This window comes from Macrotis lagotis, chromosome X (genome assembly GCF_037893015.1).
Source record: "Macrotis lagotis isolate mMagLag1 chromosome X, bilby.v1.9.chrom.fasta, whole genome shotgun sequence".
NCBI classification, from domain to species: Eukaryota; Metazoa; Chordata; class Mammalia; order Peramelemorphia; family Peramelidae; genus Macrotis; species Macrotis lagotis.
Window position 1 is genome coordinate 332737196 of NC_133666.1, and position 72089 is coordinate 332809284.

The 72089-nt window shown below is 37.5% G+C and overlaps 1 protein-coding gene across 3 annotated transcripts; it reads right to left on the minus strand.

Moving 5' to 3' along the window:
- Nucleotides 1–13097: 13097 nt before the first annotated feature.
- IRX4 (iroquois homeobox 4) lies at nt 13098–26043 on the minus strand. 3 transcript variants are annotated; one of them, XM_074201857.1, is made up of 6 exons: nt 25730–26043; nt 19500–19659; nt 18340–18591; nt 16747–16856; nt 15037–15356; nt 13098–14611 (listed from the first exon to the last, which is right to left on the minus strand). In XM_074201857.1, exons 2-6 carry the CDS (start codon nt 19542–19544, stop codon nt 13803–13805), a joined length of 1536 nt encoding a protein of 511 aa, XP_074057958.1. In that variant the 5' UTR covers nt 19545–19659; nt 25730–26043; the 3' UTR covers nt 13098–13802. The 3 variants fall into 3 exon arrangements, with proteins under 3 accessions (XP_074057958.1, XP_074057960.1, XP_074057959.1); XM_074201859.1 differs by lacking the exon at nt 25730–26043 and adding an exon at nt 25353–25708; XM_074201858.1 differs by lacking the exon at nt 25730–26043 and adding an exon at nt 21275–22915.
- Nucleotides 26044–72089: the final 46046 nt, after the last annotated feature.

The window sequence follows — 72089 nt, forward strand, 5'->3', positions numbered from 1 at the left end:
GGAGAGGATGGAGAACTATCAGTCTTCTATTGTAATCCACAGATATTTTCTTGTAAGGCCTGTCTCACATTTGCTATCTTATTAGGTGTAACAGTTGAATAATATATTTTCAATTTTATATAAATATACATATATATATATATATATAAGAACTTTCTAATTGTTCTTGTTCATATCCTATATATGAAACTAATCAAATGTACCATTTATTTGATAGCTCTTTGTCCATCTCAATATAGTAAAAATTAATTAAGCTTCTATTATGTGTTAGACACCATGCCATATAGAGAATCTTTTCCTCATTCTCTTAGGAAAAATTACATTTACAAAATAATAAGAACAAAGTTCCAAAGAGATAAATGGTGAAGCCAGCAAAATCTCAAAAATGATTAAAGTTAAAGAAAATATTATAATGTTTAAACAGAGAGCTACTGTTTAAGAGAATAAATCATTTCAGTAACTAAAGACAGAATTTGAATCATTTAGGTACTAAAACTATCACACTTTGTCTATTATTAGTAGATATTAGGATTACTTTTTGCTAGAATCACTCATAAAAAAGTAGCATGTAATTTTCTCTCTCTTGTGAGTGAGAAGTGGAAGCCTCACCTCTCAAGGAACCAAACAGTCCTTTGGATTTATTTGGGGAAAGATTTTAGGATTGCTTAGAGAAGTAACTTCCTTCCCCTTATCCTACATAGTCCATTGAACTTACAGCATCAATGAAGGTCAATATTTGAGTTTACTTCTTAACTTTGTATCTCTGTTCATTGATATCCCTTATCTCTGAATTCTTTTCCTTTCAGGAACTCCTCTGCTCAGTTTTATTCAATAGTTCTGAAGAGTGTGAGGAGAGAGAATATGAGCTTGGATATTTAACCAGTTTCACTCTGTCCTACCTCTCAGCTTTTATTTTTCTCAACTTCTTTTAGGTTCTGGCCCTTATTCAAAAGTAAAACTCCAAGGATGTGTCTTAAACATAATGAACTTTCTGTGGATCAACTATTTCAGTAGAATGGTAGGACAAAAAATTCACACTTTATCAAGGAATTAACCATCCCCAGGAGATATTATCAATACCAGAACAAAATTCCAATTCATTGATCAACAAATTAAGGACAATGTTTATATATATTCATAAGGAACCATTACATATACACACAGATACACAGATATACTAATACACATACACATACATCACTAGCAAACAAATCAAAAAAAAATTAGTACTATAAAACAAATTATCTTATTAAAGGGAAGTAGTTAGTTTGAAAATGGAAGGCATGGTTTGGAGGTAATATGATGTCTTGGAAACAGTATTTAACCTAGATTTTTTAACTTAGAAGCACATGACTTGAGTTTGGGTCCCAACTCTTCTACTTACCTCCCATGTGTCTTCAGTTCTTGGGATCACTGGGGCTTACATGATCTCTAGAGTCCATTTCAGATTTAGAGCTATGATTCTATCATCCTGTGAGAGAAGGGAGCACTGTTCTGGGCACTAAGGTTGAACCTCCAAAGAACTAGGAGATGTCTGGCTTGTCTGATTCATTTTGGTCATACTTTCCTCTTCCTGTGGAGCTTTTGAACTTGATATCTCTGTAAAGTTATATTAAATCAGATACACTTGAAAGTCTCTCTAACTGAAAAAATTTCATGAATGCAATCGAAAGTTTCTTTTTCTTGAGTTGTTTTTCAGTAATATATGACTCTTTGTGATCCCATTTGGGGCTTTCATGGCAAGGATACTACAGTGCTTTGCCATTTCCTTCTCCACTTCATTTTACAGATGAAGAAACTGAGGCAAATAGGGTTAAGTGATGACCAGTGTCACACAGCTAATAAGTACTTGAGGCTAGATTTGAACTCTTGAAGAAGAGAAGTCTTCTTCACTCTAGATTCAATATTCTATTCACTGCTTCCCTTGGACAGTAATTCATCACTATTCAAATTCTTTCCAGAGAGATTTACTTTTTCTTGTCAGAGTCCTCTTTCCTCTACTTCCTTCCATTGATCTTAGGCTGATACCTAATTTAAACCTAATGCCTAAGAGCTGACAGGAAAATAATGCTACTGATAAAATAAGAATAGTAACATTGGCATTTATGCTTTTTTTGTTTTCATTTTATTTTATGATTTTTATTCTCAATTTGTACAAATGTTTTTTATACATTAATAAAATATTCTTGTTCAAGAGTAAACAAAATACCCCCTCCCCCTCATGAATATAGACTTGCTTGAGCAATAAAGTAAAGGGGAGCGAAAAAAAAATAAAATAAAAAAATAGTAATAATTGTAGGTATGGCCAGGTGGCGCAATGGATGAAGCACCAGCCCTGGAGCCACGAGCACCTGAGCCCACATCCAGCCCCGTAGACCCAACAATCACCCAGCCGTGTGACATGCAAGCCACCCGATCCCCACTGCTGCCCTGCAAAAACCAAAAAGAAGGAAAAAAAGACCCCAAATAAAATAAAATAACAATAATAGTAGGGGTGGCTGGGTAGCAGACAGAGCATTGGCCCTTGAGCCAGGTTATGTGGTCCCATGCAGGCCACCCAATCCCATTTGCCCTGCACCCTCTCCCAAGTAATAATAACAAAAAATGTGCTTCAGTCTTTGTTCCAACACCAACAACTCTGTCATGGGTGGATCGCATTCTTTATGTTAAGTCCATCACAAAAGTTACTTCCATATTTTTCCAACTTTGCCATTGCTGATCACAACTCCCTCCTTTCTTATTTTTCCACTATTATGTACTATATTCTCTCTCTCCTTTCACTCTGACTCTGCTGTAGGGTCACTGAGTGGTGCAGCAGACAGATCCCTGGTCCTGGGGCCAAGAAACCCTGGGCCCCCACACTACCCCTTAGGCCCAGAATCCACCTGGCCCCATGGTCCTGGACAGGCCTTCCAATCCCAGCTCCTTGCAAGAAGTAAAAAAGAAAATGTGTTATATCTCACCACTCTCCCCCCATGGTCCATCCTCTCCTCCTTTATTCACAACCCCACCCCTTCCCCCTGCTCCCCCCTCCTTCTTACTCCAGTTGTCTATACCCCATTGAGTATATATGCTGTTTTCTCTCCTAGCCACCTCTGATGAGAGCAAAGGTTCCCTCATTCCCCCTTGCCTCCCCCTTCCATATTATTACAATAGCTTATTGTAATAAAAAAATCTTATTATATGAAATATCTTGGCCTATTCCCCCTCTCCTTTTTCTTTCTCTCATTAAATTTCCCTTTTTTCTATTGACTCCATTTTTACACCATAATTTATCTTTGAATTCAGCTTTCTCCTGTGCTTCAACTATAAAAGCTCCCTCTCCCTGCTCTGTTAACTGAGAAGGTTCATATGAGTATTATCAGTGTCATTTTTCTATGCAGGAATACATGCAGTTCATCATCATTAAGTCCCTCATATTTTCCCCTTCTGCAATCTCCATGCTTCACCTGAGAGTCCTATATCTGAAGATCAAACCTTCTATTCAGCTCTGGCCATTCCAAAAGGAACATTTGAAATTCCCCTGGTTCATTGAAAGTCCATCTTTTTCCCTGGAAGAGGACATTCAGCCTTGCTGGGTAGTTCATTCTTGGCTACATTCTAAGCTCTTTTGCTTTCCGGTATATTATATTCCAAGCCCTACGAGCTTCCAGTGTAGTTGCTGCTAAGTCCTGTGTGATCCTGACTGCAGCTCCATGATATTTGAACTGTGTCCTTCTGGCTGCTTGTAATATTTTCTCTTTGACTTGGGAGTTCTGGAACTTGGCTATAATATTCCTAGGGGTTGGTTTTTTGGGATCTCTTTCTTGGGGGGATCGGCAGATTCTCTCCATTTCTATTTTGCCCTCTGCTTCTAGAATATCAGGGCAATTTTCCTGTAGTAATTCTTTGAAAATGATGTCAAGGCTCTTTTCCTGATCATGACTTTCAGGTATTCCAATAATTTTTAAATTATCTTTTCTAAGTCTGTTTTCCATATCAGTTGTTTTTTTCAATGAGATATTTCACATTTTCTTATAATTTTTCATTTTTTTTGGTTTTGAAGTATTGATTCCTGATTTCTGGCAAATTCATCAATCTCCATGAATTCTGTTCTTTGTCTGAAGGATTTGTTCTCCTCAGAGAGTTTTCTTATCTCTTTTTCCATCTGGCCAATTTGCTTTTTAAAGCATTCTTCTCCTCAATAACTTTGTGAACTGTTTTATCCATTTGACCTAAGCTGGTTTTTAGCATGCTATTTTCTTCAGCATTTTTTTTTGGATTTCCTTGACTAAGCTGCTGACTTCATTTTCATGTTTTTCCTGCATCTCTCTCCTTTCTTTCCCCAGTTTTTCTTCCAATTCCCTCATTTGATTTTCAAAGTCTTTTTTGAGCTCTATCATAGTCTGAGTTCAATTTCTGTTTTTCTTGGAGTCTTTAGATGCAGGAGCTTGTGCTTCCTCATCTTCAGACTGAGTATTTTGATCCTTCTTAGGCTCATAAGCAAAATATTTCTCAATAGTCTTCCTCTTGTTTCTCGGCTTGCTCATTTTCCCAGCCTGGGCCTGGTTTTGAGGTGCTTCCTGAGCTTTTGGGACACTCCCACAAGGGTCTCAGTGTGTGAGGCTCTGTCCTCCCTCCTGGTCTGTGAATGACCATAAGCTCCCTTCTCTGCCATGAGGCTGAGGTGGGGGGGCCCTGCTGTACTATGGGGGGGCCTAGACTATGATCAGGATCTGAATGTGTTCAGCCCCAGAGTCCTGTTCCAGAGGCAGAGGACAGAGCTCTCAGCATTTATGCTTTTAAAAGCATTTACATGATCTCATTTCATCCTTATAACAAATTCCTGGTGGCTACTGGCCAATGCTAAAGAATCTATCAAGTCAATAGTTTCCTAAGGAACATTAATTAATCAAGCCAGACCAGAATAGGCTTTTAATGTGATGAAATGCAACAATTTCCACAATAGGGCTAGAAAAATATATTTAATTTGAACCAGTGATTAGATATTATTCAATAATTATATCATTTAGAAAGTTGTCACCCATGACCTTGTCTATTCTTTTGTATTCCTTGTAGACAGAGAAGTAGCTAACAAGCTAAATTTTGTCTTAGACGACTCTTTTATTCTGAAACTTCCCTCCTATATGCTAGCCCATTTTTATCATTGGTGGTTTCTTTCCAGGAGTATCTTTTTTGGACCATGTTTCACCCCCATCCTAGCTATACTTCTGACTCTCCACACTTTGTCCCCATACACCTGAGTAAGAGCTCTCTCCCTTTTCCCCATTTTTGTCCATGTCTTTGTCTTTCCCCATTAAAATATTATCTCTTGAAGGCAGGGACAAGCTGTCTTTCCTTTTTGCTTGTTGTTTTGTAGAACCAGTGCTTAGCACTGTGCTCAGTACGTAGTTGTTTGTCCTTTGAACATAAGGAGGCCCATTACATCACAATGTTGCAATCAAGTATCTTGTGTTGGACTGTAGTAGATCAGTCCAATATGAACTTGAAAGGCTCTTCTTTATGTCATTGTCCATATACTTTAGGTTGAAGTCAATCCCTCTTTAGCTGAATTTTCTTCTGAAGAAGAGGTTTTAAATGCCATTAGACTCCTCTAGGATAGCAAAGATCTGGCACTGATTCCATCCCAACAGAGGTTCCCAAGGCAGGGGGTCCACTGTTGATACTGAAGGTGACAGAAATCTTCCATTTTATATGGCAAAAGGAGTTTAATACTAGGAGTTTAAGGACATCACTGCATGTCTCTAAAAATGAAAAGAAAAGAGATTGTCTTAGGACAATTACAAGGGTGTCTCTAAGTACATGGTAAGTACTTTTAAAAAAATCCATTTCATTGCCTGTTGCCTGCTGTCTGATATTTACTGGCTGTGTCACCATGGCAAGATAGTTAAGCTCTCAGTGCAAGCATGCCTGAGACTCCTAAATTTTGGTTAGTTCCCTAACCTGAATTGGTGAAATCTTGCTATCAAGTTCTGGGTGCTACATTTTAGGAAGAACATTGATAGGCTAGAGAATTTTCAGAAAAGAATAACTAGTGAAACCCTTTCATATGAGTGTAAGTTGAAGGATTTGGAGAACATCTAAGTTGAATAATAAAAGGCTTTTTGAGGATGGTAAATAATTTCTGTCTTCAAGCATTTAAAGGATTGTTATATAGAAAAAGAATTGTTGAATTTGCCCCTGGAGAATAATACTAGAGGCAAGGTGTGAAAAATGCAGAGGTACATTAAAGTTTGACATAAAGAAAAGTTCTTAACAATTTTAGCTATTTGGTCTCTGATTTCCTTCTAACTCTGAAATTCCATGAATGAAAAGGATTCAGTTGTTGAATAATTTAAATCACTTAATTTTGGAATCTCTCTCTGTCTCTCGCTCTGTCTCTCTGTCTCTCTCTCTGTCTCTGTCTTTGTCTCTCTCTCTCTCTCTGTCTCTGTCTTTGTCTCTCTCTCTCTCTCTCTCTCTCTCTCTCTCTCTCTCTCTCTCTCTCATATCATAACCTAAAAAACAAGACAAACCACTCATTCCTCAAGGTTCAGTCTAATGTCACTTAATTCATTCACTTGATTATTCCTCCTTTCTCTGAGCTCCTCTTTCTTTTTACATCTTTCACTGCAGTAATATCACCACTATCTTGTATTGTGCTTGTTTTGCATGTTTCAAATTTCCCTTACTCAATTCTAAACTCATTAAGGAAAGTAGTTTAAAGTCATATTATCTTATTTCTAACCCCTACCCCCTACCCCCTACACACACACACACACACACACACACACACACACACACACAGAGCATGCAGCTCAGTGTCTTGATTATAGCAAATATCCATAAGCCTTTGTAAAATAAACAAGTGAATGATAAGATCTTAAGGAGAATGTTGCAGTTCTCACAAAAGATATGTTTAAGGGCATGATTCTAAGACTGTAGAAATTTTAGAGGAGATATTAGAGAATACCTAGGCTAAGCCAATCAGTTTATATATGTGAAAACACTGGGTATTTTGAATGTTGCCTCGCCCCTTAAAATATCAGGTCTTTGAGGAGTAGTTATATTTTTGCCTTTCTTTGTGTGCTTGGTGCTTATTTAAGTGCCAACTACAGAGTAGAGACTTAAAGGCTCTTGACTTGGATCTTATTTTAAAAGTAAAATTCAAGTATTAATTTTTGAAGAGTAAGTTTTTTGTTCCCTTAATTAGATGAATAAATACAATGTTCTTTATCTAGATTTGATAAATGTTTACTTTTAAAATAAAATTTTTGAAATGCACGCATGCTAATAAAATAAACTATGCACATCCATGTCTAAGACTAGATGGCCTCCAAGGTCCTTTTAAACATTGCCATTCTATGTATCTGCTCTGAGATGACTCATTAATGAATCCAAGAAAGTTTGGTACCTTCTTTATGATTTATAAGAGCATTTTCCTTTATAAACCCATCCGCTATAAAATTTAAGAAATCTTCACTATATCTGAAAATACAACATCCCTTATTTTAGAGATTCTCTTTTTCCTCCAGTGAAATAAAGAATATAAAATATTGGGATTCTTAACTTGGAGTTTGTTTTGTTAGATGTTTTTAATGAATATATTTTAATATAATTGATTTTCTTTATAATCTTATGCATTTTAGGCACTTAAATAATTATTTTGAGAAGGGCTTCATAGGCTTTATTATACTACTAAAATGGTCCATGATGCAGAAATGTTAAAGAAACCCTCCTGCAAAACTTTGTCTCTTGGAGCATGACATTATCTGGAAAACACCTGATCCTTCATATAACCTATAGTTTTGCCATATTCCTGCAAAGTCTTGGCCATGTATCAGAATCATTCCACCAGCAAGGCCAATAAAAAGTTAAAAATCATTAAAGTGAAGATAAATGAAAAGTGGGAAACAAGATACCACCATATCTCTCATCAATTAAAAAGGGAAAAAATTCCAAATTAGGGATAAAAAGTGTATACAGAAGTAATTATTTAAAAAAAAAAGCAGAGATAGAATCATCAAATTGTGCTGTCTCTATCCATGAATGCTTTATGCTTTGTGTTGGAATGTGACTCTACAGGCTTGGTAAATTTGTCCCCTCAGGAACCCAAGCAAGCATGAACCAGGGATCAAAGACAGTCAAATCTCAGCCTTGTTAGCTGTGGAATGCATATCTTTTAAACCAGGCATTATTTCAGGTATGAAAGTGGAACTAAGGATATGTAAGTAAGCACTGTATTATTTCTAGGCCAAGGGGAACACAGATTTTTAGTTCTAAAGCAGCTCTCTAGGTCCAAAAGAACACATCATCCCTACAACCTTGGCAGCAACTGATATGGTAGCTCCTTATTATTCAAGATTCAGATGTGAGTCCATGAGAATAGTGAAGTAATTATTTGGGACTATGAAAATATTTAAATTCCTGAAATATTTAGATAATTGAAGTAAAAATGCTGATTTAATTTCCATAGTCTTGATAATTGACTCATCCTTCCTCTTATAGGCACAGCTTTGGAAATCTTTTTTAAAAAAATAGTATTATTCTTCAGTATCCTGTTTCTGAGGGTGGTTCAGGTTATTTGGGAACATTTATATATCCCTACTTGGTGCAGTGGCACTCTTTGCTTTGCTATATGTTATTTGGAAAGAAAATGGGAATTCAGAATGAATTCAGAACTGTGAATCATACTAGTCATTGACCTCAGGTCAATAAAATTTGCTTCCTGCTTTTTTTAGAATGCAAAAATTACTGTGAAAACTCTGAAAGAGATGCCCTCCCCAAACATAGAACTGACTAAAACTGTCCAGCAAAGGTTTCAGCTTAACCAGAAGAAGGTTCAATAGAAATTGTACCTTTACACTCACCATTTCTTCAGATTCTGAGTTTCTGATTTACATACAAAGCTAGTTTCACATACTATGCATACTAGGTTAACCCAGATCAGAGTGAATATTTTTTCCACATACAAATGATTCACCATGGCCCTACCCTTAAATGCTGTTTAGAAACAATTTCATGTGGTAGAACATGAAAAAGAGATTGAATTATTGAACTTAATACCAGAATAGAGTGCATTCAACGTGGAATTACATTATATTTAAATGAGATAAGGATCAATAGCTATGTCTCTCTTTGTTCTACCAGACTTTAGAACATTTTGGATCCAGCATTTCTCTCTATCATACTTCTCTGATATTAGTGAGATGTTCCTTTAAACTCTTATCATGTTGCCAGACTCTCTGTTGTAAGAATCATCCGAAAAAATCAAATTCTACTCTGCCAATAATCCACTGATAAAAGGTTTTCATCATTTGATATTGAGATTTTTCCAAATTTATGCAAGAAAGCAGTATGACAAGAAATATTCATTAGAAAGATGTGCTTTGTTTCTATGTTAATTATCTAATTGTCTGCACTAATATTTTAGAATTCATTCTCCCTAAGTCAAGACCTTTATTATCCTTCAATTTATTACCCTTTGAGATACTGAGATATTTAATTGATGACTTTTATTTTGAATTTTTCAATCCATTTAAAAAAATGAGAATAGACCATATACCCAGTTGCAATCTTGCATACATCCCTAGAAAAAGTAGGTGACATAAATTGCATGCATAATCTCAGGAGACAATCATTTTAAATCTTAATTGGCTGCCTTTTAAATATCATTTAAGGTCTGGTTTTCTCTGCCTCTCTCTCTAGTTAAGAAGGTGTTGTGTCAAAGTCTATTACCTTGCTGGACGTCTCTCCCCAAGTTAAAAAAAATAGAACCATCAGCAGAGGTTTGAGAGGTCGATAAAGCTTTTAGATTTGGAGATGTTTTCAGGGAGCCCATTTCCTGCGGCTAAGAGTTGTTAATGGAGCTTAAGGAATTATCTTATGACTCGGGCTGGGAGAGCAGTATATTTCTTCGCTTCTGTTCCCTAGTCGAGGCTGAATATGCTGCTGTCAAACTCGCTTAATGAAAAGTAACGCGTCGCTGATTACAGTTTTATTTGGGCCCTATGTAAAAAGCGCCGTTAATTTAGCATCCCCTCCTTTGTGTGTTTGAATTTGCCATGGCTGAATGATTTAGAGTCTCTCAGTTTCCAGCCTTTTTCGTTCTCTTTTCTCTTTTACAATCTTCTCCTTTGTATCTCTGTCTTGCACTTCTCTCCCTCCTCCTCCCTCCCCGCCCTGGACCCATTGACAATGATCTTCTCCTTGCCACGTAGAATCAAACACTTAGAATTCATTTCTCTCCTTTCCTAAACCCCTTTGCTGATGTTTCTCAAGAAAGTTGGGAAATTCACTGAAATCATTAAAGAAATAGGAAGGGGAGAGGATCAAGAGGTATGTAGTCTACTTCCTGAAAGCATGCAGAAAGCTTCTGGGGTGTTTGGTTCCTGGAGAGAAAATAAAGGAAATTCTCTTGACTTCTTTGGGCTGAAATGACATCCAAGTTCCTCATCTACTTTAGCTTCTCCCCCGTCCCCTTAATGTCTCTCTAATCCGCACAATCTTTGAATTGCTTTTAAAGGGGTCGTAAGTCCTTTGGGTCAACCCTCTCTTTTCTCCTTCCCCTCTCCGGATACATACAGAGGCTTTCAACTTCGAGCTGTACTGTTTGGTTTTCATGCAATGTCCTGGTTCCAAAGGGGAAGAACGTGGCAGGAGTCAGACTGTGTATGAATGAATGAATGATTTAGAGCCACAGGTAGGTCAGGAGCCCCTGAGGCCCAGTGAACTTGGAGGGAGGGAGGACGTCCCCATGGGCAGCTTGTGCTAGTTCCTACCCCATCTTACTCTGTGTCTCTCTCACCAAGTAGCTAGAAGGCGCCTTCCGAAAAACAACAGCTTTCACGAGGTAGAGAATCTTTCCTCCTGGGAATCCAGATCAGACTCTCTCCTTATCCTCCTTGGCTAGTCTGCCCTCACCCCCAGATATGTGGAATCAACCCTGGGCCCCTTGGTCATGCCTCCTATCCCAGACGTAGTCCCCCCTGTGGCTCTGCTTCCGGCCTAAGTCCTCGCTCCTCTTTCTGTCCCCTCTCCTCCCTCCTCCTCTCCCGCTTCATCTTTTATCCTCGTCATCCCTGTCCTCCATGCCTTATTTTGGCTGAAAATGATTTGCTTTGTCTAAAGGGCTGCAAGTGGAAGGCTCGGAGCAGCCGCCCTAGCTGCATTAAAATTCCTGCTGGCCCAGCTTGGAGCTGAAAACGCTTCTCCCCCGAGACTCCACTTTCGCTATTACTGTCAAGTACCCTTGACTCTTTATTTTTGCCCTTTTATCTATTACAACTAATTCGAGTTCTTTTGCCCTTTTCAGTCTAAGACGTGGGCTTTCTGTAAAGCCTCCCCCTGCCACTGAGCTCTCCGTGTGCGGAGCCTTTAGAAATTGAGGGGTTTACTGTCAAAATGAAAATTTCACTTCAAATTATCTTGGCTGATGCACGTTTTCCAGGCCGGGGGCTCCTGTCTCAGCCTTTTGACAGCCAGATCAGCAGAGAGGTTCAGTGATCTCGATAATATCATCCAAGAGAGCGAAAGTCAATACAATGACAGGGAATATGACTGGATACAATCCAATTACAGCTGCTTGCAGTAAGGGGAAGGGTTTGATCTACTCTTCGCCCCCAGATTCCTTTATTCAGTGCTTTCTCCGAGATGATCTGTCTCCAAAGTTCGGGGACCCTTGTGTTTTCATTTAGGCACACGTGTGTATGAGTGCCAGTAAAATAGCCTAGGAAAGAATAGTGTTGAAGCTTTTTTTTTTTTTTTTTGGCAAAGTTCCTCCCCGAAACCTAAAGAGTTCACTAGGTTTAGGAATTTGACTTTTTTCCTTTGCCACGAAACCAATGTCTTCGATCCTTCAGGTTTCCCCTCCTTCCTACCCCCGCCCCACTATCATACCCCGGTCAGGAAAGAGAACTTTGTCAGTCATAGCCGGTCATCATTCAGGCTGTCTTGTCTGTTACTATATTTCTTTCCTGTTTATTTGCCGATCTATCTCTTTATCTAGCATTCAGAATTCCAGCTCTCTTTTCTCTGAAATATCTCTTTATCATCCCTTTTCCATGACTTCTTGAATGGTACTCAGCTTTTCCCTTCTCCTAGGGTCCCGAGAACTTTTTTAAATTTTCATTCGGGATCGTTAGGAAAGTATTTAAAAAGCTTATTGGAACTAAATGACTAGTGGACTGAGAGATTTCTAAGACACGTAGAAAACCCTCTTCTCTATTTAATGTCAAAACCCGCAAAGCATCTGTCCTGAAGTGCTGAAATATTCATGGGGAGTTAGCGGTTCTCTACATTGCTAGAGAATCTCGAAGCTCAAACGGTCGGTTGAGAAGCGGAGGAAAAAAAATCACAAATTAATTTTCTAAGTGAAACAATCCTTTACACTAGTCAGGAGATTCTGCTGATATTAAGATTCAGAGAAATCCCCCTATATTTTCTTCAGCCCAATCAGTTTCTTTGGTAGAAGATTCTCCTGTCCCCTAACTACCCCAAAGGACCTGCAAGGTCTCTGGGGCCAGGTTCTCCTGCCGCCTTTTTAAAGTCTTCAATTGCAATCACCTTTTCCTCTACTCCTTTAATATTTCAACAAATTAAGTGCACAGATAGTTTGGATTGATTTTTTTAGGGATGGACATATAACTCTAACTGCTCAGACTGTTTTCCCTTTGGAGGTGGAGGTTGGGGGCGAGAAGCTGTCAGAAGCATCAAAACATTGGTGATGGATGGAACTGAGTTCTTTCCAGCTGGGAAGAGCTACTAAGAGGGGCGTGTTCCTTTCTTAGCTAACACACACAACCAAGGGGGGGACTTCAGGGGTTAAGCTGTGGGCATGCTAACGGGTAAAGAAATCCAGTTTCTCTCATATTCCAAAGTGCCCTGTTTGAAAATATTTTTAAGAAGTCTAAAGGTTCTGGGTATCCCCTCCCCCAATGTGGTCGTTATTTAGTGTTTGTTTTAAAAGCAAAACTTAATTTATGCAGGCTACTGTACTGATGCGGAGAATCAGTAAATATATTTGCCTCACTGCTCTTCCCCACTTCTCTTCCATTTTTTTGGGATAAACATCTCAGAAGATATCATTGGGGCATTTACCAGCATAAATCCTAAATCTGGAATTTAGTCATAGGGCAATGCAAAACACCATTACTCCATTTTATTAGTATTATTATGTTAAACCTCTGAAACAGACAATTCATTGATGTGAACATACCTCTTTAAAACATCTTATTTGTAAAGTTAAGTTTGTGCAATTGTGTAAACCTGGGAGAAGTGCTGTTTGTGAGAATTATATACTAACAATGAAATAAGAAGGGAAAAGTCTGAAAAGTCTTTCGAACTAATATTGGCATGCCTGAAATGGAAAACTCACTATTGAAATGCTATTGAAACATTGCCTCAATGTAAACCTTTGGATGTAAACTTTCTGTTAAGTATTTCTAAAATATAGTACGTGCTTTCCCCTTTCTTTTTTCTTTAGACATGAAGTTAAATAAGAATCCCAGTATTGATTCTTTTCAAAGTTGTAAGCAAGGGAAACTCTTCTCAGGACGGAATGAAAATAGTCTCTCCGGTAAACCTAAGCAAAACAGACTTAAATCCTCTATTTTGGATTACTTGGTTTGACATGGTTGGTTTGCTTGAATCTTGATTTGTTTTAGGTTTATTTTTATTTATTTATTTATTTGTAGAAAAAAGTTTATTCTGCAAACTTAAGCTCGTCCCCTTCCTATTGCTCCCTCCCCCACTCTCTCCTTTCAGTTTGTGTCCACTTCTGCCAAGAATAAGAACATTACGGGCCCCAGTGGGGGGCGGGGCTGTTAAGAACAGAACATTTTGCTGCCAGATTTGGGAAAGGAGAGGAGCTCCTTATTGGAGTCGTGGTGATGGTGGTGTGCGGGGAAGTTTGCCAGATGCCCCTTCAGCATGTCCGTGCTGTTCCCCAGAGAACGTCCCAGGGCTCCTGTTTCTAGTATTGCGCCTTTGGTGGTAGCCCAGGACACTGTAGTGTTACTCAAGGCCTGGTTCAAAGTACTGTGCCTGAATATGGGGTCGTGAAAGACCCCATCCACCCAGTTTCTGAGACTGGTAACAGGGGAATCTTGATGCCTATCGAGGCCACTGGGAGCCGATACTGCAGTCGAGGATGAAGAAGAGGAGGCTGATGAGGAAGAAGAGGAGAGTCCTTGGCGCTTCAGCATGCAGGATGGGTACTCAGTCTGGTTCAAAGAAGTGGCTGTGTGAGCTAGGGACCAGATCCGGGGCTTGGCTTCCAGGATCTGGGACTCCCCGGGCTGCTGGAAGCACATTTTAGAATCGCAGCCCCTCTGTCGCCCTCCCACTACTAGGTCTTGCTCACATTCATCTACCACGCTCTTGAGACAGTTTTTGGCTCGCTCCACATCTTCTTCCAGCTGGACGCCTCCAGGGAGCGACATTTTGAGAGAAGTGGCAGACTCCTTGCAAGGGTCTCCTGGGCAGTCTGCGCCTCCAGAAGCAGCCCGCATGTGGCCGCTGTCCAGGTGCTGGAAGGCCGGCTTCAGTTCGCATTCTGAGCTCTCCGACTCAATGGGATCGAAATCATCTAAGTCACTTAGCTCAAGTTCCTTCTCTTCCTTGCGGACACGTTCTATTTAGAGTGGGAGTAGAGGAGGCAAAAACAGGAAGTTAAATAAAGGGACACACTTAAAAGCTCTCTCTTTCATCTCCACTAAACCCTAACGCAGACCCCTAAAGATACTCAATAAGGAGTTAAAGAAAGCCAAGGGAACCTTTCCTTGCCACGAACATTCTCCCAACTCTTTCCTCTCTCCACTAACTTGTTCTAAAAAAACAATTTGGGAAGGAGCAGTGACTCCCCACAGTGGATCAAAAGATGACCAAGGGCCTTGAATAAAGACAAATTGTTTGCCCTCTTCCATCCTTTAGGGACATTACAACATACAAACTTCTCATTTTACACTGCTACAATCACCAGCAAACAAAATTGGATTGAAGATCCATCTTTTCCCACCCTCTTTCTACTAGAGTCAAATATTATCACTTCAAACCAACCATCATTCTTCTCATTTTTGAGATGGTCTTCCTGAGACTCTTCTTCTCCCTCCTCTTCCTCTTCATAGGGCCTCTTCTCATCTGAGCATTTGTTTCGAGGTGGCCAAGTCATCTTGTTCTCCTTCTTGAGCCTCCGGCGAGCATTAGCGAACCAGGTGGAGACCTGGGTAAGGGTCATCTTAGTGATAATAGCCAGCATGATCTTCTCCCCCTTTGTCGGGTAGGGGTTCTTTCGGTGCTCTTGCAGCCAGGCTTTCAAGGTGCTGGTGGTTTCCCTGGTAGCATTTTTCCTTCTTGTTCCCCCATCCATTGTGCCATACCTGGGAAAATAGAAGAGAGAAGTGTTGGCAAAGTAACCTGAGTCAGACTGACTACCACGTGCCGACTGCGTCAGAAAATTAACCCTTGTGATCAATGTGGGAGAAATCCCATGTTCAGTTCTGTTTACTTAGTGTAGTAAGTAACCTTGGTAGCACCAGGTGGATAAACAGCATTTGTTTTTAATTTAAACACACGGGGTGTGTGTGTGTGTAAAAATCTGCTTTCAAAACCTTGGACATAAAAAAAAGCAGTGTCAAAGCAAAGTTGAGTCTGTTGGACAGTTTGATAAGCCTCTCTCCAATAGAAGTTATTTAAATGACCTCAGGGCGCAAATGTTAATAGATGTAATAGATGTATATTTAATAGGATTCCTTTATTAGTCCTCCTATCCCTTTGTTCAAGAAAATGTAAAAACGAAATGCAGAAGATGTTGAATTGTACCTGAATATTTAATGTACCCAACCAAGAAAGGTCACTAGGGCCCAGTGGGCGTAAAAGGTTGAAATGGCTTAAGTGGGCTTTCGAGGTTTTAAAATTAACAGACTTTGTAAGGTAATGAGTAGACTTGTCTATGAAGGCGTGAAGGGTCTGGGACCTGCTTCAGGGTCCAATTGTGTGGTAAGGAACTCAAAACAAGATTTCAGTAGAGTATAAAACACACCCAGCACATTGGGAAAAGGGGAATTTGGGGGATGGTGTGCACTCATCCAGGTTAGAGTCCCAGGTGGAAGTTTGATTGATCACCTTATCTCCTTGGGAAAAAAGTGTGATTTCACCACACTTGCTGTAGAAGTGACTCCTTCTACTTCCCCAGAACCACAAAAAGATCCAGGTGAGAATCCAGCTGAATATACTTGTGTGTATGTATATGTTTAGTCAGCACATTTTCAGCTACGAAAGAGGGATTTAGGCTACCTCTGGGGCCTGTATTTTCCATCCCAAGTCTTTTCTCCCCACCATTTCCGGCGTACTTTAGGCTATCAGATCTTTCAGCCTGCAAGCCCATGGCCTCTTGTACTATTTTACCAAGATGTTTTATTCAAACAGCCAAATAGGAAAGTTCACAAGAAAGGCTATACTGATTGATACTTATTACACACTACCTGGGCAGTTCAAGTCACCGGAATCTGCTGAACCACTTTTCATTCCCTCGATAGACCCAGGAGAGGAGATTCGGGAAAAAATCTGTGTCTCCCTTCTGCATAGACACTTTTCAAAAATGAATAGTCATGTGAAGAAAGTCACCAATGTATGGCAGTCCACCAGTATTTACTGCCTACAAAATACATACGGAAAATATTTCTTTGGGACTCAGGGTGGGGTGGGGCTCCAGAGCAAAAGCACATTCTCCTTTCTCCTCCATGGAGCTCTTTAATTGTAGATTCTTACCTGTCATATTGATACTGGCTGAGCGTGTGGTCATAAGGATAGTAAGCGGCAGCTGCCTGCGTGATGCCCGCATGCGCAGATCCCGTCCCATCTTTCGAGTCGAAACTATTCTGTAACATTAAATCAAGCTTGTCGGTTTATTAATCTTTTTATTCCTCTAGGGGAATTAAACGACACTAATATGGTTACATTTCTGATGGAATACAGAATATGTCCCTAGCAATATCTCTACTGAAAATAAAGTTCCTTGTGAAGCCTTTACTTATGAACTACAGAGTGCATATCAAGTCTAGTTGCTACAGATTTGGAAGTAGCTAATGTAAATAAAACTATTTTGTATTCCTCTCCCTTCCCTCTTCCCCCCCCCCCCCACCTCCTTCAGTGAGGAGGGACACGAAATCGACTTGTTTAACTCATAAGCATTATAATTTCCTCTACGTGAAACTCAGTGCTAAGGAAGGGCCCGAACACAAACCTCAAACTTTGCTTGAGACCGACCCATTCAATTGCTCAGGAGAAAAAAAAAGGTTCTGTCATCCCTGATCTAGAAATATGTTTATTAATTTTGGGTTAAGAAAGAAAATCGAGAGAGGAGGAAAAAGGGAAAGGAGGAGCAGGAGGAAAGTGAATAGAAGGCGCAAAAAAAAGGAAGGAAGGAGGAGGGGAATAAAGTTCTACTCGCGGAGGATTTAGAGTTGAGTTGGGAGCCTGGGTGAGGGGGTGGTGTTGGTGAGAGTGGGGGGAGGGCAACTGATTCCCAAGACTTCAATCCCAAGTGCTATGGAATTTCAGCGGGTGGGAGATCAATAGATGCATTAACCCTCACTATAATGATGCCAAAGGAAAAGCTCATTCGAAGGGGTATCGATTCTTGGGGACCTGGACACATGCAACTTTAGACTCAGCCCCGGTAGCTCCTGCATCACTGGCATCCGTCATTATAACCATTACTCCCTAGCACCTAGGAGGCAGAAATTTATTGCAATTTATTGAGTAATTGACTCCACTACTTTTCCGGAGAAGACCCCCATCTCCGAGAGCAGATAGAACCAAAGAACTATCTTGTAAATGCTGAACATGAACTTTCAGTTATCCACTAGCTATTTTAAAGCACCTACATTGCAAGGGGCAGTTCCACATTGGGGAAAAGATTCATTATTTCCTCTCTCTCTCTCTCTCCTCTCTCTCTCTCCTCTCTCTCTCTCTCTCTCTCTCTCTCCCCCCTCCCCTCTCCTCCCCTCTCCTCCCCTCTCCTCCCCTCTCCTCTCCTCTCCTCTCCTCTCCTCTCCTCTCCTCTCCTCTCCTCTCCTCTCCTCTCCTCTCCTCTCCTCTCCTCTCTCTCTCCTCTCCTCTCCTCTCCTCTCCTCTCCTCTCCTCTCCTCTCCTCTCCTCTCCTCTCCTCTCTCCCTTCCTGTCTCTCTTCCCTCCTCCCCCCTCTTCATTTTCCCTTTCCCCTTCCCTCAGTCCCCTCCCCCACCTCCTCCCTCTCTCCCTAACATGTTAACATGTTAACTCAATCCCAGGAACCATAATAGCAAAGTTTGTTTAAGGGATATTCCTCACCCCTCCATCGGGGTCCAGAGCTTAACTTACCAAAGAATAGAAGGCTGACGCTTCAGTGCCGTAGGTAACGTAGTTTCCGTAGCCCTGGGTGCCGGTGTAAGGGTTCCCATAGACTCCCAAGGCAGCTGCAGAATTGAGCTCATGCCTAGCTGTGGCCAGCAGCCTGCTCTCGTACACAGGACAATAGACTGGGGTCTGAGCTGAGCCGGCTGCCCCGGAGTCTGCTAACGTCCGGCCGCTGGACTCACAGCAAGTAGTCAGGGAATTAGTGGTCATCAGGAACTGAAAGGAAGAAAGTGGTCTTGAGGACAGAAGGGGCTCTTGGGATAAAATTAGTGAGAAAGAACAAATTTCCACTATCCTCAGAGAGATGCCTTAGGATTTCTCCTAAGGTAGGGAGGGGGTTTCCCGTTCGCTACCCTCTTTCTTGCAGCGAATGAAGAAAGTATTCACACGCATGTATATTTATTCAAATGTACTAACTCAATATCTGATCCTTTGTGAAACCAGTAACCCCGACTGGCACACCCCTCCCCCAATTATCGTAAAGGAATGTATTTTGGGAAAGAGGGGCTTCTGATTGTCCAGAGATTGTATGTGAAACATTCTCTTTAAATTCCCTTCTTTAAAGAAACTTTTGCACCATATTAAGATTATTTTGCTCCTTTTGCCCCATAAAGATTGCCACTATTCTTAAAACCCTTTCCCTTAAACTACCGTGTTTACATTAGCTCCAGATTTCAGATGGTCACACTGAGACAAGCACTCACATCTGTTATTAACCTGCTGTCTTTGGGGTATTCCCCAATGTGACTGCAATTACTCATTTAAGGCACTTTGCTGTTTCCTCTTCAAAAAACACAAGATCTAAGGAGCAACTGAAATCTGGAGGGGGAATAGTTTCTTTCTCCCCCCCCCCCCCCCAAACCCCTCCAATTTCCCTCTCCCAACCCAGTTCATTCCTTGCAGGTTCTACTGAGAGCTCTTTTCCTTCTTCAAATAACCAAGAAAGGCAGAAGAACCTAAGTCTATCTCTGTGAACATCGCCAGCCCCACGGTTTAAGCAATTTCACGCTCTTCTGATAGCTTTTCACTTTACCCAAGCAACGCCGCAACCCGCAACCCATTCGGAAGTGGCCAATAATCATTGACATTCAATTAATTATCCTCCGTGGACCATCAGGTCTTACCTGTGGTGCAGAAGAGTAAGGGTATCCAAACTGAGGGTATGACATGGTATAGAGGTTCCCGGTTATCAAGAAGCGAGGAGAGGCGTCTGCTCTAACACGCTACCGCAGCTGGGCTCTGCTCTACCGTACCAACTGATTGGTGACCAGAGGTTCCTAGATGCTTATAGGACGAAGCAGAACACCATATTTAATTTATCTACTTACATCTCAAAGTTTTTTTTTAACTGAGGAAAAAGTGATCTGTAATGATTGTAGCTCTTCATTTAGCCCCAGAAAATAGCCATACCTCGCACAGAGATCGGCCAACCCGTGGCGATACAAATACATATTTTTTTCCATAAGAAAAAGAAAAAAGCAAACTCGCGGGCAAACACGTCGAGTCGGATGTACATTGCCTTAAACAGCAAAGACTGACGTCAGATAAAACCTACTCAAACTGACCTGACTGCAGATTTAATATTCATTTGAGACACATCTGATTTCGTGTGTATATGTGTCTGTGTGTGTGTGTGTGTGTGTGTGTGTGTGAAGAATACACAAACCTGCATGTATGGTTGCATAGAGAACGTGAATGCAAGTGGGGAAGACACTGCGAAAACAAATAGCACTTTTTATGGTTTTCATCTGAAGAATCAATATTGCACCGACTAATGATTTTTTCTCCTTAGTCACTGAAGAATGGTAAGCACTTTTAATTAGAAATTAATTAATGAGCAGCTGCTTCTTCCCACCCCACTGTAATAATTAGTCTCAATTACAAATGAGACATATGAAGGGACACACGAGTGAGTCTTCATTTAAGATTTAATCAACAGTTAAAATTAGCACTAACATTGGCAATAAACCACAGGACAACGACTTCTATTTTCTTTGTATCCTTTACTCCAGATGGGTTACTGAACGTAAAACTCTTAGACTAAGGATCTAAGAAACAATTGCAGGCAATAACATTTACTCGGCAATGGAATTGGGGAAAAATCCTCAATTCTAGTTCTTGTTTTTAAACAGGAAAGTATTCACACGCGTGTATATTCATGTATTTATGCACCTATTTAAAACATGTGTCTCCTGACTCTTCTCAGCTTATATAGAACCAGCAATTCTAATTTGAGTTTTCAGAACAAATGTCTTCCCAAAGGGTTTTTCCACTTTCTTCTTTCCAAATATCTTTTAACTCTAGTGAATGTTTTGTGCCCTGCCTACAACAACCTTGGGCGAATTATTGCATCTTTCTGGTCTCAGTTTCCTTTTCTGTAACTTGAAAGTTTAAGATTTGATGATTTTTAAACAACAGTCCAGCTGTCATGGCTAAACCCAATCTGGTCATAGGTCACGAATATCCAAGTTGCTTTGAGGAGAGCGAAAGGAAGTCTTTTGCTACTCCAGGACATCTCTGAGACGCTCTGAGACAAGTTTCTCAAACTCTAGCCACTTCTTTTAAGTTTCCTTCCAAGCACAATGTCCCAAGCAGCCCTCATCAGGTCCCTGGTCTCAGTCCGCAGCAACCCCAAACAGATGCCCTGGGCTTCCACCTTCTGTCTGTTACACTCTCCCTCTCCCTTCTTCATCTTACACCCCCACCCCCATCCTTCTTTGAGGAGCTAAAAAATTCATAGTTTCATGGGAGACAGTGAGGCTTAGTCAAAACAGTCTTCTCTCAGGAAAAGATGATCACACATATCCGGAGTGCTCCTTACCCTGCCATAGAGATCCTTTATATCCCCCCCACCCCCTTTCTGGAGTGGCACATTGGAGGAAGAAAAAAGCTCACTTACATGAAGGCTCGAAGGCCCTTTAAAGTTGTTCTGGGAGCAAGGAGACGAAAACCCCACATCCATTATTTTCACAGTCTCCCCGCTAAGATTTCGGTTGCCAAGCCAGGGCTCATTCCCCTCCGCCCCCGGCGCAGAAGCTGCCAAAATGCTCCACTCTACCCGGAGTGGGGAGGAGTCCGGGGTAGTAGTGAAGGAGCGTACGGGTAGATAGAGAGCACCAACCCCAAGACTTCCTCTATTCCATCCTAGGCTAGAGAAAATCTCTCAAGTCAAATCTTACTTTCAGAGCCTTGCTATCTGAGTCATTGTACAGACTATAAGAAGATCTCATGCCACTTATAATTATAGCGCTTTGAATCGTCTTGCCCTCCACTGACAAAAATCAGCTCTCTTGGCTTCCTCGGGGCTCCTTTTCCCTTTATCTCTCCAGCAACTACAGCTAAAATTCCACCACCAAACTTGGGCACCTGCACCCCATCTCTAGAGACTACCCAGTGCGGGTCAGTGAGGACCAAAAGCAACCCTCATAATTTTGGGCCGCTCCCAGAGAGCGGAGGGCAGTTGAGGGAGTGAGCCTGTGGGAGCCCTGGCAGCCTAGCGCAGGGGAACTGCTGCTCGGTAGTGTGCAGACTTGCTCAGAGAGATTCCTGGGTTCAGACATGTGAATAGCCCCAGGGTCACACTCTAATTAATGATGATGTTCTCTTCTTCTCCCCAGCTGGAAGACTGCCTCCCAGAAACGAATCTGCCCACTCTGACAGCTCGATTGAAGGTGATTGATGACTATCTGGAGACCACAGTACACATAATATAATATCTGCTGCGTAATTGCTTTAATTTACAGATGAAAATACTAGTTCTCAGATCGAGTTAGACTATAGTAAGCAACGTCCTAGCTGCTTTCAGAGGAAAGCCATCGGAAATAATGAATAGCAGATCCATGCAAATTATTCAGACAGTTTAGCGTCTGTAGCCGCGAGAAATGTAAAAAGAACACGAGTCAAATGACATTAATAATTGTTTTTGAATTCTGTATTGATTTCTTGGCGAGGTGTTTATTTCATTCTCACCTGCATTACTAATATCACCTTCGTGTAAATAATAAGAAACTAGCCAACGGGCCTTCTTATAGAAATGAATCTCTCTCTCTCTCTCTCTCTCTCTCTCTCTCTCTCTCTCTCTCGTCTTTTTTTCACTCACCCTCCTCCTCACTCTATCAGAACAAGGTACTTCTTTTAATTATTTTTCTTTTACACATACCTTGTTTACAACCTTGTAAAGAGTCTGGAGGTAGGGGATGAGTAGTGGATTAGATAATTTATCTCAGGGAGAAAAAGTCTTCATTAGATTTGTTTTGTCTTCGAGTTCAATTGTTGTGCCATTATTTGGGAGTTGTAGTGACTGGGGTGGAAGTTGCTTACTTAAACCTCCAGGAATCAGGCCATGAAAGAATTCCGATGTCCTTATTTTCAAACCATCCCCTAGTTTGACCCTAATTAACAGACTGAGCCAGTGAGCACCTTTAAGCAGTTGTGACAGGCCTCAGTTTCTCCAGTATCTAGTATCCCCCCCTTTTTCTGTTCCTTTTACAAGCAATTGAGCAAAGATATGTTTGAACTGCAGAAAAAATGAGAATCTGATAAATGTATTAATCTTTAAAATACTAGATCATATTTCACATATATTTTCCTTATTTATTTATATAGCTACAGTAATCTTCTATTCAGTATCCTTAATGCAATTCCTTTGCAACCTCCTCCCTCTGGAGGAGGGGAAGGGGGAGATGTTATTGTGGGTGCACAGAAGGTCCCTTTATTAATCACTGTACAATTCTGTCATGTTTCTTTCTACCCAGCCCATCCAACAACTCTCTGCCTTCCCTAGGGCCCTGAGTCTCCCTGGTGTCATGATCAGTCAATGCTCTTCTGAAATGTCATTCCCAACTTCTGTTACCAAACAAGAGACTAGAACTTATTCTTTTCCATCTCTATTGTCCTTCCTTTATAGGTCTAAATTCTCCGGGTTGGGATTATCCTCTGCAAGCTTGTTCATGGTCTCTTAGTCCACCTAGACTATGAGCTGCCTGGCATTTTAACAATGATGGTACCTGAGCTCAAATGCTCCAGATTCTCCCCTGACCCCTGACTAACAAACTTCATTTCCTGACTTTGAAATAGACCTGAAATGAAGTTGCACCCCATTACTGAGGGGGCAGCTGCTCAGCCAAAGCATCTAGGGGGACTTTTAGTGCCAGAAAGCATTCTGTATATGCTCCATTCACATCACTGCCCCAACATCCCCATTTCTACAAAAGGCGGAATCCCAGCCAAAGAACGAGGTTTTTCCACTAGCTTGTCCTTGTTGCCAAGTCACAAGGAGTCACAGAAATAATCCATAGTAGACTGGCTACAATCTCACTTATCTAAATATTCTGCCATCTATACCTCCATGCATATGTAAGTACAGTTATAAATGTATATGCACTAAGTCATATCCACAAATATGCTCTTACATGTATCAACAGTTTTCAGAGCTCTCTGTTGAATGGATTGACTGTACCTAGGGGGTCCAGGCGAAGCCCCACGGTTTCAACATGCGTGCACTTGTTAGGAGCTACAGGGAGAAGAAGGCCACAGACTTAGTTTCGCAGCAAATTCACCTTCAAAGTTCTCAAAACTTAATTGTAAGGGGAAGGTATGTGTGTGTGTGTGTGTGTGTGTGTGTGTGTGTGTGTGTGTGTGTGTGTGTGTGTGAAGGAGAAATCAGTGTACCCCTGGAGCAGGCCACTATCAGAGAGCCAGGGAAACTGATGGAGGTCCTCACTGAGGCAACCCCGGGAGATGTGCAGACCCAAATAATACGCACTCTCAGGTGGACTTGACTGCGTTTTCCTCTTCGTAGGTTCGGGAAGTGCTGAGGACACAAGTTCCTTTGAAACCCTTGGGGTCTCTAGAATACATAGAGGGACTTTAGAATGAAAACCTCACTGTCCTAGGTTATCTGGTTTAGACAACTAAACAATGACAAAAACTACCTGATAATCCAGGAGGGAAGTGACAGAAAACCATGGGCAAAGCACGACTTTTGCCAAGGTCTGTTTCCCCCCTCCCACCTCAATGCCTATTGCCACGAAGTGTTGTTTCCGAACCAGTACTAAGACAAACCATTTCTGTCCAAGTGGCCCAGGATGATGGGGGAGGGGAGCTCCCATGGAGGCCACCTTTTCCAGTACAGGTCAAAACAGTACCCATTTGGGACATCTTAACATTTTGCGCAAATAGTCAAAAGGGCAAAGAAAAGCGGAAGGGAAAGATCCAAAAGACCCTGGAGGCTGCGAAGTGGGATGGGAAGGGTGGAGGGAGGGAAGAAGACGTGGGAAGAGTCCCTTCTTTTCCGTGGTAGTTTTTGCCTGGTTTTTCGAGGTCAGGTGAGGGGGGGGGTGCTGGATTGGGAGGGGGATAACAGTCTGAATGCATGAAGGCAGGCCTCAGATTCAGATGCAATACTTTGCAATTTATTCACTTTCTCATCACTTGACAATTCGGTTCTCCTATCCTCCTTCCCTTTCCCTCCCCCCGCCCATCACTACCCCCATCTCCCCAGACCTCCCCCACTCTTAAGTTACAGCGTACTTAGTGGAAATCCTCCGCATCCGCCCAGGTAGCTGAGGACCGCTGCTCCAAGAACTTGCACCCCACCCTCCAAACGGCTCCCTCCCCACTTCCCCACTTTGGGTCCCGGGGCAAAGGCGCTGCGTTCAAAAACTCAAGGTTTTCAGGGGAGTCATGGTCCCTTGGACTTATGATTCTCAGTGACTCGTCCTTAAGGTTCTCATTATTAGTTCCTTCCCCCTCTCTTTCCACCCCCCCCCCCCAGCCTCACTGTATTTCTTATTCATGCTTTTTCTGAACTCTGAGTAGCACTTGGCTTGAAATCTACCCAACCCCCTCGCCCCCCGACACACACACTCCACCCCACCTCTTGCGGAAACCAAACTTTGTTTCAGTCAGAGTAAATCCGATTTTCTGCAAAGTTTGCGCTGTCAGAGACCAGACCCTGGAGGAGCTCTGTACCCTACCTTCACTTTCGCAGAAACGTCGGATCCATCTCCCTTTCCCTAAGAAAACACACGCACGCGCGCGCACACACACACATACACACACACACACACACACACACACACACACACACACACACACACACACACACCTTGCTCTCAGTCTGCACTCGGTCCTAGGAAATCATTGCACAAAACCACGGATGTACCTCCGTTCCTCTCTCCCGCCCCTACTTTTTCAGCTCCCTCCTTTTTGTGGGAGAAAAAAGCCACCTCATCAAAAAAAAAAAGTGAAGATCGGGAGGGGGATGGGGGTATGAAGAGCGGGGGGCTGAAGGAGGTGTGAGGAATGGGGAGGGGATTTGGGGAGTTGAGAGGATTGCGAGACGTTTCTGTACCTGATATCAAGGCAGGCTGCAACTCCGCTGTTCCTGCGAGTGCTTTTCCATTGCTGGGGTCCTGGTCGCTTTCCTGTACCGGTTCACTTGCAGAGAGCTATAGAGAACTAATGTAGACATTTCTCAGTGTATAACACCTGACTGGAGTGGAATATGCCTTCCTTCAGTCCCTAGGCGCCACAATCACTTCACTAACCCCTGTACCAGAGTGACGTTCAAGTGAATAGCTCCACTGATCACACTCTTTCCTGCTGATTAACACTTTCCAACGCGAGCAGGAGTTCCCAACTTTTCCTTTGAAAACTCGACCTCGCGTATGCCTTCTTGGGGGTTATAAGTGCTGGGCTGAGTGGCGGGGCGCGCGCGCGCTGGGGGTGGGGGAGATGTGTGTGTTTGTTGGGGGGGGGAGGAGGTTGCAGAGGTTCAAGGAGGTTAGGGAGGAAGAGTGGACATCGCCATCAATAACAGGTCAGTCAAATCAGTGCTGCCACTCCAGATGTTGTCGGCGTGGCAAACAATAATTGCATTGATTCTGAAAGGACACGGATGTCCTCTGTTTAACCAAATCATCTCCAGGTTGTACACGCTGTAAGACAGCCATCTATCAAGGCTTTGATTAACCGCATCCACATGCAAACTGTAATTTATCAGGGCAAGTAAAGATGGCAAGAACTCAATTTGATTTCTCTCTAAGTCTCTACCTCTGGCACACAAGAGAGCCCTAGGGTAGGAAGGAAAAGGCTGTGTTGTGAGGAATAATGTGCATTCAGCTTATGCATCTCTACCTGTCCCATTAAGGATAAGCACAGGACTCCTGGAAGGGGGGGGGGTTATCTAGGGATCTTCAATCAAGAACCCTTTCCCTTCCCATCATAATGGAATAAACTTGAAGCTCATGTCCATCTCGGTTCCTATTCCCTCCTTCCGTTCTCCCCCTCCCCGAGAAGTTAGATATGACATGGTTGTTTTCTCAGCTTCCTTCTCCATATCTGCTCCACCGTACGTGCTTCGGCAGCTCTCTTCTTCTGTGGGCTTTGGATCAAAATGGAGGAGAATCGATCTAAGTTTGGGCACATGGCCCCGGGCCTCGAAGTTGGTAAGGAAATAAGACTTTTGAGGGGCCATTTTCCTGTCCCTTCCTAAAAGAAGGAATAGGGCCCTACAGGTACACTCAGGATCAGGAGCCCTACTATTCAAGCAAAGGGTTCTCTGAGGCTTTCAATATGTCAGGATAAAGCAACTTTGACTTTTGAAGGGATTGGAGAGGAAAATAGAAGCATGAAAACTAGCTGGATGGGAATCAGTTTAAGAGCCACTAAATACAGAATCGTGCCCTCCTGTCAGCAAGGAAACTTCTGAGAGATTTTGATAATTTTTACTACTGATAATTTTCATTGGTTTTTATTCTATTCACTACCCCCTCCCCATTCTATCCTACTGATTCAAGCTGATGGATCCACCTAGCATTGATAAAGACTGGGTGGACAAAGAATGGAAAAACAAAACAGGAGACTATATAGTAGGAGCCGCCATAAGTCACAGGTCAATATTAAGTGAAATAAGATAACTTCAGGCTTATTTGTTCCTAATCTTACAGCTCAGCACTTAGAATACACATATGTTTATGTGGTATGATAAATGGGATATCTTTCATACATCACAAGATATACCTAAAATTCATTTGAAAAGGGGACTCATGATGCCTTTCTGAGACAAACTGTATTGAGAGTGTTTTTTCTACTTTTTTCCCTTCACAATACCTTACTATGCAATTACATTTCAAATTTGGTAGTGGATAATATAAGAAAAAATGTTGCTATATTCCTCCCACCCTTTCCTTCTCAAATGATCTTTTCCCCCCTCAGGTTGTTAGGAAGACAATAATAAAGCATCTAGTTGTTCTGCCAATAACAAGTAACATGGAAATGCCTTTGTCTCTTCCTTTCCTTTCATTGAGCAGGAAGAAGGAAAAAAAGCAACCCAAAAGCAAGAGGCAAAGCAAGTCAGTTCAACAATTAATTTCCCCTAGCCCTAATTTCTGTAGATTGTCCTTTTTTAAAGAAGGAACTGAGCCCGAGTCCTAGAAAAATGATCTTGGGCCATTTTTCAAAGATTGGAAATATGGCTATTTAGCATTGACTTGCCAGATAAGGGGATCCTTCCTGTAGATATATACTTAAGGAAATATCTGTATTTCATTTATAAGCTCAGCATCAAATTTCAGTCTAGGTCTGGACTTTTTTTCAATGAAAGTAACCTATTTATTTTAGATGATAAAAGCCAAGACGGGGTTCCATTTAAGGAGAAAAGAATTATTTCTTCTTTAGGAAAGAGGTGAACTTAATTTAAACTTGAGAGGAGGGAGAAGAGAAAAGATAGTTTCAAGTACACTAGACTAGGAGTTGGTATGGTGAGAACTTTTGATCCTTATTTTGTTACTTTCCCTTTAGGAAATGAGAACAAAACACAATATACATGCACAATACTCAAACCCCACCTAACTTATTTAACCAATTTTCCTGTTTAATATTTATTACTCTTTATTTAATGAGAACCATAAACAGACCACAAGCTCCAACAAACATGCAAGTAAATAGATCTATCTATTTAGTTCAGGCTGTATCATCTTTTCTCCCCAGAATTATAGATCTTCTTCCAATGGATATTCCTAAAAACAAGCAAAAAAAATTTGATGTGCAATATGCACCAAAATCACTCTTCATTGGGAACAAGTGTTGTCTTTCCAGGATTCTCCCAATATTTTCCTTTTGCTCTTCATGCAAATTTTCTGCTACAGTACATTGGGATTTAGAGCCAAATTATCAGTCCTGACTTGGACCCAGAATCTCAGAAGAAGTTTGGAAGATCAGAAGTTCATCCTTGCCCACCCATTGCCCTACCTTTCCTCACAGGAAATGGGGTTATGTAGAATGTAGGGCCTTTTCCCAAGGCCTATCCCTGCTTGTACTCTTCAGTAAAGATGAAAATTCCCCAAGACCCTTGCTAAGAATTTCCTGGGGAAAAATTCTACCAGAGTCTTGGAGAGGATGATGTTATTCAGAAGAGAGTCCCCCAGTAGTAGCAGCTTTAACTTAAGCAGTTACAACAAAGAACTGTCTTCATTGGGCCAGGGTTTAGATTCTCCAGACAATTTTACCACTTCACTCTGCCACTGACAAGGCAGAGAGTTCTTGCCACCCCCATACCTAGAGCCTTCTGGTCAGTACTTGTTCCCCAACGGATCATCTTTCAATTCTTTTTTTGTTTCTCCAATTGGCAAAGCAGTTAGAAAGGAATCTGAGTAAATATTTCTGCCCCTGTAGGGCTTGGCCACTGCTACTAGATTTCTCTCTTCGATGGAAGCTGCAGCAACAAGCAGAGACAGCTAATGGTTTGACAGTGAGGTATTCCTGACAATCATGTCTACCATAGACACAGGTGTCTTCATCTGCAAAGGGACAAACACCAGAATTCATCCCTACTGTCTCTCCCTTCCATCCCCGCTCCATTATACTACTGAAGTGGAAAAAGAACAGGTAACTGTTTTATAAGGACAAACCAGACCCTGCAAGAGTTTGAACCAGGAATGGAGAATGTGAATTAGGTGTATTTGCTTCAGAACCCAAAGTCAAAGTCATTCACATATTTCTAGGCTTTCATAGTTTTAAACTCAAGAGCTGGAAGAGACTTGGCCACAAAAATCCAGCCCCACCATTTTATAGAGTAAGATACCAAAACTCAAAAGAAGTTAACAATATACTCTAGTAAGTAACAGAAGGAAGATTAGAACTCAGATTCTCTGACTAAATGCCCAGTATTTGTTCTACTGTACTAAACTTGGTTTTGTTTCTTGACCTAAAGTTTACAGAAAGCACATCAATAATTTCTGTATATAAATACAGTCACATCACAGAAGGAAGAGTTCCATCTACTGAAATATGATCTTTGGAGTCATACCTATAATTTTTTTTGAGTTACACAACCCCAGAAGAAAACTGTTCCCTGTACCACAAGGATGGTCATCACATCCTTTTTCCCTTTGCCTTCATAATGGAGAATTTCATTCAGACAACACTAAAGTAAACTTCACTGGGAAAATATACTTTAAAAATCAAAAAGAGCTATAGCTTACTTAAGGGGATCCCTGAAATATGGGATCAGGGCATAGATCTATAATGAGATCATTTTGAAGTGGAGACTGGGGACAGAAAAAGGAGGAAGAATGATAAGGTTGTTTAAAAAGCAATGCTAGTGGATTAACTGAAAGAATTCAGGATTTTGTATACTTTTCTATTCTCACGCTCTGAAAAAGTTGGACCAATACATGGATCCAGAGAAGGAATCATTCTTCTTCATTATTTTTTACCATCAGAGTATGTATTTAGTGTTCAAAAGGTTGAACTATTATCTTCTGATGAATCTTCTGGCCCAATTCTTTTTAAAAGATTTATTTATTTGAGGCAATGAGGTTAAGTGACTTGCCCAAGGTCACACAACTAGGCATTTATTAGATGTCTGAGGTCAGATTTAACTCGGGTCTTCCTGATTCCAGGGCCAGTGCTCTATCCACAGTACCACCTAGCTGCCCCCTGGTTCAACTCTTTAAAAATATTCCATATTAAAACTGAAAGGATATTAATTCAAACAATGTCTGAGATATGCATATTTAAGTAGAAAATTGGTTTTGAAGAACCCCGACCTACCTTTGCAACACACACTCACACACACACACACACACACATATATTTATAAATGAGAGAGAGAGAGAGAGAGAGAGAGAGAGAGAGAGAGAGAGAGAGAGAGAGAGAGACTTTAAAAGGAGGGGGGGAAAATGTGCTTTGATCACCTAGGAATTTAGAATCTTCTTGAACACTTTGATTTATTATTAAAAAACAAACCTATAAGGGGACATATTTGAAAAACTGTCTAAATATAAGCAATTTTCTGTGTGTATTATAGACTTTTAACAATTAAAATACAGAAAAATATTTGGACATTTGAAAATTGAATGTTATTGGTTTTTTTCTGCTTGTGCTTGACATAGGGGGGAAGAAATATTCCTTGGGCAACAAATATCAAATAATATTAGAGGTTTCTGAACACATTTATCTACTAGTATCAATTTTCTACCAATCTAATTTCCAAACCCACTTAATTTTCTAAAGGTAGATTCATAAAGAAAGTAAAGGAATTTTTCCTAAGATGAAGGGGAAGAGAAAGGGGGAGGAAAAGGAATATATTGAGAGACAGAAAGGAGAGGCTAAAGAAATATAGAGTGAGAAAAGAAAGAGAGAAAAATGAATTAGCTGGCAGAATTTATTTCTCTGATACAAAGTGCTCTAATTAATTGACTTTATTTTAAACTAGAGTGCTAGCTTTCAAAACAGGCTGAACCTTCTCTGCTAATTATTCCAATTAGTAATTTTAAGTTCACCAAAACTCCTAATCAGGGGTTCAGATGAGGGTTGTGCAATGGTAAATATCATTTTATGACATCAATTATGCCATAGAAAAAGTGTGGAGAAAATCACAAAATATATATCATTCTAGGATTTTCCTTCTTTAATTGTTATTGTATTTAATTACCATGTAAATATTGGTGGGATCACTTTAAGAAGCAATTTAGGAAAGTATACTAACATTTTAGAAGCAGTCTGAAAAGAATAAAAATTTCTCTTCTTGCTTGGAAAATGTCTCAAAAACCACATACATCTTAACTTAACCACAATATAGCCAAAGGCAGGTGGAGTTCCAACAGTGACCAGCCTAATGTTCAGTGCTTTTAATTACTATACCAATAAATCACAAAAATGTCCTCCAGGAACTAAATGATTTTCTCAAAAAAAAAAAGCATTTCAGAATATTTTTTGAAATTCAATTAATTGAAGGCACCAGATAAAAGGTGCATATTCTTAATGGCTATAAAGTAACCCTCAGGGAGGAAACTGAGCTGCAGAGCTCAACTTCAAAGTGTGACAGAAATACTTACTGTTTTACTTTAAACAGTATTCAGATCAATGAATCAGTTACAATTACTTATGCATTTAGCAACCTTTTCATTTTCTTTTTTGAATATGATAGCAAGAAATGCACTTATTTCTTATGATCCAGAAAGTTGTTGAAACCTGCAAAAAAATGGAACTACATTCATTCTTTAGTCGACAATGGTGTGTTGCATTTCTGGTTCATACCAGTTGCAAGTACTGGTCAAACATAAACAACTTTATTAAAAAAACTAGTGACATATTTCTTTACTTCAATCTAACTTAATATAATAGACCTCTTTATTTATATGAGTAAAAATGAAAGTGAAGAGGACCATTTCTTTATTCAGGAATTGGGAGATCTTACAGGAAATAAAATGATGGACAGAATTTGCACTGATAAGACCAGGAATAGAATTCTGACTCTGCTTCTTACAACCTTTAAGAACTTGAATAAGTAATTTAACCTTACTGGCTTTGTGTCCCCTTTATGAAATGATAATCTTTAAACTTAGAAGGCTCTGAATTTTTAATTCTTTGCAAGAGAAGGCAACCAAATAGTTCCCTAACAAGTTCCATTCTTAGATTGGGGTACTTTCTGCAAAGTACTCAATAAAAAGATAATTTTTGCTCATTTTGGACATCAATTTACCTGAATGGGACTAAATCTTGTTTCTTTCTTCTTCTTTTTCTTCTTCTTCTTCTTCTTCTTCTTCTTCTTCTTCTTCTTGCAAGGCAAATGGGGTTAAGAGGCTTGCCCAAGGCCACACAGCTAGGTAATTTTTAAGTGTCTGAGACCAGATTTGAACCTAGGTACTGCTGACTCCAGGGCCAGTGCTTTATCTACTACTCCATCTAGCCGCCCCTCTTTTTTCTTCTTGATAGTTGCCATAACCAGTATTTCATCTGAAGATTGATATAGAAGAGGAAATTTAATTAAAGACCTGCTTGACTTCAGGAAGACCTTGGGTCTTTTACCCAAACAATTTTGCCCTGGGCAATTTGTTTGATCTCTTTCAATTTCAGTTTCTTCATCTTGAAAAGAGGATAATACTGTCAATAGCTCATACGATTGTGATAGGGAAGTATAAAGATAATATATATTTTTTTGTTCAATCATGTTGTATTTGTCATGCCATACTATTACTGGAATTTTCTTGATAAAGGTACTAGAACATCTTTCCATTTCCTTCTCCAGTGACTTAAGGCAAATAGAGGTTAAATGACTTGCTTAGGGTCACATAGTCAATATCCAAGGCCAGAATTGAACTCATGTATTTCTGATTCCAGGTCCAGCATTCTATCCACTAAGCCATCTTACTAACTACCTCTACAGGTATAATTTGGTTGAGGGGATGCAGGAGGAAGGGATTTGTTCTGTCACTCCTCCTTATTGCCATAGGTAAAGGAAAGAAACAGATAATAGAGACATTGAAGTATTGAAAACGATACTCCTCCATTCCTTTAAAAAGTATGAATACCATTCCCTCCCCCACCAGGGAATGACTTGGAGTAAAAATGGGGCCAATTTACTAGCAGTTTTAATAGTGAAGGTGAGTTCAGTAACAGGTATTGCCTGTGAAGGAGACTCAGGATGGTAGGGGGAAGGTATTTTTTTCTTCTCTGACTCTCATTGACCTTGATATCCAGAATAGAAGGAATTGTCCATTAAGCAGAATTTGAGGCTCCTATGAGGAAGCAAAGACATATTCTCCAGACAGACATATATGTAGAGAGAGATAATTATTTGAGACTAGAAGTAGCTCCAAGAATCATAAACCCTGGCAGTAGAGGTTAGAGTCATAGATGTACCCAAGAGAGTTAGCCTTGGCAAACAAGAAATGGTAAACTACAGAAAGGACTATAGGAGGAGAGAAAGGACTCTGAGGCTTTGTACTGCTGGAATTGGGATTTGCCTTGGCTGTACTTCCATGTGTGAGTCACTACCCTTTTACACTGTTGTGATTACACTTCTGCAGGATATTGTATATTTGCAAGAGAATGCTCCCCAGATTCCTGGGAGGAGTGCTTTGTTGTGGCTATTTCACTATACTATTTTATTAATGATTTTCTTAAGGGATGACCATGTTTACCAGCTAATTATTGATAGGAAGTAAACTAAGAAGGGGAGAGAGTCTGCTATATGGTTTTGGAAGAATAACTTCACACGCTCCTGAGGCTTCTCTCCGGAACTCAATTCTGCAATGAACGTACAAGAGAGGGAGTATCCCTGAGGGAGTGCTATGTATTCAAAGAATTTTGCAAACTTTAAAACACTATAAAAATAACAGTGAAATAGATACATATATATTATAAATAAAAAATTCTCTAAACCTGTAGGTTGCAGAACAGTTGTTGATCTGTATTAGTGCAGATTACTTATCTGCCAACTATTTCTTATACCCATGAAATCATAGGATCACACACACACAAATATTTTATGTTTCCCCTTGTCATATATCGGCACATCTCATTTCATTGTGCTTTGCAGGTATGGCACATTTAAAAAAATTGAAGTTTTGTGATAACCCTGAATCAAGTATGTTGATTGGGGCCACCTGTACATCTGATTCACATTTTGATAATTTTTGAAATATTTCATATTTTTCACTATTTTCATACATTGTGATGATCTGTAATCAGTGATCTCTAATGTTAATATTGTAATTGTTTTGGGTGTGCCATGAGTTATACCCATATAAGATGTGTGTTCTGACTGCTCCACTGACTGTTTTTCTTTCATTCTCCTTGGAACTCCCTATTCCTTGAGATGCATATTATTGAGGTATGTTACATAAACTTATTTGATAAAGTAGAGTCATGATTTGAAAGGATTGGCTTCAAGTTTGAAAGACATTTTTACTGCAGATAAAATGCTATCAAGCAGTAACTCAAGCTGCAGAGAAATCCTTTGTGAAAAGAATAGTCAATTTATTTATCAAATTTCATCATTGTATTATTGTAAAGAAATTGCCAATCATGCCAGCCTGTAGCAACTTCCATCCTAAACAGCCTAAACAGTCAATAGCCATCAGTACTGAGGCAAGACACTCAACCAGTTAAAAAATTTATGACTTGCTGAAGGCTCAGATGATGATTATCATTTTTAGATGGTTATTATTAGATGGTTAGTATATTTAAAATTAAGGTGTATAATTTTTTGATATAATTTTATCCTACACCTAATAGATTACTACATGGTAGAAACATTATTTTTATATGCACTGGGAAACTGAAACATTTGTATTTTGCAACTTTATTGCTATATTTTCTTTATTGTTGTAAGTCTGGAATGTGACCAGCAATATCTCTGAGGTATTCCAATATATGGAAAAGAACGCAGAAATGCTAGCTTAATGTTCAGAGGGGAAAATTGGATATAAGGGCAAAATTCCTCAAAATTCAGTCAAGAAGACTAGCACCCTTACAAGGTGCTATCTCCCTGCCTTTTGCTATCCCTAATCTGTTTTTCCAACATTGTTTTATAGGTGGGATGCAGTTGACTGGGCAGGCTACTAATTTTAAAAAACAACAACAGGATTGGTCACCTAACAACATTTTTTTTCTAAATTTCAATATACTTTATCAAGTAATAATATTGTAGTGGAAAGAACAATGGGATTGAAGGCAGATTTGTGCTTAAATCCCATCTTACTCTGTGTTGTACTCTCTCTAGGTCTTTATTTGTAAACCTGTGAGATGACCTCTGTAGTAACATGCAGTCAAAATCCTAAGAACTTTCCAAAACTGAATTCAGTTTTCTTTACTATATATTTGGCATGGATATTTCTTGGGTGTATGGCTGTTTGGGAAATTGGATAAGAAGATGGAAGAAAGTTTTAAATGGCTTGAAATTCCAAAAGACAAAAGAAGATCCAGCAACTCAGCACAATCTGGTGATGACAAAGATATGGATAAGTAGAATGTAATCTGCTTATGGGCAGCTTTATCTTTTTTTCTCCCCCAGCTCAGTACAGTGCACAGATAGGCTAGGGAATTGTGATATTTGTCTCTTCCTCATTTGAATAACTTGGGAAACAAATGTGTGTGCATCTGAAAAGGTACACTGGTTGATGTGTGGGGCTAGTCATTGGAGAAACCTGAACAAAGGTGGAAGTGGGGTATCAGAGATGATGGTGGAGAAAGGAACTTCAGGATTTGAGTGGTGGCACCAGGAGATGAAAGAAAGAACATAGGGTTCCTTTTTGTTTGTTTTTCTGCCCATAGCTTATATTTAAGAGATAATAATAAAAGACTAGATCAATCTTTTAAACCCCCCCCCCCCCATTCTACTATGTTATGGAAAGGCTCACTTGATTTCTGGCTGTAAGCATGAAGAACAGCAGGAAGGAGGAAGAAAGAGAAAAACTCTGTATCGAGAAACATGGCACTGAAACAGGACTTCAAGGGAAAGAGAACCTTGTTAGAGTAATCTTTAAGAATTTTCTCGTTTATTCTACAATTCCCAATTTTCCTTAAGGAAGGAAATCTTATTTCTGATAATACTGTTTATACATAGTATCAATCAAACAACAAGTGTTTAAAAGTCCTGTAGTGGTTCTAGTTATCCCAATACAAAGGATTTTCTTATTTTCAAATGCTTATATTTTATTGAGGCAAATAGGGTTAAGTGACTTGCCCAGGGTCAGATAGCTTGTAATTCAGGTGACTCAGTGGAGAGAATACTGGTCCTGGATTCAGGATACCTGAGATCAAATATGACTTCAGATTCTTGACACTTACTAGCTCTGTGACTCTGGGCAAGTCACTTAATCCTGATTGCTTTGCATCCAGGGCCATCTCCAGTTGTCCTGATTTCTATTTGGCTATTGGACTCAGAAAACTTTGGAGAAGAAAGTGAAGCTAGTGATATAGCACAGCACCCCCCTTCCTCAAATCCAAACCACTTGCTTGTCAAACTTCACCTCCCTGATGTCATGGTCTTCTTTAAGACAGACAACATTCTATTAGGGGAAGCAAAGCACATGAAGAGTGGTGGTTGGGGAAAGCAGCTTTGACCTAAGCAGTCTCAAAGACTGTGATTGTAACTATAGGACAGTAGATATTATTGTTTTTCCAGTAGCAATTGTAAGAATTGATTAGATTATTGTTTCCTGATGGGCTAAAACAAGATCTGAGGCCAGCAACAAACTGGGACAAGAACTGACTCACTCAACCTCCTATTTAACTGAGTGAATTTCCCTAGATGTGGGGAGAAAAGATCTTTGTAGGTTTGAAGACATGCTCTTGTTCCTGGTGGGGAAAGCTGGGCAGTGGCAGAGTAGATAGTAAAATTTCCACTTTTGTAAAGATTTGTTATATATGTTACCTTAACAACCCTGGAAAGAATATGTTATTATCTCCTTTTTACAGATGAGGAAATTGAGACTGAAGGAAATTTAGGAACTTGCTTAGGGTCAAACAACTAATAAGAGTATGCAGTAGGAACTTAGATCTTCCTAACTCCAAGTCCAACACTACTAACTTAGTCACCTAGGTAGGCCTTGGTGTCCTCAGTTTTTGTTCAATTGTTTTTTGGTTGTGTCTGACTTTTCATGATCCTATTTGGACTTTCCTTGTCTAAGATAATGAGTGGTTTTCCATTTCCTTCTTCAACTCATTTGACAGATGAGGAAACTGAGGTCAACAGGGTTAGGTCTTACTTGCCCAGGGTAACACAGCAAGTATCTGAAGCCAGATTTGAACTTTGGAAGGTAACTCTTCATTACTACAAATCTGGACTATATCCACTATACTATCTAGCTACACATAATACGTTCTCATTAAATAGTTAATATATGCTTACTTATTGAAAGTTCAAGATAGGAATATTTTCTGTCCCTAGAAAACAAATTCCTAGCAAACTGATGAAGAATTTCTTTTTTTTGTTGTTGTTTTTGCTTTTTTTTTTTTTAAATATTTCTCCTCTTTCTGACTTTAACTCTAAGGATCCACTAATCATTTCAGCTCTAGTTGGAAAGGTAGAGGAGAATTTACAAAGAGTATAAGTGAAAGAATCACTTGGCAGCTGGAAAAAATAATTGTGTTTTATATTAAGACAAACACCAAAGGGCCTAGAGTTTTTTTATCTGTGGAATTTCATGGAGTTTCATTATAGTTCTTTAAGGACTGCTCTGTTAATGAGTTTACTCAAACATGGGAGAGTTAGATATTGCGGTCTCTCCCTGGTTATCTTATTCCCTCTATTCTTATCCAGTAAAATATTTGTGATGTAATTCTTTATGTGAGACAATTCTAGGATCATAGCTTTATTCATTGGTTCATTAATTCATCATTCTATCCATTTATTTGTTTCTTCACTCATTCTTCTATTTGCTTATTTATTCATGCATTTATGCATTATCTACCTCTCTACCCATTCATTTATTTATTCATTTACTTACTGGCATAGTTTAATTTTTTTCTTTGTGTTCCTATCACAGGACCTTGTACTTATTAGGTACTTAAGAGTTTCCTGTTGATTGATCAATTCAACTGACCAATAGACATTAGAAGAAGAAATTGGGAATCTAAGGCCCATGTTGTGGGTAAGTGACCAAGATCTTGGCACCTTTGAATCTTCTTGTAGAGGTTTATTAGGAATAACATGTGTAGATACTTTTTGCACTTTTGGTATGAATCCATTTTGCAGTTTTTGTAGTCTCTGGATAAGCTCAAGAAAGCAAACAAACATTCATTATGTCAGGTGGAGGTCTCATTTCTTTGAAAAAAATCTATGGTAGGCTGACTTGAAGTCAAATTTCCAATGGAGATGCCTAGGACATTCAGTGTGATGGTTTGGATTAAAGTAACTTGACCCATATAGGTAATCTTGGAAATGTCCCTCCCCAGACTAGATTCTGAAAGGCAAATTCAAGGCTTCTTCTGTGATTTAATAAGAACTTATCTTAAAAGTCATTTAGTCTAAATCAGTCTTTGTCCATATGAGGAAAGTAATGTCCAGAAATGGTAAATTATTTTGCCCAAGGTCATATATGTGTTAACTGATGGAATCACAATTAGTTCAGTGAATTTCTGTACCTCTTTTTCCATTTGACCAAGTTAACTTTTCATGAATTTTTCTGGAATCACAATTTAATCCCAGATTCCTTGCTTTAAATCCAGTTCTCTTTCTACTGCACCACACTGTAGAAAATAATGAATTTTGGACCTGTTGAATTTGAGATGAAAATGATAGTAGAGGTGTTCATCAGCACAATTTGAATATCTGGGACTCGAATTAAGGTGAGAGATTAGACTGGCATGTGACACACCTGAGTTCTCTTTTAGTTAGATTCTAATTCCGACCAAGGGCCTCAGAACTTCATGACAGTGGATATTCCCCCTTTTCCCCAAGAATTGACAAAGCTAGTAATGACAACAGGCTCTCAACAAATTCTTATTGATTATTTCCAAGTGAAATTCCCAATAAATACTCATTGAATTGAATGACATTGAAATAAATGTTGGAGGCAGTTAATAAATATTTATGGAATAGAGAAAAGAAATTACAAGAATTACTTTCACAATATTAATTTTTAATAAAATTTTGAGTTACAAATTTTTCTCCTTTCTTCCCCTTCCCTCTCCTGAAGATGGAAAGTAATCCGTTATAGATTATGCATGTACAATCTTGCAAAACAAATTTCCAAATTTGTCATGTTGTAAAAGAAAAAACAGAATAAAAGGAAAAAAACCATGAAAAAACAACACAAAAAAATGAAAATAGTTTGCTTTGACCTGCTTTTCTCTAGATGTGGATACCATTTTCCAACAGGAGTCTTTTGGAATTGTCTTGCATCATTGTACTGCTGAGAAGAGCTAAGTTAAATTGAACATTGTATAGTCTTACTGTTACTGTGTACAATGTTCTCCTGGTTAAGAGAATACTTTTTTAGCAGGACAATAGTAACTTCTTTTAATGATTTACTCTCACAGAGTTATGATCTCATCACTATAGATATTTCTTTTAAATATTCAGATCACAACTATCATGCTCTGGGACTCTTATTCAGGTTATCTCATAATTTCTCCATGAGGTGAGGAGTCTCCTATCTTGCTGGAAGTTTTCTTCCATTTCTTTTTGCGTTGTCTCAGTGAAGCACTCCATCTGTTACCTCCTGTTCTTCCCACATTGCCAATCCATTTATTTGGAATTAAAAAAATACTTTTTAAATAAATTTTTAAATTATCATTTTTACAGTGCCTTTTTATTTTGGAATTCCCTGTTTGAAATATACTCTAGCCTGCTAATGCTCAGCATGCTCCTCCTCTCTGTTGCTTTTTGAGGGATACTTATCCTCAAACCAAAACCTCTAAAGTTCTTGGAGACTGTAGGGTTCATGAAGGGCAGCTATATAGTAGGGACATGAGAAAGGGCATTAAAAAGATGTGTCTTTGTTTCAGGGAGAAGTTTGTTGTCATTAAAAGAATTTTGCAGTTGCAAAAAAGGCAAAGCCTATTATGCTCTCCTCTTGTTCATTCTGGGGACAGTTTGTTGCCCATTCCCAATTATAATATATATATATATATATATATATATATATATATATATATATATATATATGTGTGTGTGTGTGTGTGTGTGTGTGTGTGTGTGTTTGTGTAAGGACAGTATAGTATAGATAGTATAGTGAGTAGAGAGATAGTATAGTGAAATCCAGAGGACCTGAGTTCAAATATGAATTTAGACACTTACTAGCTGTATGACATTGAGCAAATCACTTAACTCTGATTACCTTGCATTCAGGACTATCTCCAGTCATCCTGATTTATATCTGACTACTGGACCCAGATGGCTCTGGAGGAGAAAGTGAAGCTGGTGACTTAACACATTATCCCCTCACTCAAATTCAATTCATGTGCTTGTTATGACATCACCTCCCTGTCCTTCAATAATGAAGGACAAGCATCATATCATCATGTATGTATGTATGTAGATACACATGTTCTATATGAGGAAAATAAGGCCCAGGGAGATAAAATGATCTTGTCTAAGATCACATAGTTGATAAGAAATGGAATCACAATTTGATTCTAAGTTCTCTGGCTCCAAATTAAGGTTTATTTCCCACTGCATCATGCTGTAGAAACAATTAATTCCACTTTGGGTATGTTGAGATAAAAATGAACCATTCAGGTAGAGATTCAGTTGTATGTGTGTGTGTGTGTGTGTGTGTGTGTGTGTGTGTGTGTGTGTGTGTGTGTGTGAAATCAGAAGCATGAGTATGTATGTGCATTCACATACTGTTGTATGAGCTTTAGCATTAATCCATCTAACTTCTTATCATAGTTCACTGCTATTCAGTCATTTCAGTCGTGTCTAACACTGTAAACTCATTTGGAGTTTTCTGGGCAAAGGTACTAGAGGAGTTTGTCATTTCCTTTCCCAGTTCATTTTACAGATAAGGAAACTGAGAAAAAAAGTGTTAAGTGACTTGTCCATCACATAGCTGATAGGTGTCTGAGGCCAGATTTAAACTCAGATCTTCCTGAATCCAGGTCAAATACTTTATGCATTGATAGGTAATAGGTATTTTTCCCATTTTAAGATAAGCTTTCCCAAAGTGCTATGTAGGAAAGTATAGTGGAAAGGATGCACTGGATTTTGATTGGAGATTCAACTCAGATCCGCTGATTCTAATAATTTGATATCTGTGTGACCATGGAAAAGTCACTTAACCTCTCTGACACCTTAGTTTCTTGTCAAATGGAAATAATGGTAATAATAGTAATAATAATAATAATAATGATAAAAGTTCATTTCTTCCTTCATAGGGTTGCTTTAAATTGAATGCTACATGAAAACACATTATCACCTAGAAAAAAGTTAGTTATAACTCTGATTATATGTTGCTAACAAGGAACAAAAGCATGAAGTATTTGTAAAGGTGGATTCTTTAAGAGGGACCCCACAAAAACTTTACACCAATAAATGTTAGAGACAGTATTTTAAACTGACTGTAGGATCAATGACCTATGTTCTATGACATATTTCATTTGGATTGTAAATTATGCTCATTTTAAGTTAGTTTGACTTCTTATTTTTCCTAACTTTATCATACAACTGGTTTGTAAACTTCTCAAGGGTAGAGATCACTTTATCTACTTTAAAAACATAAACATATTATTATAATTATTTTTGATTCATGCTTCTGATTTCATCAATGTGGGAAACTTTCACTGTGGGAAACTTTCCACTGATACAAATAGATAACTCATCTCTGACTTACAGACATAGACAGTTTCTTGGACCTCTGGGAGTTTGAATGACTTGTCAACTGGTTCACATAGTTCACACAGAATGTATCAGGGCCCAAAGTGAGTCTCATTTCCCTTACAGTGAATGACAAAGTGCTGGATATCCAACAGATCCTTATTAAACTGAATTTAATTGAATTCATTTTTTTCCTTCTCCTTCACTGAAATTTTAAACTGCCTTTTAAATGAAAGTTAAAGCAGCCTTGCTCTCATCTTGAGTTTCTGGTCTTTGTTCCTCAACTGGTTCTCATGGGGATAGAATGCAAGAGCACCAATGGTGGTGATATAATTTGGAGTGTTTTTCTTCATTCTAGGCATTGTACTTCATATTTTCAGTAGAGAGAGAGATCTACCAAAGAAACATTAGTAGACTGGAAAGCTATAAATGACTTGTAATACAGATGTTATCATTGTTGAACAGCTGTTTTAGTTACAGGAAAATTAAGAGTTTGGAAAAGTCTTTGATATTTCTTCACACCTATGTAATCTTACATCAACTTTACAAATATCTTTGTTTCTACTGTTTCACCTAGCAATCAGAAAGGGGGCAATGATAGACTGTGAGTTTGTAACATTACACATATTAATTAGAATATTGGCAAATAAATAGAAAACTGGCAGAGAGGATCTCCTCTACTTTAGAGAAAAGATTCATTCAGAGCTTTTAAACCTATTAAATAAATGAGGCATCTTTGAGTGGATAATTATGATCATATAGGAACACAATATAGAGCATTGCTTTTTAAGCTGTGGCCTTTGGATCCTAGAGTTCCATGAATTAATTCAAAGGATCTATGAATTCATATAGGAAGAAATTATAAAATCTATTTACACTAACTTCAAACCAAAATTTAGCATTTCCTTCAATTATTTAAAAATGATCTGAGACTTCGGTGGTCTCCAGATGTCACCAAACGTCACAGACAACCAAAGAGCTTCAAGTCCTTTTTTTTAAGATGTAAAGAATACCTAGTATAAAGAGACAAAAAGAAAGCTGGGGGTTGAAGGGAAGGAGGCTCACATTAAGAGGCTGGGGAAAGGATGGGGAACTCCAAAATGAAAACAGAGTTTAACAAAAAGTCTAAAAGGAAAGAGAAGACATAGAAAAGTGTAACATATCAAAACAAGAGAGGAGAAATTATTCAGAAGGAGGAGGTTGATCCACAAAGATAAAAAAGATGAAAGATCATTGCATTTTATGATTTAGAAGTTATTGGTGACCCACTAGAGTAGTACTGTAGGAAGCTAGCATGAAAGGGAATGAGGAAAAGTAGGTGTGGATAATGTTTGACATAAAAAGGGAGCAGAAATTTGGGATGTTTTTGTTTATTAGATTTTAGGTACAATATCATCTCTATATTTTAATGGGGTAGTGTGTATTAATTGACAACTATACCTTTATTTCTTTTTACCTGCTACTGGCTCATTTCCTCATTAATTGTTGTCCTGGCTTCTAAGGAAATCAAATTATGCTTCTAATACTTTCTTATGAATTAGTAGAAATGTATGATGTCTCTCATTAATTAGTATCTCATTTAACTCTGAGTCCCCTTTCTGATTTGAAAATAGATGGAGAAACTTTTATTTCTCTTTTTTTCTGTTAAAATCATTTAATCTTGATCTCAGTTTTTAAAAAAACACAAAATGGAAATAATAATAGCATCTATCTCACAAGATTGTTGTAAGGGTCAATTGAGATAATATTCATAAAGCACTTAGTACAGTGTCTTTCACAAAGTAGACACTTCATAAATTCTCTCTCCCCCTCCTTCACCTCTTTCTTTTGTTTCTGTCTCTCTTTTTTTCTCCTAATCTTAGAGGTTTGAATAAACATCACCTCTACTGATTGTATAATTAAATAACAGTATAACAAAAAACATAAATACATATTAAATTTGTCAACAATGAACTATCTTCGAGATAGATCATGTCAATTGCACCTGTTGACTCTTCCACAGACAATGGAAACAGTCTTCCCAGGATGATAATCCAGACTTTAAAGATTTATATTCAGGATATCTTCTCCACAGTACAAAGAGTTAAATTCAGTTTTCCCTAAATGTCATTCAATTTTTTCAAAAATATAAGTCAATTTTCTCAATCTCTCAGGAAATATTTTTCACTCTTTACATTATAGGTCTCTCTCAGCCATTACAATCCACTCTCTCCAGATAATAGTCACATAATCTCTTTTTCAAGTTTCCTTTTCCTCTTAAAGATAGACTATCAATATTCATAGCCTCTGAGGACGGGGCTATTGAAGCTGGTTTATAGGAAATTTTGGAGATTTGAGTGACACTAGATTGTGGAGGGCTTTGAATGCCAGGCAAAGGAAATTGAATTTCAGTTGACACACAGTTGGAAACACTGAAGATGATGAAATAGAAAAATGAAATGACCAGATCAATGAGTAATGCTTCATCAACAAGCATTTATTAAACATTCAACTCTGTGGCAGGTGTTGGGTTACTTGTTGGGGCCATAGGTACAAAAAATGGAAACAATGTCCTAACATTTTAATGGAGGGGGAATGATAAATTATATAAAATAGATATATAGATATATAGATATATAAAATAGATATATAGTTATATAAAATGTATAAGTACAAATATACAAATATAAGTACAAATATACACCTAATAGCTAGATGTATGGTATTTTGGGAAGAAGGATATTGGCAGTTAAGGGAATAAGGAAACATTTCAAACAAAGGATGATGTTTTGACTGTGGCTTAAAGTAAGAGAATGGTCACTGCGGGGCAAAGATGAGGAAGGAATACATTTCAGGCATAGGGAATAAGTAGCCAGTGAAAAAGCAAAGATTTTCTTCTATATATGGAAGTATATATGATATGTGTGCATCTTCAGATAATCCTTTTATAGGAAGGATGTTTTTACATTTTTATTCCATCTCTCTTTTTTGTTTTTTTGCAAGACAATGGGTTTAAGTGTCTTATTCTTAGAGGTGATAGTGATCTCTTTCTCTCTCTCTCTCTCTCTCTCTCTCTCTCTCTCTCTGTAGAACTGATTGGGATAGGAAATGAGAGAAGTATAAGTATCTTGCAAATATGAGTGCTATAAAAATCTCACTGAACTCCTTGATAGGTCTTCTTTTAATATCCTGAGGTTTCTCACAGAATTCAGTGTATCCATTAGGTGCTCAGTGATGGTCCTTTACTCTCTCTCTCTCTCTCTCTCTCTCTCTCTCTCTCTCTCTCTCTCTCTCTCTTTAGGTTTTTGCAAGGCAAACGGGGTTAAGTGGCTTGCCCAAGGCCACATAGCTGGGTAATTAGTAAGTGTCTGAGACCAGATTTGAACCCAGGTACCCCTGACTCCAGGGCCAGTGCTTTATCCACTGCCACCTAGCCACTCCTATGGTCCTTTATTCTCAAGGAAGACCATGACATCAAGGAAGTGATGCCTTAACAAGCAAGTGAAATGGATTTAAGTGAGGAGGGACTGTGATAAGTCACTAGTCTCACTTTCTCCCCCATCTGGGTACAGTGGCCAGATATGAATCAGGATGACTGGTGATAGCCCTGGGTATGAGGTAATCAGGGTTAATTGATTTGTCCAAGATCGCCCAGTTAGTAAGTGTCTGAGCCTAGATTTGAACTTAGATCCTCCCTACTTCAGGGCTGGCATTCTACCCCACTGGGCTATCTAGCTGCTAAGGTGGTAGCTCTAGACAGAACACTGACCATGTAATCAGGAGGACCTGAGTTCAAATCCAGACTCAGATACTTACTGTGTGATCCTGGGCAAGTTATTTAATCTTTATTGTCTCAAAAAAAGTCACCTAGGTGCTCAATGTCTATTGAGTGAGTAATCATCTCTGCTTGAAATGGTGAATGATAATGTACACATTTATCCTTTGTCACAGAAGAAAGGAAAGAATAATGAAATCCTTTCTTATTTTGTCTTCAGAATTTCTTCATATCCAAACTTATCTCTCTGTTCTGTATACATGATACCATCTCCTTTCTCTATGCCTTTCCACTTGCTTTCCTCATGACTAGAATGCATTCATTCCTCACGCCTACTGACCCTCTCTTCCTTTAAGATGTAGCTCAAGTAACATCTTCTCTATGAATGCTTTCTTGAGCCCCTCAACTTCTAGGGCCCTTCTTCCCAAACTAGCTTTCTTTTAAATTAAAATTACTGTGCATATAGTTATATTTTTCATTTTTTATTTATGCTGTATATTTTTATATTTGCTTATTGCCTCCCCATTAAGATGTGAGCTCATTGTGAGTAGGGATTGTGTCATTCATTTGTATCTTCAGCACCTAGTGCAATGTCTGCCATGATAGCTTAATAAATATTTGATGATTAATTGTTTTTAGATTTTTGCAAGGCAAATGGGGTTAAGTGGCTTGCCCAAGGCCACACAGCTTGGTAATTATTAAGTGTCTGAGACTGGATTTGAACCCAGGTACTCCTGATTCCAAGGCTGGTGCTTTATCCACTATGCCACCTAGCCACCCCTTGATGATTAATTAATTGATTTCCCAATTTCTAGTTCATATATGTGTTCTTAAAATTTCTAGTCATTACCATTACAGAGCTTGCTTGGTAGATACCTGGTAATATTTATTTCTGGCTTCACTGCTCTCTTTATGCCTATCCACATGTGCACGAGATTGGTTGACTGTCACACTCACACTGAAAGGTATTTAAAAATGGGCCTAGTCAAGCTGGACCCTCAGTATTTTCAAATGCTTTTCTAACTCTTGCCAGTATTACAACACTTGGTATAACACCAGATTCCAATAATTTCAGAGAATACATGATAATAAGTCCTGGCCACTTGAGATTTTCTCATCAGTTTCCTTTAGTTTTTCAAATCTTTTACTTGCCTTTTCTTCATTATTTCAAGGGCATGTCCAATTCAGGACTTCCTTTCCATAAGATACTGCCATTCTCCAAAGTGGGTTGATAACTTGGGACTTTGAAATCCTTGCACTGGCTATAGCCAGCTTCATTTCTATTTCCAGATATTTATTTTTCTCCCATATATGGAAGTGAATATGATATGTATGCATCTTCAGACAATTCTTTTATTGGAAGGATGCTTAAAATTTTTATTCCACATCTTTTTTTTTTTTGTTTTTATTGCAAGAGAATGGGTTTAAGTGGCTTGCCCAAGGTCACACAGCTAGGTAATTCTTAAGTGTCTGAGGTCAAATCTGAATTCAGGTCCTCCCAACTCTAAGACCAGTGCTCTATCCATTGAGCCACCTAACTGCCCCCATCTCTTCTTTCTTTGAGGTGGTAGTGATGCCTCTCTCTCTCTCTCTCTCTGTCTGTTTCTCTCTCTCTCTCTGTCTCTCACTCTGGCTCTTTCTTTCTCTCTGCCTCTTTGTCTCTCTGTCTTTTTCTCTCTCTCACTCTGACTCACTCTCTATTTCTGTTTGTCTGTCTGTCTCTCACTCTGACTCTCTATCTCTCTGTCTGTCTCTCTGTTCTCTCTCTCTTGGTAGTGCCCAGTTTCCGATTTCCAGATATTCTTGCCAACTATTATCCCATCAGGGATCTGATTTTTTAGAATAATTTCTTGGTCAAATTAACATGTTGAAAACAGACAAGATTTTGTCTCTTCTTGTCAGTTAGTACAAGTTTTTCATCTCCCGCAAATTGATCATTGAACATTTTTTATTATGCACTAATTGTGAGCTTACACTGAGAATACAAAGACCAAAACAAAATATTGCCTTCCATGGATGAATTTATATTATAGTTGAGACAATATGTATTTTTAGATAATATAAAAATAAAATATAATAAACAAATATAAGAATTATTTTTGGGGGAAGAAAGTACAAATAGTTGAATGATAGTGAGGAATCATAAAAGGCTTCCTCTCCAAGGTGGGGCTTAAACTCAGCTTTGAAAGATATTTGCAACACATAAGGCAGGTTCAAATTTATTATCTTTCAGGTGTTTAGGCACTCTTTTAACCAACAATGTACTAAATTTTTCTAGGTGCATTGCTTTGTGTTAGTGTTCTAGAAATTTAGCATTCATTTTTAAACATACTATTTGATTACCATAGCAATAAAACAATAGTACTTCAATGTCACCTTAACATATAATAGTTATTTTAAAACAATTGACCTGTTCTATAAAAAGAACAACACATCTGAAAACACCATTTCTAATCACAGCATGACCAAAAATAAAAAAAAAAATAACTCTCCAAATGGATCCCTGCAGGGCATAGGGCATCCATAAAAGAGATTCTGGATAAGCCTTTGCGGTACAGTAACTACAGCCTCCTCAAGCCCCCATTGACAGTGATTCCAGGTTTTAGGTGTTTGTGGATATGAATCATTTCAAAACCATAGCTCTTTAAAAGCCCCCACTAATGTTTTGTTTGGTTACTCAGAAATCATATTTAGTGAAAAGTCAAGTTATTTAATGAAATTACTAAACTGAAATTATTTTCTCAAAGTTTATAAATCCAGTGCTCACTCTCCCACAAATACACATAACCTTCAGTATGAAAAGTGCATATACCTCAGGATCATTTGAGGTGTGTGTGTGTGTGTATACACACACACACACACACACACACACACACACACACATACACACACACACACAGAACATATGGATAGAGATGTACTATACTTTCTAGGCTATTTTCTGGTGATGTCATAATATTACTCTCCCTTGGATCAATACCCTAAAGAAGTGTCAAATGTATGTAGGGGATTAAAGTATGATTTTCCAATTTCATGTACAAGATTAAATTATAATTGGGGAATAATTAACAAAATAAATAAAAATACAATAGAACATAGACCACATTATATATGGTTTTCTAAGTCAGGGATTGTTATGTACCTTTCAGTGTCCTCCATTTCTGTGAATTCAACATAACTAAAACTAAAAGGTGTTGCTCTCAGATGGTCTTTGAGGATGCTTTTTTGTATACTCCAACTAGTCTTCAGCTATCCAATTATCTTCAGGGCAATCCAATATGTAGTCTAATACTAACTAGGGATGTTGTATAGCCAAGTCCTGATTAATATCAATATTGAATCCCATGAAGTGATCACATGTATTTGAATTTGCAATATTTGGGATTATAATTATGAACAGTATGTTAATTTTTCCAGCCCAATGGAGGCATGCAGTATGAATTTGAATAATGTGACAATTTCATGGAATTATTTATTTGTACTAATCAAGATCCAGTTGTAATTAGTAAGCCTCTCCCCTGCAAAGAAAGGTTATAGCTCTTCTAACTACCTCTACCATCTACTTTGGCTACTAGGGATGTTTCATCTTGAGGAAAGATACATCTCTTCCAATCTGCTCTTTCAGTTTGGATATATTGTGACTAGTAAAATGTTTTCCTTGAAAGAAAGACTATCTTTGTTTTAGTTTCTCTATATGCTTCAGCTATACTATTACCTGAGGTGCTGACTTTGGGATCATCTGCTATCCATCCTTCCCTCCCTCCCTCCCTCCCTCCCTCCCTCCCTCCCTCCCTCCCTCCTTCCTTCCTTCCTTCCTTCCTTCCAGTAGGGAGCACTGTGATTAGTCATTAGGCTTTTCCTGGAGGCAATTTTGATCAAACTCTCTCTGTTCAGTTACAAAGTTCCCCAGATAGCTCTGTACATCAATAGCTAAATTTCTAAAACATTGGTACATAGCAATGCACCTAGAGAACTGGAGGATCTCAATAGTGATGAAGGTTCTCTCTTTAGCCAAGCTGTTCACAGTTTTACATGATAACTAGGTTAAGGTCATATTTGCTTTCTGAGCTCTCCTCAAAAACCCATCTTAGTTTTTAGGCCATAGCTCCCTGACTAGGAAAATATCCTTAGAGCTTTTCTTCCTCAAACAAAAAAAGAAGATATGAGTGATAATATGATGAAAAGACTGTTTGGACCCTCTATATGCTTCTCAGTTCAATTTTAATGAAAATTACTATGGTATGCTTTGCAAGAGAAGGCTAAGAAGTCCAGTGGCCTTTGTTCCATTTCTCTCCAGTGAGATATCATAGTCTAGTATCTTAGTGGTCTTTCTATATGTTGCAAGCACTTATTGAATATTTATTGAATGAGACAATAAGTTTTCTATGAACCTGGTTCCTTGTTATTTAATCTGATAGGTCTTGGTGACCCAGAGAAGTTCCAGCACTGCCCTTTGAGAACCTCTCCATCAATACATTGTTACATATAAGTGATTTATTTGTATTTTTCCTTTTTTGAAGAATAGAAATTTATGGTGGGAATTTTGGAAACTGACTAGTTGTTGAAGAGTTTGGGATAGGTAACCATTTGGGGGGAGTTTCAAATCATATCACATAAGCAATCATATTCTTTCCTATATTCATCCTGCTGTCCTTGAAACAATAAACTTCATTTCCCATTTTTTGTATATTTCAGAGACTGTTCTCCATTCCTGGAATGCATGCCATATTTTCTTCCCTCTGTCTCCTGGATTTCTTCAAGTCCCAAATGCAACTCTATTTTCTGCAAGGAATCTTAACTTCTGAGATAATCTCCAATTTATCTTGTTTCAACATAATTGTTTACATGTTGTCTCCCCTAGTAGATTGTAAATTTCTTGAAGGCAGGGACTACCTTTGCTTTTTCTTTGTATCTTTAGTACTTATCCCATTGTCTGGTATAGTCTTGTATTTATGGGATCTCCCTTAATGTATCTAGGTCTTATATTTAAGATAAAGGATTGAAACAGGTGATTCGTCAGGTCCCTTGCAATCTGTAATATGCTGATAAATATTTAAAAACTGAGTCTCCAAAAATTGTATGCATGAAACATTTTTATGTTTAATTTAAATTGTTTAACTTTTCCCCTTACTTCCTTAAAGATAATTTGCAAAATAATGAACTAAGTCCTGTTTAATAAACTAAGTCCTGTTTGGTAGCATTTGCTGATTTCTGATTATAGATGCTCACAAGAAATTTTTAACAACTGAATTTGGTGCCTGCTTGAGCTGCCTCCAGGATACTCCTGCTTCCAATTATAAGCATCTATGAGCATATATAATAAAAATGACATTAGATTTGTAATTTTAAAAAGCCAAACAAATGTATTCTTAAATCTCATATTAATTGAGTGATCATGGAAAAGACAATCGTTGCTGGTCTCCATTTCCTAATATGTAATATGAAGGTGTTGAACTGAATAATGACTGAAGTCTCTTCTAGTTCTAAATCTATAAAGTGATGCTTGACACTAAAATGGCACTATTTCATTAGTAGAAATGATGTAATCATATTTGTCAGGTTCTCTTAAGACTTGGGTCTACATATCTCAGTAAGATGAACAACTTTGTAAAGATTCCAGCGTGCTGGTGTACTGGGAACTAGAATCATGAGGTCAAATAATAATAATAATGTGTAGCACCCTTCTGGCTCTACCCCTCCAAACTGAACTTGTCATAGGATAATTTATAAAGAGGGTGAATGACTACTTTTCTTCCTAAGGTTCTAGGAATAACCAAGAAACCTGGGTTTCTATTATTATTGCAACCCTTTGATTATCCATGATTAGTTTTAATTAATTGTTTTACTTAGCATTTAGCAAAAGTCTGGTATAGTAAAATCAATTGTTATATCAGAGATATAGAGTTTTAAGGGATGTAAACTGAATAGTTTTGATGGCATCATACTAAAAATCTTTTGTACAATAAAAACTAGTGCAATGAAATTTAGAAGGAAAGTAGGAAACAGATTTTTTTACAGCAAGTTCCTCTGCTAAAACCTCATTTTCAAAATTTAGAGAACTGAGTCGATTTTATAAGAATGATTCATTTCCAAATTGATAAATTGTCAAAAGGTATTAACAATTTTCAGAAGAAGAAATTAAATATATATATATAATCCTATAAAACATGTTCCATATCATTATTTATTAGAGAAATGCACAAACAACTTTGAGGTACTACCTCACAGCCATCAGATTGACTAACATGACAGAAAAGGAAAATGACAAATGTTGGAGAGATGTGGTAAAATAGAAACATGCATTGTTGGTGGGGATGTGAATTGACCTAACCATTTTGGAGAGTAATTTGGAACTATCCCTAAAAGACTCTCAAACTGTGTATACCCTTTGACCCAACAGTACCACTACTAGTTTTTTTTTTTACCCCAAAGAGATCCAAGAAAAAGGAAAAAGGACCTCTATGTACAAAATGTTTATAGCAACTTTTTATCATGGCAAAGAATTAGAATTTGAGGGGATGCCCATCCATTGGAGAATGACTGAACAAGTTTTGGTATATGATTGTGATGGAATACTATTGTCATGTCAGTAATGATGAGTAAGATGATTTCAGATAAACCTGAGACTCTTTGGGTGATTGCTTTTCCACACCTGTCTATAGGTACTTCCCCTGTCCTCAATCACTACTCCTCCAGTGGCCACTGCTACCCCTTCTTGATATCAGGGACCTTTGATAGTATACCTGAACTGTAATGGCTACCTGAGAGGATGGAAGGAGAGAGAAGGCAGGCACTTTTCTCTCCCCAAGTAATACTGTCTCAGGTGCATGATTGAAGTGTCCCCCCCCCCCCAATGGACTGGTTTGCTGTTGAAATTGCTTCTTTTCTTGCCTAAGTAGCTAGGTGGAGGGGTATGGGAAGGGGAGATGATAAATGCTTATAAATGATAAGAAGTAAGCAAAATTAAACAAACCAAAGAAATTAACAAAACTTAAAGAAATTTCTCAAAGCAACTTGACCAATTCATAGCTCTACCAATCATGTATCAGTGTATTTATATTTTCATTTTGAGTTTCCTTTTAATAAGATTTCACCTCTACATAAACTATTCAAAGAAAAAAAAGAAAGATGGTAGTAAGAAAGAAATTACATAAAGGACAACATACCTTCAAATGTCATAAAGATTAAACAATGCTGTTGTTTTAAAATAAGAAATAGTTGAACATCTAATAAATAAAGTCAATGAATCTTGAAAGTGAGCTTCTAAACTACTCCTGTTCCAAAAAATCCAGTTATCAAAGAGGAGTAAAGAATTGCAAACTTATTGTGATTGAGTTATCCAAACAGTTAAAATAAAAGGCTTTTTTTCAGGGGGAGAAGAATGAGAAATCCTAACTTACTACTAGGAAAGTTGCTTCAGTTTTTTCCCCACTTAGGATCATAGAATTTCAAAATTGAAAAGAATTTCAGAGATCTTTCAGCTCGAACTTTCTATTTTACAGAGACTGAGGCTTGGAGAGGTTAATGAGCTTTTTTTAGGGTCACTTGGTTAAATGACAGGATCAGAATCTAGCTCTAGTTCCTATTCTGGTATTTTCTCCATTAATATAATTTATTTTAATTTGTTTTGGTCTTCTGTCGTCTGAATTATAAGCATGTATTCATTTTATTTGCTCAGCACACTCTGTTTAGGTAGAGACCCAGGCTAAAGGTATTTATTACTATTGCTCAGGCATTTGTGATCTTGTTCAAATCATGCTGCAGGTCAAGGGAAGAGAAGAGATAAACATTTATTTAGTAAATAGAGTCAGTCAAGATAGCTACTTTCATTCAGGTCATCGAAACACATCCATAATGGAAGGTACTTACATGTTCATTTTAGCCTCTCTTGGTTGTTTCCTCTCCTCTCTTTCCCTTCTCCATTTCAAATATAACCTGTTTATTTGATGAATTTTTCAATAGTTATACGTGGATAAATCTCTGCTGTCATTGCCAAAGCATCCTGTGTGCTTTGGGTCAGTACATTCTACAAGTAGCCAGGAAGCTTCTCATCAGTACCTGCTGGTATTTGCTAGAAGGGAATTAAAAAATTAAAGTGCAAATGAACCAGACAGATATCTTAATTGACAGAGTAAGTAACTTTTGTTCCCTTCTTTCCACACTGATCATTGTTTGTTTTAATCTGGCTCTTCAAACTGTCCCTTCCCTTGTTTTCCGGTGAAATGTCTTGCATTTGAATTTAACTTTTTCTTATTTATTCACTTGTGGTCCTATCAGTTTAGGTAGCTTCCCTTCATCTAAAAATTATGGAACAACAAATGCGAAGAGTGGATGCCACTGGCAACAGCTTATGATTGAAGAGATGTTTTTGAAAATGTACACTGACAATGCTGCACAAGTAGATTAATTTCAAATTTGTTTTGTAGTCAGGAGTAACAGATACAGTTTTTTTTAAATACAAAAAAGTCTCCTGTTAATTAATTTCAACTGGCACCTATTATGGGTCAGGTTCTATTTTAGACACTGAGAATATAAAAGAAACATGAGACATTTCCTTCCCTCAATGAACTTATATTATTTACACATCATAGAATTATTGTAGCTGACTCACTGTCCAGGACCAGCCTTGTTCACCTCCACTGACATTTCTCTAAATTTGCCCACATGCTCTGGTCTGGCATTTCTTAGTATTTACTTGTACTAAATGATTTTACTTGCTTCATTTTTCTTGTTGTCATCTATAAGTTCTTTTATATACCCATAAGTAAATAAGTTCGATGAATTAGTGAAAAGAGCATCATTTTAGGAATTAGCAGATCTGGTGTTGACTCTTTTACTCTACCAGGTTCTATCTGTATGACCTTGAACAAGTTGCTTAACATTTCTGTGACTCAGTTTCTCCACTTTCAATTGAAGCAAGTTGTACTAGTTTTCATCTAAGCTTAATCAATCAATCAATCAATCAGGAATAATTTGTGAGCAGTCTGTTGTATGCCAGATATGTACAAAATATTGGGTGTACAAATTCAAAGACCCCATGTCTAAATTTATGACCCTTGAGAACAGGGAATATTCCTGGTGCTTTTTTATAGGAAAAATATCCTCTTTACCTCCTAGAACAAGGAAAGTGTAAGAAGGCAGTGAAGTGTAACAAATAGCCCTGGACTGAAAGTAGGGAAGGGTTCAGGGTCAGGTTCTATTGCTAAGCAAAGATATTACTATCCTTGAGTATCTCACAGAGCCTTCCTATATTCCTGGAGAGTCCAGATAAGACATTTGTGTGTCTTTCAAAATGGTTGAAAATTGTGCTTCCTATATGTTGCTGCCCATGAAAAGTTTTGGGGGATTTTACAAGTGCTTGACTTTTTAGTTTGGTTTAGACTTAGAATTTCACTGGCATAGGATACTTCCAGTGTGGAGATACTTCTTCCATGCTGAAACTCTCTGCTAAAAAGTCCCACAACTCAGCTGTAAATTTATGGTCTTATAGAATTTCCTTGGGATATTAGGAAATTAAAATGAATTTTCAATTATCACGCAGTTAGTATATGTTAGAGGCAGAACTTGAATACAGATCTTCTTGACTCTAGCTACCCTCTTTCTGGACTCTATATCCTATATCACATAGCAACTTGATTTGTTGTTGTTTTTCATGGCTCTCCGTGACCCCCTTTGGTGTTTTCTTGGCAAAGATAGTGGAGTAGTTGGCATTTCCTTCTCCAGCTCATTTTACAGTTGAGGAAATGAGGGTTAAGTGATTTGCCCAGGATTATATAGCTAATAAGTGTCTGAGACAAGATTTGAGCTCAGGAAGATGACAACTTATTTACCAAAAAAATACAAATTTACATGCCATCAAGAAAAAAATTTCTGGTATTAAAAACAATACTATTACAAGTATTAAAAAAAAACTCTCACTGTCCCTTCTAAACTCAATGTGTCCCCTCTCCCAATTCCTAGTACTATAGGTAGCTGACTGCTTTGTTTACAATTAGTCTTGACTTTTTCTGTGTTTTGATTTTCCTCAACTTTGTCTCTTGGGGGCTTTTCTATTATGTGGGGGGAGGCAGAGTTGGAAGGGCCTTATAGATGTCTTGATTTTATAATCCATCTATAATTTTTATAAATTTTTGAATATAGAAAATTGGGTTACTTTTATAGAAAATTGCCATAGGGCCATTTTGGTTGAAATGCATCTATTCAGTAAAGCAACACATACAAATTGGTAGAGAGTAGGGCAACAGGGTACCAATTCTAGTTATGAGTTAATTGGAAAATTAAGCTTTAGAATTGATAAGTCAATTAAATGATTACCCTTTTCCCCCTCTAAATTACTGTTTTGGTAAGAGAGCAAGTCATTTCCTTGTTCAGGATAAGCACTACTCACCTTTAAAGTAGGCTTGGCCCATTGGAGGAATGTAGGGCTGGTTCCAAAAATAGCACATCTTTAGAAGTTGACTTTTCTTTTTGCATGGAATGTTTTGGTTCAGATACCATGTGCAAAAACTACTCCAGGCACTGTCAGTCAACAGTTTCTGTTTCTGAAAAGGTTCTTAAAAATCATCTTAAGCATTATTTTCTTATTTTGGTTCTCCACTCAAAGTCTTTCCTGGACACTCTACAGAACTGTCAACAACCACCTATGTATTTCAAATGCTTTCAAATGACCTTATTAGATCATTAGGGATCTGTCTTCTTTGGCATTGGAGATGACAAGTATATTTTTTCAGTATGTAAAGCATTTATATAAAATGCCTAAAGAAAGTCTTTTTAAAGTGATTGTAAGTTCTTGAAGTTGTTGTTTATTCTAGGTCTACAATGGTTGAGAACACTCCATTTGAAATCTGAAGACTTAAATTCAAATCTAGGTTCAATTGCTTTCCATCTTCATGATCTTATATGATATTAATGTGTAGGGTATGGTGTGTCATTAAGTACAAGGTTAAATACATTGAGTTCAATCACATAACTTCAACTTTTATTCTTCTTTTCCATGCAAGGTTAAAAAATAGCCTACAGGGTATATTTTGGAATATAATTTAAAAAAGAAAGAAAATATGTGATGGTACAATTTGATGTGTCAGTGTAGTTGAATATGTAGAGCCTGACAAATCAAAATAATTTCAGTCATCATTTTATTGCATTTTCTTGTTTAATAACTTTCACAATAATAGCTATTGACCCAATTTTGAGAAGATGGTCACTTTACCTTTTAAACTCATGCTTTATTTTCATATTTCTTTGAAATACATTTCAGCTACTTCAGAGAACCAAAGGATGATTTAATTATTTTATTTAACAATTGCTTGTTGATATTTATGAAGCATTGGCATGTAAAGCTTCTCCAATTCATCAGGTCAACTACTGGTGCTTATGGGATACTTTGGTCATGATGTGTTTGTAGTTTATTTCATGGATAGAAACACATTATTTAGAATATCCTCAATAATTTCAAATTTTTATGTTCAGAGGATGAATTTGAATTTTGCATATATTCAAAAGTAGTCAGGTTCAAATCTCATAAACAAAGTAGATGATCAAGAAAATCAGACTGATTTTCTTGTTTGGCTTGTAAACTGTCTTTGAAGGCTATTTCCAAAGAAGAGTTTCAAACATATTTTGAGTAATGGCAATGTGGAATGAGTGTCTAGCTTCCCAAGAGACACTCTGAAGGACACAACACTCATTTAATTGTATAAATGCTGTTATGCTTGTGAAAAAAATCATAAATTCTTGCTACTTTCTAGTCTCACTTATTAGGAAGAAAACAGCTGCTATCTAAAACAGGAGAGGATTAAGTTGTTCTCATCAGACAATAATAACTTATGGCTTGGAGTTTTTCCCCCCCTTAAAATGGGCACAGTTAAATTAACTAAACATATATGCATTCTTGAATTTTACAACAATATTAGTCACAATTATGAGTTGGAGCTTTCTAAATAAAACTCAAATAGGTTATTTCAGTCAGGTCATTGACAAATGTAGCCAATGGGGCTAGCCAACTAATTCAGGCTCCACTTAATTATGCTTTATTTTTAGAAGAGAAAGATGAGTCTTCCTGAATTTTTAAAAAAATTTCTAAGGATTTCTAAATTTATAACGTATTGACCAAAAGCAAGAAAACATTTTGTATTCATTAGAAGGAAAAAACCTATTGCTATTAAAAATTATGGACTTGACTAATTTTCTTTAAAACATGAGTAGTAAATATAAGTTTCTTGACTGTGTCATCCTTGGTCCTTAAATGTAGAGGTGACTACTGGAAACTTATAACTTCTTCCTTGAAGCTGAAGAATTTTGTTTCTGAATTTTGTGAATGTCAAAAATAGGAAGCAAAGAACCCAACTTTTTTTTTTTTTAACTTCTATGCTATACCAGATGCTGTGGTAAGTACTTTATACATATTGTCTCATTTAATCCTCACAATAATCCTGGTTCTAATTTTATTAGTCCTATTTTATAGCTGAGAAAACTGAGGCAGATAGAAGTTACTTGAGTTGCCCAGTAAATGTCTGAGATGAGTAAGTCTCCCTGACTCTTCTAGACCAAGTATTCTATCCACTGTGGTACTCAGCTGCCTCCAAGAAAATGCATTATACCTAACAAGTGATCCATTAAGACAAATTAAAAAAAAAAACTGTCCTAAAGAAGAAAAAATTATTGCTACACTAAAGTGGAATTTGATGTTTGATATGATTTTATAAAATGATGAAAAGTTTTCTTCTTATAAGGAAAATTTTATAAGGCAACTGAGATAATGAGAAGGGAAATAACTTGCTGGAGGTCACTAGCAACCAGGACCAGAACTGAAGTCTCCTGACTCCTACCTAGTCTAGTTTCAATATGCCATGATAGCACTTTTTTCAATATATCATTAAAATGCAGTATTATTTACCTTATATTTCATATGACATGCATCCCTAAGTGCCTAACAATCGCAAGAAATAAATCAAATGTGCATAGAATAGTATAATAATAATAATAATAATAAATTAACAATAGTAATAGCTAGTATTTGTGTAATAACCTATTGTATGCTGGACACTGTGCTAAGTACTTTACAAATATTATCTCATATATCTTATAAATTCTCTCAACTATCTCATGGCATTGGTTGAGCAAAGTCCTCTTCCTGAGTAAGCCCATAAAATGTTCATTGAAGAACTTTGGATGATAGTGAACCAACCTTTTCCAATTGTCCATGATACTACAGAGCAAATGACCATTTATGGTATAGTGAAGGAATTGTTGAAACTCAATTAATTTGTCATCTACCTAGGTAAAATCAAGTGGAGGGTGAAGAAAATGAGCTAATTCCACAAAAATCCCCAAATTTCATCATTTAGGAAGGATAAAGGAGATGATGAGACAAATCATTCAGACTGACTTGTTATACAATTGAATTAGCTAGATTATTACTTAAAATAGCATTTTACCTGTACAGACTCAGAATTAGAGGTATCTTAATGTGTACCCAGTTCAGTAGGGTGGCTGAAGATCTGAATTCCCTTATTTTAAAATACACTTCTTGGGGCTGAGAACATTGTTTGCCATGAAGAGATGATTTTTGAACTCACAATCAGGACATTGAAATGATTTCATCAGCTCCAGCAAATCCAACTTCCCTCAGAAGAAATTACACACATGGCATTTTTTGGGGGGGGCCAGTTTATGACTTTTCCCTTAGATCAGCCTGTGTCCAGGGACTGTCATCAACAAAACCATTTTAACATGACAGGGATCCTATTTCTTGCTTTTCCATGTAGCCTCATCCCAAGAGGCTTTTACTTTCTTTCTCTTTATTGGTCTCTTCTTTCCACTTTCCTCCCCTAGGCATGTCAGTTTTTTTCTCATCAACCACTTTCAGGGTGGAACATTTGTACAATACTTTACTAGTCTTGCTGACTTTTGATTTTTATCTTTCCTTTTGCAGTAAGGAAAATGTCTTGAAGATAACAGAATGGGGTAGCAGAAAAAGCACTGAATTATTGAATGTGGAACCAGAGAATTTGAGTTTGTTTCAACTTGACCACTTCCTCTTTTGTGAACTTGACTAAGTCACTTCCTTATTATTTTCTTTTTAATATATATTTTAATTAATTTCAATAAATATTTATCAATTGCCTATATAATTTTTAGTATTTATTTTTTAAAATTTTGAGTTCCACATTTTCTCCCTCCTATATATTCCCCATTCCTTGAGAAGACAAGCAATGTGATTCTGATTATACATGTGTTCATATAAAATATATTTCCATATTAACCACATTTCAAAAAGAAAATATTTTTCAATCTATACTCAGAATTCAACAGTTCTCAGTCTTGAGGTGGATAGTATTTTTCATCAAAGGTCCTGTAGAACTATCTTGCAATATTTGCTAGAATAAAGTAGCTACGTCTTTCACAGTTGATCATATTTACAATATTGCTGTTACTACGTGCTCTATTCTACTGAGTCTGCTCATAACTCTGCATCAATTCATAATAAATATTTCCAGTTTTTCTGAAACCATCCTGTTCATCATTTCAAATGCAATAGTATTTCATCATAGTTACATAGCACAACTGTTCAACCATTCTCCAATTGATGAACATCTCCTTGATTTCTAGTTCTTTGTCACCACAAAATTTTATACAAATAGATCTTTCCCTCTTTTCTTTGATCTCTTTGGGATATAGCCTAAATAGTGGTGATGCTTTAACTAACTTGAAAAATCACTCAGTGGCTACCCAACCATTCCTTGATATATAAATCTTTGGATATTTGCATACTGAATTTCCCTAAAACAAAGTCTATTGCTTTATACATAGCTGGAGCTTTGGGGGCTGAATTTGTAGAAGTATCTGATTTTATTATTCAAAGCAGTAGTTGAAAAGTTCTCTAGTATTAAAAGACCTCCTTGAGCCTTATTTGTCCTCTCAGAGTTCTAGTTCTCCATCTAAAATGGGGACCAATACTAGTCCTACTACCTAACTCCTGTGTTTGTTATCAGGAAAAGACTGGTAAACCTCAAAGTGCTAGATTAATTCAACTTTTTATTATAATTTTCTTTTTTCCTACATTTCGTAAAACATGATCTAAATATGACACCTTATGTGTGACAATAGGGCCCTCCCCCTTTCACTTCAAAGTATGCATATGTGCATGTATAGGTATGTACACATATAAATTTCCCCATTTATACAAAGAATAAAATTGCTTGTACTCTAGAGTTATACTCTCTTAAAAGAATTTATGTGCTCAGTTCATAGATCCTTACAAAGAATTCTGTACTTGGGTATCATGTCTTGGTCATCTGCTCTCTCTTGAATTATATGGAGGATAACCAAGAAAAAGGGATGAACTGAAGAATGCATATGCTCAGAGAAAAAAGAAATTTAAGTGACTTTTCTAGAAACATTGGAAATTCAAAAAAGAATTAGGTTTAAAATCAAGTCTCCAGATCCATAGAAGTTATAATTGTATTTTGATTCTGCTAGACCATATCCAGAATGCTGAGTTCAGTCATAGAATAAATATTTCAAAACAGACACAGACAATTAAAGTGTGCCTATTAGAGGGCAACCAAGGTGGTGAATAAGCTTGAGATTATATCATGTAAGATATATTGGTGGAATGGAAGGGGAGTACTTATATAATGCTAGTGGTGTGGTTAACTCAGCATGCTATTTTTCACACAGTTCATAATGGCACCAATTCATTCTCTGGTTTAGTATGCTCATTGCAACCTATCTTCACTGTGGTTGGTCTAGGTTTGCAGAGATAGAGTACCATCTAATAATTATACTCAAACTCTGTCAGGATATTAGGTATTCCTATTGAGGCAAATTACACCCTACCCCTACCTGCTTCCCCAAACTCACCACTCTAACTTGAGTTTCCACTAGATTATTTCTCCTAATATAACTGACATGATGTTTGCATAACTAGTCATTCACATTAATGATGCTCTTAGGTCTTAAAATAACCATTTGCTTTGCAATAGTGAACCAAGTAAAAATCACAGATATTCATACATTAAATTAAATACAAAATGATTAAAAAAACCATAATCCACACACAATACTGGGGTCCCAATATCCCATGAATGTTGTTAGTCTCTATGGGTTAGAATTGGAACATACAGGAACTAATCAGAAAACACATGAATGAAGAATATGCTTGGGATAACTCACAATTCTGAACTGCATGCTTCAGTATTACTGGTATATTCAGAAACATTTGCACCACAAAAATTTTTTATTATTTTTCTTCAGCTGAGCTGATCAAATTCTCTTAGTGTTTCCAATTTGCAATCACCCTTGACAAAGTATTTAGAAAGTGTTACCACTTAATTTGAATAGCAGTTCCCTTATAGCTTAAGACAAAACTCATCAGATCTGACCTAGTCAATAATTCACTTACCTGAATTTTGTGTTGCCTAATCAGAGCAGAGCAAAAATATAGTTCAGGTTAACTTTTTAAAGCAAGACAAAAACTCTACCTAACTTATAATGATGTTTGTCCTTCATTCTCAGAGAAGACCACAACAACAGGGGGGTGATGCCTGGATAAGCACATGAATTAGATTTGAGTGAGAGGGATGCTGTGCTAGGTCACCAACCTCATTTTCTACTCCACAGCCATCTGGGTCTAGTGACCAGATTTGAATCAGGACGACTGGAGATAATTGCAGGAAACAAAACAGGTGAAAAGTTGTCTTCCCTTTCTCAAATCAGAGAACCCAGCAAAGAGTAACAGAGAGAAGGGTCTGATGAGAACATTTACTTCTCTTCAATTCTGGGTGACTCTGAAGGACAGTTTTTTGGCAATGAAACTCTTTGGTAATGAAACCAAATTTTCTCCCGCAATGAATGAGTTAATTGAAGTCTTCCATAAGTTTAGTGCTTCAAACTTTAAGAATTTTAATAGAATAAAATTTCCATTTTCTCCTGTTTTTCAGTGATTAGTGCAAATTCTTCTTCTTATACCAATCTCTCCCCTATCAGGTTCATATTCCAGATTCCTATATCTACAATGACTTAAATAAGTTACCTCCTATTATTATGTGAACACCTTTCACATAAAAGGTAAAGAATTAACCAATTTCTCTTGTCAAATTTATTGTCCTTTAAAAATCATACCTTAGTCTAAATGTTTATGTTATTTTAAATTTTTAAATTTTTATTTTTTTGGTCATTAGTTATTTTTAAATGATCTAAGGCATCTTAATACCATATATATTTAGAGTCTTCAACATTGTCCTCTAAAACCCTTTATTTCCTTGAACTATATTCTGTAGATCCATATTTTCCATTTTTAAATAAATAAAAATAAGTTATCTTGAGGTAACTGTAACCCAAGTATTAAGAATCAACATTTCTCAGGGATATTTTATTTAAGAAAATGCATCTTAATTTTCATTAGATATTTTTAATAAATATCTGCTTTAAAAGGTATAGAGGGAAGAAATACAAATATATGGAGTCCAGGATTTGTTCCTCAAGAGGTAAGTGCTTATAAGATTAACTATAAAATAGATTTAATTCTAGAAAGGATTTTCTTTTAAAAATTTAATATTCTATTTTTCTCCAATTATATGGAAACACAATTTTTAGCATTCATTTTTTTAAGGTTTTTTGTAAGGCAAACAGGGTTAAGTGGCTTGCCCAAGGCCACACAGCTAGGTAATTATTAAGTGTCTGAGACCAGACTTGAGCCCAGGTACTCCTGATTCCAGGGCCAGTGCTTTATCCACTATGCCACCTAGCTGCCCCCTTTAGCATTCATTTTTAAAGAATCTTTTTCCTTTCTTCCCCCTCCCCTTTCCCCATCGAAAAGGCAAATATTTTGATATAGGTGCGTAGTCACACATACACATGTTCATGTTAGTCATGTTGTGAAAAAAAACACTGACCAAGAAAAATTAAGGAAAATGCATCCATTAATCTTCATTCAGATTCTATTAGTTTCAACTCTTTCTCTGCAGATAGCATTTTTCATCATAAGTTTGTCAGAATTGTCTTGGATCATTGTATTGCTGAGAATAGCTAATTAATTTACAAGTGATCATCCCAGTATTGCTCTTACTGTATACAATGATCTTCTGGTTCTGCTCATTTCACTTTGTATCAGTTCATGCAAGTCCTTCTAGGTGTTTCTAAGAGCATCCTGCTTGACACTTCTTATAGCACGATATTATTCCATTACATATAGAAAGTTGTCCACTCATTTCCTAATTGATGGACATTTCATCATTTTCTAATTCTTTGCCATGTGGAAATGGCGTTCTTAGCAGTTCTTAAAACAGAATGAATGACATCAGGGATGGTGTGGAGAAATCAGTTATAAAAGAAGAGTAATATAGCATCACAAATCAGGTTGAAAATAATTGCCTACTGACTCTACTGACAGATAAAAAATTATATGGCTTTATTGCTAGTGGTGAAGATTCAAAAGAAAACTTTTTTTTCCCTGTGGGAACTTTTCTCAAGTATACTCTATCAAGGCAAATGCTTCAGAATGTAAGGAAAGTGACAATGGTGGTCCTGTTAAAGTAATCTTTGTGAAGTGGTCTAAGCAATTGCTAAAAGATTGTGTGGTCCATGCTTGAGTTTCTGCTAATAATTCTTTTAGCTCTTAGTTCAGTTACCTGCTCACCTGATCAGTGTTAATCAAAAGATAGTCTGTCAAGGTAAGCACTATGCAATGGAAAGACTATTGTGTCTGGAGTTAAGACATATTCAATTCAATTTAATTTGATTAAAAATTTTATTTAGTGCCTATTCTGAGTAGGGTTTTGTCCCAGGTACTACAGACAACCAACTCAGTAACAATCCAGGTCCTGAAGGAGCTTCATATACATATATAAGGGATACAACATTTTCATATAAAAGGAAATTTAGGAGGGAAGCAGTCCTAACAACTGACAAGATTAGGAGTTAAAAATATCTTCAGTGAGAAGATGGTAGTTGATCTTTAAAGCAAAGTAGGAAGAATTATATGTCTGTGCAGATGTATATGTATGTATATATATATATGTATATTTGTATATGAATACACACACACACACACACACACACACACACACATATATATATATATATATATATATATATATATATATATGTATATATGTATTTGGGCAGTTAGATGGAACAATGGACAAAATGCCAAGACTGGAGTCAGGAACATTTGTGTCCAAATCTGACCTTAGACATTTACTAACAATGTGACCCTGAACAAGTCACTTAATCCTATTTGCCCCAGTTTCTTCATCTGTAAAATGAGCTGGAGAAGGCCATTCCAGTATCTTTGCCAAGAAAACCTCAAATGGGGTCATGAAGAGGAAGACCTTACTAAACAATTGAAAAATAAAAACAACAACATCAATAAAAGAGCATAGCAGACTCTTAACAGATGCTTATTCCCCTTCCTCCCATGGGTGGATATCTTCACCATTCAAGACCTTCTTTGTAATGGACAGTTTAATAGTGATCTAAGGTTAATTATAATCTACTTGCTTTTTTGACCACCAAGTAAAATCAGGGAGTGGGTCTTTAGAAATTTTCCAGAAGTAAAAAAAGTTGTCAGTTTCAAATAGAAATAATATAATTTATCAAAAGTTCATATTGGGGCAGCTAGGTGGCACAGTGAATAGAGCACTGGCCCTGGAGTCAGGAGTACCTGAGTTCAAATCCAGACTCAGACACTTAATAATTACCTAGCCATGTGGCATTGGGCAAGCCGCTTAACCCCATTGCCTTGAAAAATCTAAAAAAAAATCGTAGTAACTTAAGGTTTCATCAAATGAAACATATTATTAATGTTATGTCTTTAGGGGAAAACTGTTTGGGTGCTTTGGGTAGGTGGGGGGGAGGAGTACTTACTTACTCATTCTGTGAGCCCTGGAGCCAGGATTGACCTCAGTTAAAATTTCAGGGTTTATAGTCATTTCCTTTTCTCCTTTTACTTTTCCTCCTAAGTGTCAAAGTGATTGGTCATAAATCTGTTACAAAGTTTCTTGAACCAACAGGTTATCTATTTCCTTGCTGTAAACTCAGGTATTTGTTTGATACTTGAAGTTGGTTTTCTTGAAACTAACTAAAAATATTCTTTAGTAGATCCAGTCAGGGAATTAACAGAAAAAAGATAGTGGTATCGACAAGATGGTGGACTAGATATTTTCTTTCTTCCCTATGACTTCTCAGATCTCTCCAAATTCGAAATTATGTGCCAAAGTTGAAACAACTTTATTTATCTCCATGATTAGGCTACCTTCAATCCAAAAGACAGAGGGAAAAAAGGGAAAACATCAATTGATACCTACCCTAAATTTGCTTATTAACACCCTTTCCCCCATTGATGACTACCTGCTGACTTACTATTTTAACTAAAGACTCAGTACACAAGCTTGCAACAAAACCCAAAGATCAGACACAGGACTGTAACAAAATTCAACCCCATGTTCTGTTTCTATTTCTTCTTTCCAGTGCCATGAATATTCATGTTATGGAAGTTTGTTGGAGTTGTAGTAGTGACAGTGTTCTGTGATCCAAAAGAAATCTGTGGGAAAGTAGAAGGACAGAAGGAAAGGGAAAGGACATGTGTCTGAGTTTGAAATAGAGTTCAGTCCCATGGGGCGAATGAATGCAGCAACTAAGGACAATAATAATTACAGAGTGATAATAGAGAACCAGTAAGAAATTTCTTTTTTTTTTTTAGGTTTTTGCAAGGCAAACAGGGTTAAGTGGCTTGCCCAAGGCCACACGGTTAGGTAATTATTAAGTGTCTGAGACCGGATTTGAACCCAGGTACTCCTGACTCCAGGGCCGGTGCTTTATCCATTACACCACCTAGCCACTCCAAGAAATTTCTTTCTAAAAGTACACAAGGAGAGAGGGAGAAGAAAGAAATCAGAGGTAACAGTAAAGTGTTAGACCTGGAACATTACAGGCAGAGACTGGCAGCACCCTGTATATAGATGAATCAATATTCTTTTCTTTCTTTTTCTTCTTTGTGGGACTACATTAAAAAATTAGAGAGTGCATGGAGGTGGGAAAGGGCAATAAGGAGATGGAGGAAAGAGTACAGAGTATAGAGTGCCTGGGTCAAATGAAGTCCTACCAGTGAGGAAAAGGTGATCCTTTTGGTCTCTCAAGAGTAGAAGAGTTTGTAGGAATATAAGTGAAGAGGGAGACAGAAGGTTTGAAAGCATAGAGAAAAGAAGGGAGATCTTGCTTTGGTGTTGGGAATGAGTTCCACTAATATGCCTAAGGGTGAAGAGAGATGTTCTGTGGGTAGTTAGAGAGATTTTATGATGGGCATAGTTTGGGAGATTTAGTGCTTGAAAAGTGCACTTGTCATATTTTGGGATCAGGAAAGAGTTGAAATTCCTTGGAAAACTGGCACCTGAAAGAGCTGGAGCACATGGACTGAGGGGAAAGATTTTGAGGTATATAGGGATAAGAAGGTAACCAGGGAGAGGGTATAGATCAGTAATGGGATCCATAATCAGGGAAATGGTTTGTATGTGTGGGTCCTACCATAGGACAATGAACCTTCTATCACCCATAGGAATTGGCATTGTTCTGGAAGTGAGACATAATGGAAAAGGAGAATACTTGGGGCACATTCTATAAGGTAGTAACAGAAGCTGACTTTAGGAGAGAACTTAGATAACTCAGAAATTCTGATTCCAGGAAGAATATAGAAACTAGATAAGAGACTAGATAATAACAGGAGTTGTAAACCAGGGAATGAGAGTTTAGACCAGAAGAAAATGAGTGAAATACTCTATGGAAAGGTATGCCAAAAAACCTCTACCTCTATAAGAAAATTAGTGATATCAAGGGAATGGTTCATGTAGAAATAGGCATGACAAAAGACAAAAATGATAGAGACAAAGTAGAAATAGAATAGATTAAGAATAGGTGACAAGAATATCCAGAAGAACTATACAAGTAAAATCTTAACATCACTAATAATCTTGGTGGTTTGTTTTCTGATATAGAGTCAAACATCTTGGAGAATGAATTCAAGAGGTCTTTCCGAAGCCTTGCTAATAATGTTAGTGAAAGTGCTGGAATTCCAACTGAGTTTTATAAAATACTAAAAGATGATGCTGTTTAAGTGCTGCACTCACTATGCCAGCAAATTTGGAAAACTCAGCAGTGGCAAGTGGATTGGAAATGCTTGACTTATGTCCCAAACCTAAAGAAGCGCAATGCCAAAGAATGTTCAAATAGCCAAACACTTGTGTTTATTTCATACGCCAATAAGTATTATGCTTAAGATTCTGTAGCCTAGGCTTCAGCAATATGTGAACTGGGAATTATTAGAAGTGCAGGGTTGTTTTTGAAGATGTAGAAGAATTAGAGACCAAATTGCTAACATTTATTGAATTATGGAACAAGCAAGAGAGCTCCAGAAAAGATATTTACTTCTGTTTCACTGATTACACAAAAAAACCTTTGATTGTATAGATTGCAACAAAATGTGACAAGTCCTCAAAGAGGACTGTCCTGAGGAACCTGAATGTGAAGAAACAACAATTAGATTTGAAAATGGAACAATTCATTGGTTGTAGATTGGGAAAGGAGTACAATGAGTCATTGTATTGTTATCTTATTTATTTAATTTATATGCATACTTCCAGGTTGGACAAATCAAAATTCAGAATGACTGGGGGAAATATCAATAATACCAGATAAGCAAGTAATAACTTCTCTGATGGTAGAAAACAAAGAAGAATCACAAAACTTTTTCAATGAGAGTGACAAGGATTGTGTAAAAGCTGACTTGAAACTTAATATTTAAAAATAAGATCATGGCAACTGATCCCATCACTTTCTGACAAATAAAGGGAGAAAGAATGGAGGCAGTGACAGATTTTATATTCTTGAATTCAAAGATCACTGTAGGTTGCAACTGCAGCCATAATACTAAAAGACACTTGATTCTTAGAAGGAAAGCTATGGCAAACCTGGATACTATACTAAAAAAGTAGACATGTGACCTTGCTGATAAAATTTCATATAGTTGTAGCTATAGTTTTTCCAGTAGTATGTATGGCTATAATAGCTGGATTATAAGGAAAATTGAATAACCCAGAATCAATACTCAAATTGGAAGGACAAATATTAAGCTGAAGTTTAGATACTTTAGCCCCTTCATGGAAAGACAGGACTCAATGGAAAAGACTCATGTTGGGAAAGATTGAAAACAAAAGAAGGGGTCAGCAGAGAATAGGATGGATAGATAGTGTTATAGAAGGAATGGACATGAATTTGGATAGACTTTGAGAGACAGCGGAGAATAGAAGGGACTGATGTATTCATGGGTTCACAAAGAGTCTGACATGACCGGATGATTGAACAATAATAAAATTGAGATAAAACTATTCCTGTTCACTGATGACATCATATTTTATTTGAAAAATCCTAGGGAATTAGCAATGATGCTAATTAAGGTAATTAATAAATTCAGCAAAGTTGCAGACTTCAAAATAAATCCTCAAAAATGAATGGCATTTTAATATAATAATAATAATAAAAGTATAACTATAAAAACTAGAAAGCAAAAAGAGAAAGGGAAATCCTATTCTAAGTAACTACAAAATGCATAAAATATGTAAAGATTGACCTTCCCAGAGTCACCAAAAGCCTTTCATGAACTGCTATATCTTAAATCTTGACTGAAGCACAAAGCTTGGATAGTGCAACTTAAGAAAGATAGGAAACTGGCCACCTGTAACAGTTACTAATGTGGAGTGTTATAGCTACATTATGAATTAATATCAGAAACATTTACTGCTATATATCTATTCTTAACTTTTGGTTACTGGGAAAGTATAAACTAATTTTCAATGAAATGTCAGTCAGTGAATATTTATTAAATACCTATGCGTCAAGCATTTTGTCAGGTGCTATTGTGTTGTTGAGTTATTTTCAGTTATGTCCAATGCTTCATGATCCCATTTCTCTAACTCATTTTACAGATGAGGAAAGTGAGGCAAATAAGGTTAAATGACTTGCCCAGGGTCACAAAGCTAAAAAGGGTCTGAGATCAGATGTGAACTTATGACTCCAGACCAGCATACTATGCTCTATGGGACTATCTAGCTGCTCCTAGGTGCTAATTTACATTTTATTTTTAGATAAGACCTGATCCTTGCCCACTACTCTAAAGTAATACTGGAATATGTTTTGATATTTTCCTATTCATAAATTAACCCAAGACCCCATCTCAGGCCAATTAAATATTATATATTCAATGATTTGGAGAAGTTTTCTTTCCCAATAGCAGCTACTAATTTCTCATTCTATTAAGATTAAACACATTTAAATAAGTTAACATATACAATTATTTCACAATTGCAAGTATTAATAAAAGTCATGGATAATTATTTACTATATTTTGAAGTTCCTTGGACTATAGCCAAAGTTATTTCAAAGCTTAATGTTCTTCAGAAGTGATAGATGGTAGAGTGGTTAGAATGGATAGAGTCAGGAAGACCTGAGTTGTTCAAATCCTCCTTCCAATACTTCTTAGCCATGTGGTCCTGGGAAACTTACTTAACCTTAATTTGTTTTAGTTTCCTGTAAAACAAGGACAGTAATAGCACCCACCTCACAGGGTTTTTGTGAGGGTCAAATGAGGTAATATTTGAAAAGTACCTGGCACATAATTTGTGCTTAATTAAGGCTTATTTCTTTCCTTTAAAGTTTATCAATAGCGCCATTCTCTTTGTGTGAATCTTTTATATATTCTCCTTAGATTTTAGTCCCTTTATCCCCAAATTATCTCATCTTTTCTGACTATCTATGTAACTTCAAACTTTCAGACTAGCAATTTAAGAAGCATTTGTGGTCATCCTTTTCTCAAGAAGCACCTTTGTATATTAGTCTTAAACTCTGAAATTCTCATTTGGAGCTTGTGAAGAAATCATTCTGACTGGAAATATCTGCCTGGTGGGAATGTTGTCTCATTGTCTATATACAAAGAAAAACTATAAAGTAGAAGAGGCAGATAGGAGTGTGAGGTCTAGTTCCAGGCTCACCTAGACAAAAATGTACCCATTTCTATGAATGTAGTCACTATAACTGTGTTAGAGTAGAGAAGGAAGAAAAATCTTTGTAACTCTGAAACCTCTTTCCCACAATGTTCAGGGAAGAAATGTCACATTCCAAGCGACATGTAAGAAGAGAGGAAAAAATATATCTTTCCAGAAATACTACTACTTGGTCTATTTCACAAGATGATTATGGAAAAAGGAAAAAACCTATATGTTCTAAAATATTTAGAATGTCTCTGTGGTGGCAAAGAACTGGAAATTACAGGGATGCCCAGGGGCATGAACAGATCATGGTATATGATTGTAATAGAATACTATTGTGTGATGAGAAATAATGAGGCCAATGATTTTAGAAAAACACAGAAAGACTTGTATGAAATAATGAAGAGTGAAATGAACAGAACCAAGAGAACATTGTATACAGTAATGTTATTATTTTAAGAACAACTTTGAGTGAATAAGTTATTTTGACTATTATAACTATGAAAGAAATATGAAGAAATATGCTTTCTTTATCCAGAGAAGAATTGATAAATATATATGCATACATGCATAAATAAATTTACATGTTAATTTTGTTGTATATTTGAAAGGAATAGGGAGTTGTGCATAGTAGATTTGCAGTTTCCTGTACAATCTTTTCTATTATACTGTTATAATTGTTTTATTCTATAAATTTAAAATAAAAAAAAACCAAACAAGCAGAATTAAGGGCAGGCTATAGTTAGAATAAAGTTTATGTGAAACAAAAATATAAAAAAAGAAAACCAGGAAAGAGAAATTAAGGATGGGAGTTGTTTTTTCCTTTTAAAGCCTATTGAATGAGCAGTTTTGCTTCTTCAGTTGACATTTATCTTCGACATAAATCCCATTGAATGGGACCAAGGCAATTAGCCTGGGGTCTTTGGTTAGCATATTTTTTTTATCAGTGAGCTAGAATATGGGGACCACTAGAAGGGAACAGGGCTCAGTTCTTAGGGAGTACTTCAGTACAGGAGATTAGAAGGGGAGGATTCTTTCTGATTACTCTCATAACACTTTTATATCTACATTTTGTCTTCCTATCTGGATTGTGGACTTTCATATTTCATTTGAGGACTTTCACATTTTTTTTGACTTCCTATCACTTTCAACAGTTCTTGACATATAATAGGGTTTTTTTAGGTTTTTGCAAGACAAATGGGGTTAAGTGGCTTGCCAAAGCCACACAGCTAGGTAATTATTGTCTGAGACCGGATTTGAACCCAGTTACTCCTCACTCCAGGGCCGGTGCTTTATCCACTGCACCAGCTAGCCACCCCTATATAATAGGTTTTTAATAAAAGTTTGTTGGATTGAATTAGAAAACAAT

Excerpts from the sequence above, each read along its gene's own strand:
- IRX4 (XM_074201857.1), bottom strand. The coding sequence starts at position 19,544 with ATGTCATACCCTCAGTTTGGATACCCTTACTCTTCTGCACCACAG. Across the intron at positions 15,357-16,746 it reads AGCCAGTATCAATATGACAG|GTATGGCACAATGGATGGGG; the intron begins GTAAGAATCTAC and ends CTATTTTCCCAG. Across the intron at positions 14,612-15,036 it reads CAAAAATGAGAAGAATGATG|AACGTGTCCGCAAGGAAGAG; the intron begins GTTGGTTTGAAG and ends CACTCTAAATAG.